Here is a 72,089-nt window from a genome sequence, read left to right as displayed (position 1 = left end):
AGACATCCCTTTTATGAAATATCCATAGTTAATCCTTTTGAGCCTTTAAAAAATAAACATTTTCTTTGTCAAACTTATCATCTTGACCCACTCCGATTTGGAGTATTACCCGATGTCTTATAAGTTTCATCACTTATTTATGTCTGAGAAAAATGTAAATAATTATTTTGTTCAGTGAAGTTGTACCAAACAAAAGCAAAAAAAAATTGTTGTTTAAAAAAATAACAATAATAGGTGAAATCCACCTTGCAACTTCCAAAAAAGAAAACAATTCTCTGCATTTTTCTCAAACATACACTTTGTTTTCCTTATTTCCCTTCTTTGTTAGCTATGTCCTTAGCCTACGTTACGTCCTAATAAAAGTCCTTCTTAATTTTAGGAAACTATAGTCTGAAGTAGAAACTAGTTATATGTGCTAAAAAGATATAGTAGTGCATAAAAAATAAATAAAGAAATAAATTGGGTTGATTATTATTTTTATTTGACTTGAGATCGTATTATTTCTAAGCTGGGGGCATATTTCTTTCATCTTGGTGAGAGCATGTGATATCATTTCTTTATTATTTTCTCTCAATTACCATTCATTGGAGTGACTATTTTTATTGGGTTTAATTTATTTGTGAGAGTGTCACTATTTCCAGTGAGATTTTGAGGTTTAACATGTCATTCTTGAAAGTAGTTGTGACAAAGTCTATTGGGCTAATTCATGTGAATGATTGATGTGGGTGTGATGTTTCTGTAGACTGGAGATAATGCTTATACTTTTATTTGATTTCTATCATTAGTCTGATTGAATAAACACGAGTGTTTAAAAAAAAAATCATTTTGGATTTGAATTTTTTTTTCGCTTTATTTGCTAGGGACTAGCAATAAGCTGGTTGGGGGGTGTGTTGAGTGCTAGAAAATGTATATTTATAAAGGAGAAAATCGTTATTTTACACTTTAAGTTTTATTAACACCCTTACTTTTATGCATTTAAGCTTCTTGTCATTTAATTATGTGTGTTGTATTATAATTAAGTATTTTATGTATTTTAGGGGCATCATAGTTATTTCACAATGAACGAGAGATCAGACGGCAAAACGGACATCACTTTTGAACTCAGGACGGTCGAAAACTTTAGGAGGAGCATAAAAGGAAAAATATTACTGTTCACATGTACTGTACTATTCACATGTACGGTATTGTCTACGTTACTGTTCACGACACTGTTCAAATAGACGGATCGATGACGTGGCATTGATCGATGATGTGGCATTGACTGATGAGTGTCACGATCCTGTTGGACTAAAATTCTTATATACTGTTGATCGATGACGTGGCAGCATATCAGTGGACCAAAAATCTCGCTTACTGTACATGCATTACACAGGATTATTTTCAACCAACCTGTGTTACTGTTCTACCGCGTGATCAAACCGCGTACTGTTAACTGATGACGTGGCGCAATCCTGAGCGTCCGAAATGTTTTTGATCCGATGGCCATAATTTACTCAATGTATCTATAAAAAGGGGTCTCTCCCCCTTTAATTTGATGGCTCTGAATCCATTTTTGGACTCCATTTTCTGTAATTCCTTCTCCATCTTGTACTTTCTACATATTTTAAAAAATTTCCATTTTACCCCTAGTTTAATTATGAGTAGCTAATTTTCTTTCAAGCTTGGGTTGAAGGTGAAGTCTCAACATGTGTCATGGGCTTTATTTGGTAAATTTATTTTCTCTTCCCCTCTAGTTTTTGTGGATGTTTTGACTTCTCGTCGACAAATAATAATAATCTTGTCTAGATACCGCCTTGGTTTCACCGGCTCTCTAGTACAAGGTTATTATTATTTGGCACGATAAGCCCTTAGCACCATATTGATTAGAGTGTGGTTCATGAGGTGTGGATTTCCCCCTCATGATTTAATTGGTATTAATAAGGAATATTTAGCCCATGGTGCATGTTGATATGGACCTGGATACCCAAGTGCTTCATTTCAATAGATTTATCTTCAATTTATTCTCGTCATTTTAATTTAAGTTTTAGAATATTCCAAATCAATTTTACCAGAAATCCAACTACCCATTTACAAAATTAATTCTACACACAGTTAAAATCCACCTCCTCGTGGGATCGACACTCATCACCATTAGTCTATTCTACAATAGATTCGTGCACTTGCGAGTTCAATAAAATTTGCACAACAGTAAGTAACACTTAAACTATGTAAGGACAAAAAATTTTTCATACTTAACTTCAGTTTTAATGATTTCCTTATGTTGTGATGGCTATTATGATGTTATTAAAATAAATCCTTAATTTATGTTGTGATGGCTATTAACAAAATTCTTTTCATACTTAACTATATTTTAAACATTTTTAAAATAAATATTTAAGTGGAGTGTTACAAATTGGCATTAGAGCCAGGTTTAAAGCGATTCTGAAGACCGTCCATATACAGAAGTCAAGGGGAAGGACAAGGCTCAGCTTTTTAGTAAAAATTTGGAATTAGTTTAGTTAGAAATTTTACATTTGATTTTTTGACACATAGGAATTAGATTAAAAACTCGTTGAGATGTCAAGCATTAGGGGTAACAAAAGTAGAAGGGCGGAAGGAACTGTAAGGGAGTAATTTGCAATTGATCGACTTACAAATATTGTGGCACGACTTTTAGAAAGGGAAGTTAGAAGAGATGAACATTCTCATGCAATGAACAACGTAGGAAGCGAATTTTGAAGATTAAATCCACCCACATTTGAAGGAAGTGTAGACCCTATCGCAGTAGATTAATGGTTGTGGACCATGGAAAAAATGATTGAAATAGCGAAAGTACCCGAAGAAGAAAAAGTCACTTGTGTCTCCTTTATGCTATGAGGGGCAGCAGAATATTAGTGGGACTCTATCAAACAAATCCATAATGAAACAACAATGCAATGGGGGTAATTTAAAGAACACTTCTATAATAAATACTTTTCAAAGACTGTTCGCTCAGCCAAAAGAAGAGAGTTTGTTTATCTACAATAAGGAATGATGTATGTGCTAGAGTACATCCAAAAATTTGATGAGCTCTCTCTATATGCCCCATATATGCTTGCAATGGAAGATTTAAAAAATGACCATTTTATGCAAGGATTGTGCAAAGATCTCGTAAAAGATTTAAAGGTGGCGGGAGTTCGTGATGCTTCCTTCAATGAACTCATCGATTGATCTTCGGTAATTGAGCAAGCATATGAAGAAAAAAAGGAAGAAAAATGAAAGAATAAAGTATGGACCAGAGAAATTTTCAAGCTAACCACAAAGGACAACGCTCAAATAATAATAAGAGAAAGCGAATGCCAGCGATTCAAGATCATAGTAAAAGAAAGCGCCTTAAGAATCATCAGAGGGAAGTCCCACAGAAACCAACATGCAACCAGTGTGGCAAAACTCATCCTGGGGAATGTCGAGCAAATACCAGAACATGTTTCAAATGTGGAAAAGAAGGACAATTTATCAGGGTCTGCCCAGAAAATGGTATGCAACAAGAAAAGACTAATGCTCGAGTATTCACACTCACCAAGACGGATGCAGAAGGAAACCCCTCAGTAATATCAGGTGAACTATCTATTTCCAAAACTCTTGCATATGTGCTAATAGACTCAGGAGCTACACATTCATTTGCCTCACCAGCATTTTTTAGCAAAATGTAAAATGCCCCTGATATAATAAATAAGCCTTTTAGTGTCATGGTACCATCAGGTGAAACATTAAACTCGGGACAATTAATTAAGGCATGTGAGGTTAGCATTTGTGATAATACACTATGTGTTGACTTAATAATCCTCGAGATGCATGACTATGACATAAGTCTTGGCATGGATTGGCTATCAATGCACTATGCCATGATAGATTGCAAGAAAAATGAGGTAACATTTCGACCACCACAAAAAGAATCATTTACATTTAAATGAGAATCCAAAAAGAACAGAATGCCTATCATTGGAAATAGATAGGCATTAAATGGAGGGTGTGAGGGGTACTTGGCAAGTGTGGTCATCAAAATAGAAGAGCAAAGACCAAAGTTGGAAGATATTTTAGTGGTGAACGAATTTCATGAGGTCTTTCCTGAAGAATTTCCAAGATTGCCACCGGATTGAGAAATTGAATTTAAAATCAATTTGTTACCAGGAACTGTTCCAATTTCAAAGGCGCCCTACAGAATGGCCCCATCAGAATTAAGGGAGTTAAAGAGTCAATTGCAGGAGTTACTAGACAAAGGCTACATACGCCCAAGTCATTCACCATGGGGAACACCAGTACTATTCGTAAAAAGAAGAAATGATCAATGCAAATGTGCATTGACTATCGAGAGCTAAATAAGGTAACTATCAAGAACAAATACCCACTTCTGTGCATCAATGACTTGTTTGATCAGTTGCAAAGTGCATCAGTATTTTCAAAGATTGATCTACGATTAGAATATCACCAGTTGAGAATTAGGGAAGAAGATATTCCTAAAACAGCATTCAGAACACGTTATGGACATTATGAGTTTGTTGTCATGCCATTTGGACTAACTAAAGCCCCAGCAGCGTTCATGGACCTCATGAACAGAGTATTTAAAGACTACCTAGACAGATTCATAGTGGTGCTCATTGACGACATTTTGATCTACTCACAAACAAAGGAAGAGCATGATAAGCATCTATGGATCACTCTTCAGACCTTGAAGGAGAAATAACTTTATGCCAAACTCAAGAAATGCGAATTTTGGCTTGAAAAAGTTACATTCCTTGGACACGTCATGTCTAAAGATGGAATTTCAGTAGACCCCTCGAAGGTGGAATTTGTAAGTCAATGGTCTAGATAGACTAATCCCAAAGAAGTGAGAAGCTTCTTGGGTTTGGCTGGATACTTCCGAAGATTTGTGGAAGGTTTCTCTAAGATCGCGATACCATTGACCCAGTTGACAAAGAAAAATGCCAAGTTTGCATGGACGCTAGAATGCGAGAAAAGCTTTGAAGAACTAAAATGACGGCTGGTCACTGCTCCAATCCTAGCCATTCCTAACAGCTCTAAGGATTTTGTCATCTATAGTGATGCCTCCAAAAATGGTATAGGATGTGTCCTCATGCAAAATGGAAAAGTCATTGCATATGCTTTCAGACAATTAAATGAGTACGAGAAAAACTATCCAATGCATGATTTAGAGTTGGCAGCGGTGGTGCACGCATTAAAATTATGGCGTTACTATTTAATAGGGGTGCATTGTAAGATTTACACTGATGACAAGAGCCTTAAATATTTCTTTACCTAAAAAGAGTTGAATATGTGACAACAGCATTGGCTAGAGCTTGTTAAGAACTACGACTGCGAAATAAACTATTATCCTGGAAAATCAAATGTGGTAGCAGATGCACTAAGTAGAAAGTCAAGCTTGTCAACTTTACGGATTCTACTTAAGCCATTACAAAATGATATATGCAAGGTAGAGATTGAGCTAGTAATAGGAAAATTAGCCAACATGACGCTTCGCTCAACCTTATTAAAAAAGATTAAGAAAGGGTAAGAAAGTGATTCTTACTTGAAGAACCTAAAGATAGAGGCCAACTAAAAGGAGACGTCGTTTAAGAAGTCAAAGAGGGGAATCATCTTGTTCAAGGATTGGATAAGTGTACCAGATAATGCAGATATAAAGAAAAATATTATACTTGAAGCTCACACAACCTCATATTCACTTCATCCTGGCACAACAAAGATGTACAAAGACTTAAGAAGCATTATTAGTGGCCTGGAATTAAGAAGGATATAGTTGAGTTCGTGGCAAAATGTCTCACTTGTCAACAAATCAAAGCAGGGCACCAGAGACCAACAAGACTTTTGGAATCCAATTAAGTTCCTCAATGGAAGTGGGAAGAAATCATAATGGATTTCATCATTGGTCTTCCAAGGACTACCAAAATGCATGATGTTATTTGGGTGATTGTCGATCAACTCACAAAATCTGCTCACTTCTTACCTATTTGAATGACGTACACTATGGACCAGCTTGCAAAAATATATGTAAAGGAGATAGTAAGACTGCATTGTGTATCCATTTCTATTATCTCTGACCGAGATGCAACATTTACTTCGACATTTTGGGAAAAGTTACATAAGGCTATGGGGACAAGATTGAAGTTTAGTACAACATTTCACCCTCAAACAGACGGCTAATCAGAAAGAACAATTCAAACACTTGAAGATACGTTGTAAGGATGTGCTATCAACTTTCAAGGATCATGGAGCAAGTATTTACCACTGGTTGAATTTGCCGACAACAACAGTTACCAAGCAACAATCGGTATGGCACCATACAAAGCTCTATATGGTAGAAAATGTAGATCGCCTATTCATTGGGATGAGATGGGTGAACGAAGGCATCTTGGACCCGACTTAATTACTACCTCATATGAAGCAATCGAGAAAATACATCAAAGAATGCATGCAGCTCAAAATCGACAGAAAAGTTACGCGGATAAGAGGCGAAGGCCTTTGGAATTCCAAGTTGGTGATAAACTATTTCTAAACGTTGCGCCAGTAAAAGGATTGATGAGATTTAGGAACAAAGGAAAATTAAGTCCGAGGTTTATTGGGCCATTCGAAATACTCAATCGTGTCGGGAATGTTTCCTACCGACTTGCCCTCTCACCATCGTTATCAAGAATACATAATGTCTTTCATGTCTCCATGTTAAAGAAATATGTCCCAGACTCCTCTCATGTGCTAGATTATAAGCCCCTACAACTATAAGGAGACCTAACCTATGAAAAACGTCCAATTCAAATTCTTGATAGAAAGATAAAGGAGTTAAGGAATAAGAATATTCCTTTAGTTAAAGTACTATGGTGAAATAGCTCAGTGGAGGAGGCAACATGGGAACATGAGGAAGAGATGAAGAACAAGTATACTGAGCTATTCAGTAAGTAAATTTCGAGGATAAAATTATTTTAAAAGGGGGAGGAATTGTGAGGTACAATTTTCTCACTTAAATATAATAGAATTTATTTTAAGCTAAAAAGCCCCCTTAAGTATTATTCTTAATATTATTATTATTATTATTATTATTATTATTATATAAAATATTTAATTCTAAGTTATGAAGACATAAGCAATGACATAAGTGATGATGTAAGAGAAGTGTGTAGAGAAAGTTAAGAATTCTAGAATTTAATAAGGTATTTATGAAGGTTAATCTCAACCATTGATCAAGAGTTATGGTGGCAAAATCCTAGCCATCCATTAGCCTTAAAACAACCTATAAATACCCCATAGCCCCATTCATTTTCAATCCAACCTAGAAATTTCATTCTCTTCTATTTTAAGTCATAATATCAAGTATATAGAAATCCTTAATTTAGAAAGATCTAGAGAAGTCAAGGCCAAGAGGTAAGTAACACTTCAACTACAATGTAAGGACAAAATTTTTTTCATACTTAACTTCAGTTTTAACGATTTCCTTATGTTGTGATGGCTATTATGATGTTATTAGTTATAATCTAAATTCTTATATGGTCGGCTATTGATAACTCTAGGAAATGAGAGTTATCAAGGCACTTTTAGACTTAAATCGATATTATTTAGAGAGTAAATGTTGTGTTTCTATTACATTTTTGTTATATTTCGCATAAACATTTATTTTAGTTTAGTCGTAATAAATTTTGTTTGATTTAGAATAATTTGTGCCTAGATTGTGTGTGTAATTGTAGGTGTTCGGAAGCTCAAGTTTCAAGAAAGGAATGTTGATGCAATCGGCTTGCAAAAGATGGAAAAGAACTTAGCCACAAAAGACTTGAAACAAATCTGGAACAGTGCAGTTGTTGTAGCCATTGCTGTAGCAATCTTGGAACAACGATAGAGAAAATTCCACGCGGGATATTTGGGGAATCGTGATCTGCAGTTTCCTAATCTTACTCATGCACGCCCTAGGCTTTCGTTTATCCTAATTTTCAATTATGAAAGGAGCACGCGTCATATGGAAGAGGGGTGGTGAATTAACATCGAAGAAATCAAGAGAAAATAAGGAAAGAGCAAAATTCAAGAGAGACAAGTCTGCACCATTGAAGAAATCTGCATAACTATTTGGATTCAATTTTCATCATTCTTTACTTGTCCCCTTACTTACTCCTTGATTGAAACGATGTATTTCATGGCTGATACTTTGCCATTTGTTTTTCTTTTACAAGTTATGAGTGATAAACGATCTAAATGGGTTCTTGACTGTTCTTATGAGTTGCTTCAACATTACTGTAGCATTTTTCTTTAATAGCTTATATTACAATCATTATTTCGGTTGACCTCCCATTTAATGGTTCAAGTTAAGAGAGGGCCGCAAAAGGGTCTGTCTTAATGGAAATTATTAGAGTAATACTTGATCTTAATTTAAGTTTTCTAGATTGAGTTTAACTTGAGTCTCAAGAAGGCCACACTTGAATTAAGATTTGTGATAACCTAGATATAAAGATTCACCTTGTAGAGTAGAGAGAGTATATGTTCGTAATGCCATATCTTATGTAATATAACAACTAGTCATTGTTAGGTTGCGTAAGCGACATTTGAGGATGCAAAATAAGTCTGCCCAGTGCTATAGGAGTTGCTGCACCAACTGGTGTTAGTTTGAACAAAACAGTCAGCCCATGAAGAGAGTTTGATCATTCAACTACTTTATTTTTATTGAATTTTATTTGTGCAAGCCGTTCAGTTTACTTCATTATTGCAGTTACTTTATTACGTTGTTAATATTATTAGTCAATCAACTTTATTTGTATTCCTTTTAGATAAAAGGAAGTTTGCACTATCGTGATTGTTGTAGCATTTCTAGTAACAACAATCCATGTGGAGACGATCTTAAATATTCATCACTTTATTACTTGTTGTGTACACTTGCACATTGACATCAATAACAATTGAGTTAAATTAACCAACAGCTATGCCGCCTAATCTATGATACTTAATTATGTTATGCTCGGCTCTGCTGCCTAATCTAACATGCTTAGTTATGGTCAGCTTTGCCGCCTAATCTATGATGCTTAGTTATGTTATGGTCAGCTCTGCCGCCTAATCTACGATGCTAAGTTATGTTATGGTCGATGCTGCCGCTTATTTACGATGCTTGGTTATGTTATGGTCGGCTTTGCCGCCTAATCTATGATACTTATAATTAATTATGCTATGGTCGGCTGTACCGCCTGTATTAAAGAATCTTGTTCTTAAATAGTGTTGTGTATTGATTCTTTTATGCATTTAGGAACTTCAAATGTTATGACATAATTTGCATTGAATGCATGCATATCATGGATTACATTATGAAGAAGACATTTCAGAAAATGAATTTATGAAAAATAGGTGGTTGTACTACCAGGTGGCAAAGTTTCTAAGGAGGGCAAGCCCTTAAAGCTAAGTAAAAAAAAAAATCTTTTGGGGACGGCAATACATAACGCCTAAAAGATCAATTAATGAGGCCCAAAAGCATATTGTTTAAAAGAGTAAAAGTGTCAACCTTGTAGTGCAACATACCTAGGGCCCTAATGAAGTTGTTTTGTATTTTTTAAGTTTCTTTTAAAAGCTTAAGATGGTCATCCATATGCATTATAATTTATAAATTCATAAAAATATTATCTTATTGGGCATTAGCTCATAAAGTCCTTACATTGTAGATAATGATGAGTAGGGCAAGCTGGCGCCAAGTCCTAACCAAGACGAAGTGCATATGGGCATAACAGACCTTGGGATTTTAAGATGGGTTCAGCTTTGTTTAAATAAAAATTAAACATCTTAGCTTTATGTAATAATCAAGTTTTGAAATAAACTATGAAATCTCTGTATGACTTTATAAAGAAAGTTTTGTTTGTTGTGTTAAGCTTTTAGAAATCGTACTAAAAGTAACTATGTTTTAAACCATTAGAAGTTCTCTTTTAATTTGAGTCACAGGTAATCCTCATAGGAGGTAACTTGTTAAGAAGCTCTTTAGGCACGATATCCTGAAATTATGAGAGTAGCGATTGGACTTATTCAGGCATCGATTCTACTTCAGCTATCTCTCTTGTAGTAAAAGATAAGTTCCCTTGACATTTGACTTTATCGGAGCAAGGATAACCTTCATGTTGTCTTTATAGAACCTGTATGTGTTATCTTTCCCATAATGTACCATATTAAGATCAAATTGCCAGGGTCTCCCAAGAAGCAAATGGCAAGCATTCATGTCAACAAGATCGCAAGTTAGTTCATCTTTATGTCTTCTGATGGAAAAAAAGAATACAACATTGTTGAGTAACCTTGATCTCTCCAACATTTTTTATCCATCCAATGCAATAACGGGAAGGATGTTTGTGAGTTTTAAGCTGTAACTTGTCAACTATAATCTTCGAAACTATATTCTTGCTACTATCACTGTCAATAATCATCACATACCCTCTCATTGATTGTGCACCTTGTTTTAAAGATATTATGTCTCTAAGTGTCTTCGTCTTTCTTTTGTGTGTATAACAAATGTTGTGTTACTAGTGATACTCCTATGTCTCAATATGTCCACTCTTCCTCCTTTTCTATGTCGTCATTGTCTTTATATAGTTCATCCTAAGGCTTTCCATTTTCCTCTGCATTAGTTTCCAAATTGACTATTTGTTGTCTTCGTTCTGGACATTGGTTTGATGTATGGCCTACATTTGAATAACGAAAACATTCGTCACCTCGAGGAAATTCATAAGGATTGCTACTATATAGTGTAAAACTTACTTTCTTTCTTTCAATTTCGTTTGGCTGAAATCCACTTTCTCATTTCACAAAAAACATAATACATTTCGTGCTAATGCCATTGAAACATTCACACATACATATGTCCATGTCCATAAACACACATAACACATAACAGTACATCCTATTAACACATCATATAAACACATGGGCGGAGCATATAAATCCATATCCGTAAATATCAAAATAAGCTTTTCAAACATGTACATATTATTTATTGTGACTCATTTAGAAATCTGGTTTACTTACCTTCTAGCATCCTCGAGTAACAAATATTTATCGATATCACCGACCTAAAATCAATAAAAAAAATACTCCTATAAGATAAAATCATATCAAATCATAAGCTCTAATGTTCTCAAATTCGTCAATATAACACCCTATAAACTTAACCTCAATTAATCTCAATTTGAATAATTAATTACAAAAATACCAAAATTTTAAATTACTAGAATGCCCCTGAAATCTCAAAATCACAAGTTGCTAAATTATCCTCAAAATCATAATTTATCGAACTACCCTTTGATTCTTATCCTCCAAATCAGAAATCACTGAAATATTCACGAAATAAAAAATTTAAGAAATTACCCTCAAATTCTAAAAAATTACCAAAATGCTCTCATTGACCAACAGTGATCTAAATTCATATGGCAGTGATGGAAAAGGTCGGGATAAAAGCTTCATGTCGCGTTGAATCCAACGGTGGCAATAGAGGCACCAGATCGAGCTCCCAAAGCCGTGAACACTTTGGCAGTCAATTGGCAGCAAATCAATTATTTTTGGTCATGTAGGTGGTCAAAAAATGAAGGTAGTGACCTGAGGAACGAAACCCAGTCGGTGGCGTCACCCAAAACCAGCAAAATCACGGTGAACGGAGGTGGCAAATACTGCAAGTTTTATGGGCTCAAATGACGACTTTTTGGTCGTTATTCAACAGTAACGATGGCGGGGAAGTGACTATTGGTTCTAAAGCTTCTAATCGGTACGTCTCGTTGCTGGTGGGGTGGCCGGGAACGAGAAATGGTGGCCGAGTTGGTTCATTGGTCAGGTTTTTCGAGTCGGTTTTGGCCGTTTTCTCTTACTCTCATGTGTGAATATGCTTCATCTTCTTTAAACAATTTCCAACTTCCTTTTTTTATATAATCAAAAAGCAGGTCAAAATTAGTCAAAGCAGCGGGGTGGGGTATTACAAAGTATGATCTTGCAAAAAGAATATGTGCATACTGATATTGCCATAGATCAGCTTAAAGGTCTTATTTTTTTCTTTGAAAGCCATAGAAAAGATGGATTAATGTCTGCTCTGATTTCAGCAAGAGAACTTGCAAGTGAAATGGAAATAGAACCTAAATTTCATGAAAAAAGTATAATTTCTAGAAAAAGAAACAAATTTAATGAAAATGTTAGTGAAGAGGGAATTTTGTCTGTTGAAGAGTCCTTTAGAATTAATTATTTTATATATATAGTAGATCAAGCTATTTCTACAATATGACGATATGTGAATAATTTCAAATATATGATAATATGGTTGGATTTTTGTTTAATTTCAAAAAATTACAATTGTTAAATGACTATGTTTTAAATATTTATTGTGTTAATCTCGAAAATGCTTTAAAACATGATACACTTTTTGATATACATGGTGCAGATTTGTTTTAAGAGTTGAGATTTTAAATGAAGTATTTCAAGGTGAAAAAATACTAATTAATTATTTGAAAACTAATTGATTCTTTCTCAAATGCATATATTGCATATAGAATATTATTAATAGTACTACTAACAATTGTAGAAAGAAGTTTTTAAAATTTAAATTTAAAAAAAAACATATTTAAAATTAACAATCTCGCAAGAGAGAACAAATGGATTAGCTATATTGATTATTGAGAAAAAAATTGTTCATGAAATTAGAACATAAAAATTTGATTAATAATTTTGCATTTCAGAAAGCTAGAAAAAATTGATCTTAAATAAATAAATTTTTAGTACAATTCACCTAAGCCTTTAAAATTGGTTGAGTCGTTCTTGCCTACAAGACTTGTGATGATAAAGACACTAAAATGTACATTGTTAGACACATGTATTTCTATTATTTTTATTTTTCATCAGACTTATCAAATTGTAATTTGATGGTTAATAATTTTTTTTCATATTGTGTCAAAAAAAATAAAAAGAGGCTCCTTGAACAAGCCTCGCACCACTAGTCTAAGTTTGTATGCCCATGTGCTTATGTACTGCACACTGATATACTATGTTATCATTGTGTCAGAAAGGAGAGGCTTTGACTCCTCGACATGCCCTATACCAACTAGTCTAAATTTTCATATGCATGTGGCTCATGTGCTGCACTTTAGTGTAATGCAGTAAAATCAAGAAGAAAAAAAGTGAAATATGTTGTGTCTCTTTCATGAGAAATTCTAAAATGCATAAGAGATAAAGATTTTGCTAAGTTACTGCTGCTGTAACTTACAATTCCTTTAATAATCATACGGGTCCTACCACCTATGACAGCTGTTTACATTATTTTGAAGGGTTGTAAGTTACAGTACCTGTAACTTAGTAGTGTTGGGAAAATATGCTCTTTAAAAGCATATGTGTTTATTTAATTGTAATAAACAATTTTTCTGATTAATAAAATAAATGAGGCATTTTATTCAAATATCTTAATTGCATTAATATTTGTATTAAAGTCCATTTAATCATATTATATGTATTTATGTGATCGCCATGTGGATTCACAGAAGACATAAATACAAGTTATCTTATGATTAAATAAATTTAGTTCACAGTTGATAAATAAAGTTGGGCACTTTATTTAGGTATAGACCGTAATAAATTCATTGAATGATTTGTCTTAATCATGTATGAATTTATTGATGTAGGACGACTACATTGAACAGAATCACATATGAGATTTAATTAACTTTGTAATAACTGTCAGATTTATTAAATCTCATAGGCGTTGATTTTACTGTAATCTTAATCTTGAGTTAATTATGATTTCATGATTGTAATTGTTATTTCATTTGAGTTACCAATGGGCATGACACATCCTTATGGTCAAGATTACCCGGTATCTTGGTGGGAGCAATTATGAGTATTGGAGTTATGGATTAACAATATAGAATTTGTACAACACATCTCTTGATGGGTTTTCGGCACTTGATCATAGAATTCTCTGGCCAGAGTGTGTCAACATATTTAGTATGTTGAAAATGATCATTAGAGAAAACCAGTAAGGATTAAGGAATAAGATGTTATTAAATTGATTGGACAGTTGAGATATCAATTTAATTAACGATGTGGTACAAAGGATTGTGCAGTAAAGAAATCAATGTGGCTTGGGACGAATTATTATTCGAGCATACAATTATGGAAGTCAATTCCAATATTTTAGTGGAGTAGATTTGGAATTAAATAATTGGGATAGTTTAATTACATGCCTAATTATTGTAGCCACTATTGTATGTTCCCAAATGATCCCCGGGTTAGCTCATTTAATTGACTGCACCACTACTGGACTAATAAGTAAGAAAACTAGCTATTTGGGTCAAAAGCCTAAATATATTATTTAGTGGGAGGCTCCATTTAATTAGCTTTTGTGTAAGGGGCCTTATGTTATTTTACAAGGTGGGTCTCCTATTGAAAAAGCAAATAACGTGGGTTTTGTTTTTTGATTATTTGGAGCCTAGGGTTTTCACTAAATGGTGATATAAAAGGCTTACTTTTCTCAAAAGAAAAGATAGAAGCCACTTTATACAGATCAGAGAATAAGATTTTTCTCTCTATTGTTAAGAGAAAATTTTCTCGTGCTAGTTGCTTTGGTAGTGATAAAGGCGCCCACACGTCAAGTGCAGATCAAACCTGAGTCATAACCTGGAAGATCATTGGTGATAGTTCGTGATCTAACAAGCGTGGTGGTGACGGATCGTGGTCTAATAGGAGTGGTGGTGACGGATCGTGATCTAACAGGAGTGGTGGTGACAGATTGAGATCTAAGAGCCTAAATCACTCCAGCGGAAAAAGTCAAATCGGATTTTCAAGGTACGATTTCTAGAATACAAATTCTTATATATTATATGAGGGCGATCTTCAAAAGGTTTTATAAAAAATTTAAAAACTTGATTTTTCCCCAACAAGTAGCACCAAAGAGATAATATAATCAATTAATACATATATGACATGTGTATTTGAATTTTGTATAACCATTAATTACTTGTCGGTTCTTCAAAATAAATGCACTTAATTATTTACTTATTGCATAAATGATATGGTACTTTAAAGGTATTCTAAAATTTCTCTTATGCCCTTCTTGTCATTTTCAACTACTAGTCAATAAAGTGGCATTTTACATGCTGATATGGTGCCTCGCAGAAACTCTTTTGTTTCGAGATTGATGATCCCATGGAAATGGTACAAGTATCTCTTCTAATGATATTTTACAGGTTGTTGATGAAAAGTTGCATGTGTTTTAGAAGACTAATGGTATTTGCATTTTATTTGCAAATTCTAGTAAAATCGGCTATACATGGATTCTCTTTGGATAAAAACTCGTTTAATTCCTATATTTTTAGGTTAGTATCTTTTTAGTCACTATATATTTAGAAATACCTCAAAACATCTCTATTGTTAAATTATTGACACCCCTACCGTTACTTTTTGTTCCTTTTAGCTTGCTTTTACATATTACTCTCTCACAATAATGTTTATTTTTTGGACATTAATAAAAAAATTAAATTATCAATTTAATCCCAAAAAATTAATGTAGAACATTCTACTGAGGAGTTAATATATTTATGTTTTTATTAATATCCAAAAAAGTTCGTAATTTAATTTTTTTTACAATATTACTTTTTTTTACATATGTGAGGTTTTAGAAAAATTAGTGTATATATATATGTGTGTGTGTGTGTGTGTGTGTGTCATTTTTAGGTTTAAATTGATAATTTAATTTTTTTTTGTTAATGTCCAAAAAAATTATTGTAAGAGGGTAATATTATAGAAGTAAGTTAAAAAGAACAAATAAAAAGGCAGATGTGTCAATAGTTTAACTGCAGAGAGTTTTGAGGTATTCTTAAAAATATAGGTTACTAACCTCAAAATATAGGGATTAAAAATGTTTTTACGTATTCTTTTCAATACACTATGACTCGTATGATTCGTTGATTATTAAACACATGCTTCTACACGTTTCTGTTCACTGAAGGACCATTATAAAGAAATATCAACATCGTTGATAATTCTAAGCACATGGATTGGCAGGTTAGAATTCCCTCATGAAAAAATATGACTACTTTTTGCTTTCTGGTTTGGGTTCATGGTTCCTTTTCTTCATTCTTAATTTTTATGACTTCCACAATAAATTTCGCTAGTTGAAATAATATTAAATTGTACAACACACACACACACACACACATATGTATGTTGCTTATTACTTCGGAGTACTTAGGATATTTTCTTTGTATGGGTTGATCTTAACATAATTCTAAAGTGTTTTTAGTTACTGCAAGAAATTGAACGAATTAAACTAAAAAAATATAGGTTACTAACCTCAAAATATAGGGATTAAAAGAGTTTTTACGTATTCTTTTCAATACACCCTGACTCGTATTCTGCATGTTTCTGTTCACTGAAGGACCATTATAAAGAAATATCAACATCGTTGATAATTCTAAGCACATGGATTGGCAGGTAAGAATTCCCTCATGAAAAAATATGACTACTTTTTGCGTTCTGGTTTGGGTTCATGGTTCCTTTTCTTCATTCTTAATTTTTATGACTTCCACAATAAATTTCGCTAGTTGAAATAATATTAAATTGTACAACACACACACACACACACACACATATGTATGTTGCTTATTACTTCGGAGTACTTAGGATATTTTCTTTGTATGGGTTGATCTTAACATAATTCTAAAGTGTTTTTAGTTACTGCAAGAAATTGATTGAATTAAACTAAAAAAATATAGGTTACTAACCTCAAAATATAGGGATTAAAAGAGTTTTTACGTATTCTTTTCAATACACCCTGACTCGTATTCTGCATGTTTCTGTTCACTGAAGGACCATTATAAAGAAATATCAACATCGTTGATAATTCTAAGCACATGAATTGGCAGGTAAGAATTCCCTCATGAAAAAATATGACTACTTTTTGCGTTCTGGTTTGGGTTCATGGTTCCTTTTCTTCATTCTTAATTTTTATGACTTCCACAATAAATTTCGCTAGTTGAAATAATATTAAATTGTACAACACACACACACACACACACATATGTATGTTGCTTATTACTTCGGAGTACTTAGGATATTTTCTTTGTATGGGTTGATCTTAACATAATTCTAAAGTGTTTTTAGTTACTGCAAGAAATTGAACGAATTAAACTAAAAAAATATAGGTTACTAACCTCAAAATATAGGGATTAAAAGAGTTTTTACGTATTCTTTTCAATACACCCTGACTCGTATTCTGCATGTTTCTGTTCACTGAAGGACCATTATAAAGAAATATCAACATCGTTGATAATTCTAAGCACATGGATTGGCAGGTAAGAATTCCCTCATGAAAAAATATGACTACTTTTTGCGTTCTGGTTTGGGTTCATGGTTCCTTTTCTTCATTCTTAATTTTTATGACTTCCACAATAAATTTCGCTAGTTGAAATAATATTAAATTGTACAACACACACACACACACACACATATGTCTGTTGCTTATTACTTCGGAGTACTTAGGATATTTTCTTTGTATGGGTTGATCTTAACATAATTCTAAAGTGTTTTTAGTTACTGCAAGAAATTGAACGAATTAAACTAAAAAAATATAGGTTACTAACCTCAAAATATAGGGATTAAAAGAGTTTTTACGTATTCTTTTCAATACACCCTAACTCGTATTCTGCATGTTTCTGTTCACTGAAGGACCATTATAAAGAAATATCAACATCGTTGATAATTCTAAGCACATGGATTGGCAGGTAAGAATTCCCTCATGAAAAAATATGACTACTTTTTGCGTTCTGGTTTGGGTTCATGGTTCCTTTTCTTCATTCTTAATTTTTATGACTTCCACAATAAATTTCGCCAGTTGAAATAATATTAAATTGTACAACACACACACACACACACACATATGTATGTTGCTTATTACTTCGGAGTACTTAGGATATTTTCTTTGTATGGGTTGATCTTAACATAATTCTAAAGTGTTTTTAGTTACTGCAAGAAATTGAACGAATTAAACTAAAAAAATATAGGTTACTAACCTCAAAATATAGGGATTAAAAGAGTTTTTACGTATTCTTTTCAATACACCCTGACTCGTATTCTGCATGTTTCTGTTCACTGAAGGACCATTATAAAGAAATATCAACATCGTTGATAATTCTAAGCACATGGATTGGCAGGTAAGAATTCCCTCATGAAAAAATATGACTACTTTTTGCGTTCTGGTTTGGGTTCATGGTTCCTTTTCTTCATTCTTAATTTTTATGACTTCCACAATAAATTTCGCTAGTTGAAATAATATTAAATTGTACTATACACACACACACACACACACATATGTATGTTGCTTATTACTTCGGAGGACTTAGGATATTTTCTTTGTATGGGTTGATCCTAACATGATTTTGAAGTGTTTTTAGTGACTGCAAGAAATTGAACGAATTAAACTAAAAAAATAAAAGAAATAAATATTATGTAGTTTTTATTTTGCGACATATTATAATGAAAGGATCATCTACTTGTGTTAGCTTTGTTTAGTTTTAAAAATCTCATGTCACTTAAAATCATGTATATTATTAGTCATTTATACTTTCTATTGTTTTTATATTCATAATAATCCTCCAAATGCACATTATTGTATTTGTCAACATGCTTCAAGAAAATAAGGTCAAGGCAACATAATTATAACAACGTGTTAGAGTGTTCTATCTGCAACATGATTATAACAACGTGCTAGAGTGTTCTATCTATTTAATGTCAAGAAAAGTAGCTGCTAAATTCTAGAAGCAGCCCATTTTGGACAAAGAAAAATCAAAGAGGGCTGCAGCATCTTTGAAGAAGTAAAATTGGGGACACATAGCTTTGACATTGAAGAAGCCAAAATGTAAGAAAAATGGTGATGTTGTAGCAAATTTTGACAAGAAAAATAAATAAAATAATAGTCAATTTTGGCTATAAAAAGAGAGCTCCCCATTTGGTTTTGGCATCTAATTTCTTTATCTCATTTTCTTCTTCCTTACAGAGAACTAAGAATTGAGAGTATAGAGTTTTAATAACTCTTGTGTTAGTAGTGATTTGAGAGTTTGAGTGTATTGGTGTTTGGGTAGTGAGTTAAAATATCACAATACTTGTAACTGCTTTTCACTAGTAAAATATTTTTCTTCTATCTTTGCCCGTGGACGTGGGCTAAAAGCCGAACCACATAATTTTTTGTGTCCTTTGTGTGTGTTTGTTCTTCATTTTTTTCCAATTTCATTTTAGCTGTGCCTCTGCTTCAACCATAGATTTTCTAACACTAGTACCAGAGCTACTAGTTGTATTTTTAGAGTCGAGGTATTGTTCATATATACGGCACTGTTCATATATACAGCTATTGTTCTCGTGAAATGGTGGGAGCCGATCCTAACTAAAGCAGTTCATTGTAAAAAGTGATGATGGCAAAATACGAAATTGAGAAGTTCAGTAAAAATAATTTCTCATTGTGGAAAATGAAGATGAAGGTTGTATTGAGGAAAACTAATTGCTTGGCAGCAATTAGAGAAAGACCCACGGATATAACTGATGACAAGTGGAATGAGATGGACGGTAATGTAATTGCTTATCTACACCTGGCACTTGCAGATGGGATGTTATCTAATATGGCAGACAAAAAGATAGCTAAGGAAATATGGGATACTCTTACAAAATTGTACGAGGTCAAGTCACAACACAACAGGATCTTTTTAAAGTAGAGACTTTATCCTCTTCGAATAGCGGAATCTACATCGGTGACCGACCATATCAACACCTTGAAGACTCTATTTTCACATATCAACTCATCATTAATCTGACAAACAACAACCAAGCAAACAGTCTAGCTTTCAATGATGTTGCAGCCTCCATATTCAATGAGAGCAGGCAGAAAAATAAGGAAGATAGGCAAGCAAGTTCGCAACAAGTGGAAGTACTATCGGTGACAAGAGGGAGACCAACAGAACGTGGTCCCAATGAGAGTCACAATCATGGTAGATCAAAATCAAGAAGTAAGAATAATGTCAAATGCTACAATTGTGGCAATAAATAGTGTGTCAAAAAAGATTATTGGAACAACCAGAAAAGAAGAGAGGGTATAGTTCCCATATCATCAAATGCTCAGGCATGTATAGTAAGTACTTTAAATGATGGCGAAATTCTCTACAACAAGGTAACAACTATTTCAAAAGGCAGAAAACAGCTATATAATGTCTGGCTTATAGAATCGGGAGCTACCTAACACATGACCTCTTAGAGAGAGTTGTTCTACTGTTAAAATAAAAATGTTTGATGGTACGGTTCGCGCAATTGAGGAGGTACGACATGTCAATGGCCTGAATAAAAATCTATTATCTTTAGAACAAATAGATAGTCATGGGTGCAAAACTCATGTGGAAAATAGGATCATGAACATAGTCAAAGGCGCACTTGTATTAATGAAGGAGGAAATGATCGGTACTAATCTATTCATGCTTAAAGGGAAAATACTACAGAAAGTTGATGCGTGTGTCGCATCAAATGGAGAAGAGTGACGATGATGTGGCATTTCAAGCCTAGCCAAATGTCAGAACAAGGTTTGAAGATTCTCTCTGAGCAAAAATTGCCAACTGATTACTCCCACCTACATACATTTGAATGTCTTGTGTACGTGATGTACAATGCCCAAGAAAAAATAAAGCTGGATATAAAATTTATGGGTGTATCTTCTTGGGGTATGCTAATGGAGAAAGGGGTATCGTCTGTAGGACCCCACTGCCCACAAGATAGTCATCAACAGGGATGATATCTTTGTAAATGATCAACTACAAAGAGAGATAAGGATGATATCACTGTAAAAGAAAAATCAAAGACTGTGCTGATATATGTTAAAAATAATCTGAAAAAAAATTCAAATTCTTCTGAAGCAGCACCGAAGCACGAGGAACAAGAACTAGTTGAGTCTGAGGCTCCAGAAGTTCGTTAGTTAACTCGTGAGAGACGATCGCCAATGTGGCACTCAGATTATGTCACAAAGATCAATGTTGCATACCGTCTTCTGATAGAGGATAGAGAGCCATTAACTTTCTATGAAACTTTAAGCAGTTCAGATTTTGCTTTGTGGATGACAGTAATGGAGGAAGAAATTAAGGCTCTACGCAAGAATAAATGGGTCTACAAGGTCAAGCATGATGGCAATGAACAAATGGAGCGGTATTGTAAAAGATTGGTGGTAAAAGAATATGCTCATAAAGAAGGAATTGACTTCAACGAGATATTTTCTCTGGTGGTTCGACTCATAACAGTCAGATTAATCTTGGCGACATGTGCTACATTTGACCTACATCTAAAATAGTTGTATGTGAAAACTGCATTTCTTTATGGAGAACTTGAAGAAGAAATTTATATGCTCTAACCCGAAGGTTTTGCTGAAAAGGGCAGAGAGAACTTGGTTTGCAGGTTGAAAAAATCTCTATACGGTCTCAAACAAGCGCCAAGTATTGGTATAAGAGATTTAATTCCTTTATCATGAGCTTGGATACAGTAGACTTAGTTCAAACCATTGTGCATATTACAAGAGGTTTGAAGATAATGATTTCATCATTTTGCTATTGTACGTAGATGACATGTTGGTAACATACCCCAATAAAGATCAAGTCTAAGAATTAAAAGCACAGTTGGCCAGGGAGTTTGAAATGAAGGACCAGCAAACAAGATTTTAGGGATGCAAATTTACCAAGACAGAAATAATATGAAGATTTTGCTTTCTCAGAAGAATTACTTAAGAAAATCTTGCGGCATTTTAACATACAAGATAGTAAGCCAATTAATAACCCACTTCCTATTACTTTCAAGTTATCCTCAAGTATATATCCAAGTAATGAAGCAGAGAGGAAGGAAATGTCTCGAGTACCATATGCATCAGCAGTGGAAAGTTTAATGTTCGCTATGATATGTACTAGAATGAACGTTGCACAAGCAATAAAAGTAGTTAGTCGACACATGGCGAATACTAGTGGAGAACATTGGAAAATTATAAAGAGGATTTTAAGATACATCATAGGAACCTCAGATGTTGCATTATGTTACGGAGGATCAGACTTTATTGTCAGGGGCTAAATGAATTCAGATTTTACAAGACTTTGATAAAAGGAAATCCACTACTGGCTATGTGTTTACACTTGCAAGAGGAGCTATAAGTTGGGTTTCAAAACTACAGACCATTGTGGTTTTATCTACAATAGAAGTACAATACATGGCAGTTACATGAGCTTGCAAGGAAACTATTTGGATACAAAGATTATTGGAGGAGCTCGGACACAAACAAGAGAAAATTTCTGTATTTTGTGACAGTCAGAGTGCCTTGTACATTGCAAGGAATCCAGCATTTCATTTCAGGACAAAGCACAAGGGGTACAATACCACTTTGTTTGAGAAGTAGTGAAAGACGAAAGTGTGGATTTGCAGAAAATTCATACTAAAGAGAACCTAGCAGATGTTTTACCAAGCCAATCAATGTTGACAAGTTTGTATGGAGTAGATTCTCTTGTGACCTAGCAGAGACGTAAGCAATATGACAATCAAAGTGGGAGAATGTCAAGAAAATTAGCTGCCAAATTTTAGAAGCAGCTCATTTTGAACAAAGAAAAATTAAAGAGGGCTGCAACATCTTTGAAGAAGTACAATTGGCGGCACACGACTTTGACATTGAAGAAGCTGAAATGTAAGAAAAATGGTAGTGCTGCAGAAAATTTTGAGAAGAAAAATAAATAAGAATTGAGAGACTAGAGTTTTAATAACTCTTGCGTTATTAGTGATTTGAGAGTTTGGGGGTATTGAGGTTTTGGGTAGTGAGTTAAAATACCACAATACTTGTAACTTATTTTCACTAGTAAAATATTTTTCTTCTGTCTTCGCCCATCAATGTAGGCTAAAAACCGAATCATGTAATTTTTTGTGTCCTCTGTGTGTGCTTGCTCTTTATTTTATTCTAATAGATTTTAGTTATTGTCCTGCTTCAACCATCGATTTTCTAACATTTCATTCATTCAATCTGTAAAAATCCTTTCCATAAAAATCTAATCTATGGATTGATGGATTGGATTAGATTGAAAAATTTTAAAAATTCACAGTCGATGAATTAGAAATAGATTTGCTTCTACAAATTCGTAAAAATCAGCAAATTCGAATATATATATAATTTAAAAATGTTATACTATTAATAAATAAATGGGTTAAAATTTAGTTAGGGTGGACATTGACAACAATTAATTATGTAAGCTTTCAATTTTCAACTTTTGTATTGATTTAATTCTAAAATTTAAGTTAGTTTTCATTCATTGATCTAAAACATCAAGATTTTTTTCTTTTGGTGGGCTAAAGTTCGAAACTTTGAATGGCATCCTTAAAAAACAAATGGTTTTTCAGAAGTCGTCGTTACGTGTCATGACGTCCCATCTATCCTACACGGAAGTTGAAACCAATTACTCCAGCGTTTTCATAGTTTTTTTTAAGAAAGAATAGGGAGTAAAGATGAAATGGTATATGGCTTCAAAATTATGCTTCTTTAGGAACGTACGTTGATTGATTTAACAGATGCTGGGTGATATATCGCGTTCCTAAACAAGTATTTAAACTATTGATTTATTTAGATCTTTTTTAAATTTAAATTTAATTCGTAATAAAATTATTTTTATATTAAAATATTTATTTAATTATTTTATGAATGGATAGAAAGAAATTTTTTTTAATTGATATTGAATTTGTAAAAGTGGAATGGAATATAAATTATGTCAAATCCATATCTAATTCATAGAGTTATGAATTAAATTTGGATTAATTTTATTAATTCATGAATTGGATGAGATTGAAAATTTATAACGATTTTACATCTATTGTCATTTATTAGAATTTTTTCACAACGCGCTTTTGTAGGACGTTGTGAATTGAAAGCCCGTTGAAGAGTTTATAACAACATTCTTTCGTTTGTTGTCAAATATTAAAATTATTTTACAACACACTTTCACCAACCGTTGTTAAATGGAAGTTTTCTGAAATTTGTACAAATTATCACAATCTACCGATACATTAAAATCCATTATCTATTTAGACGGTAGATACATACATTTGTACTATATAGCCCGGAAATCTGCTCCCACTAACTTTTGAGTTGACATCTACCTACCCAGTCGACTTTTTGTTGATAATCATTTTGTAATTTATTAATTTGTTTTCCGCAAAAGTACTTTATAACTGTAACAAATAGAATTTCGATGTTAGTCCTCAATATTAAGATATTGCCTTTTTTTTTTCCTTAAACTTAGTTTGTATATTCTTATTTCTGCATAAAACAAGATTTTAATGTAATAAATAGAACTTTTATTAGTAGAATTGAATTTATGAATTTTTTGTTATTTCTGCGTGCATTTATTGTGTAGTTTATAGAAAGACTCTTTAAAAAATTTGTATGCAGGAAAAAAAAAGATAAATAAATAAAGATTATACAACATTCATCCGAATGTATGGATGATGTATGTGTCTTCTGGTACAATATTGACCTCGTTCGCACAGTATGATGTACGCCCCCCCCCCCCCCCCCCCCAAAAAAAAGAATAAAATATCTTTGTACTATTAAGACTTAAAAATTAAACGATTTCAAAACTCAGAAAAAACGAGTAAGAAAAATAAATCACATGAGCTTCTTCTCTGCCTATATCTATATATATATATATATAACCTCGTACATCACCACAAACCATAGATTATGAGAATCTTTGCCAAGTATAACTGTAAGCTAGCTTACACTACATCTGTATATCCAATGTCTTCTTGCATTAATCCCTCAACCTTGGCTACCTCTGTAAATGGTTTCAAATGTCTTCCTCTTCCAACAAATAGAGCAGCCATCAGAATCATGGCAAAAAATAAGCCAGTCCAATGCCTTGTCAGCGCCAAATATGATAATTTGACAGTTGATAGGAGATCAGCAAACTACCAACCTTCAATTTGGGACCATGATTTTTTGCAGTCACTGAATAGCAACTATACGGTATTGATTATTATTATTATTACATATTAATTTCCTTTGTTCATTTCCAATTGGCACCATGAATAGCTAAAAACTAAATGCTGTGCGTGCACAGGATGAAACATACAAAAGACGAGCAGAAGAGCTGAAGGGAAAAGTAATGACAACAATTAAGGATGTAACCGAGCCTCTGGATCAGTTGGAGCTGATTGACAACTTGCAAAGACTTGGATTGGCTTATCATTTTGAGACTGAGATTCGGAACATATTGCACAATAACTACAACAATAATAAAGATTATAATTGGAGAAAAGAAAATCTGTATGCAACCTCCCTCGAGTTTAGACTACTTAGACAACATGGCTATCCTGTTTCTCAAGGTACATATCATTAACTCGCTTTTTTTTGTCATGCGCATGCAAGGTCTGAATATTTGAATCGATCTCTCTGTTTTTTTCCTTTTTTAAATCAATTTTTTAATTCTCTATCTCCAGAGAATTCGAACTCGACAAGGCCGCTGAGACACTTAAGTCATTCTCTAATTAGCATATGTATGCGAAAATTTTGATGAATGTAGTTCTTTTTTGTTGAGCACTGCAGACGTTTTCAATGGTTTTAAAGACGACAAGGGGGGCTTCATTTGTAATGATTTCAAGGGAATAATAAGCTTGCATGAAGCCTCGTATTACAGCTTGGAAGGAGAAAGCATCATGGAGGAGGCCTGGCAATTCACCAGTAAACATCTAAAAGAAGTGATGATCAGCAAGAGCAAGCAAGGGGATGTCTTTGTAGCAGAACAAACAAAGCGTGCACTGGAGCTTCCTCTGCTTTGGAAAGTTCCAATGTTAGAGGCAAGGTGGTTCATAGACGTTTATGAGAAAAGAGAGGACAAGAACCACCTTTTACTTGAGCTCGCTAAGTTGGAATTCAACGTTTTGCAGGCAATTTACCAGGAAGAACTTAAAGATGTTTCAAGGTATCCATGCTTGGTTGCATAACTCATATTTATGTATGTATCAAAGATTTTAGTTTATGAAATACATAACTTGTACAAATTAATCATATGCATATTAAATTATTCTCTGGTGCAGACTACACCTTTTACAGTAGTGTAAAGGTCTGAGTCTGTACTTTACAAAATACAGACGTTTGCACCAGAGATTGACTCTAAGGAATCTCGGACTAGAAGATGACTCTATAATAGATGTATTGTAAAGCTACGAGTCATAATATTCGTTTTAATTTTCCTATGAAGGTGGTGATAGGTCTTGGAGAGAAACTGAGCTTTGCGAGGGACAGCTTGGTAGCATCCTTCGTATGGAGCTTGGGGATAGTGTTTGAGCCTCAATTCGCCTACTGTAGGAGAATACTCACAATCACGTTTGCACTAATTTCAGTGATTGATGATATTTATGATGCTTATGGAACTTTGGATGAACTTGAGCTATTTGTTGATGCTGTTGAGAGGGTTTTTGGCAAATTAATGTTATACCTAATTGATTAATTCAACTGCTAGCCAGCTGATTGCTACTTCTCAAATTAATTGACCATTCATATGATTTATTTTTTTCGTTTTCTACAGGTGGGGCATCAATTATGCTTTGAACCACCTTCCGGACTATATGAAAATCCGTTTTCTTGCGCTTTACAACTTGGTTAATGAATTTACTTATTACGTACTCAAACAATGGGATTTTGATATACTTCGAAGTATAAAAAATGCGGTACGTAAAATATTAGTTGCACCTCTGCCGCCATTCCTTTTCCTTTGATTTATCCTTTTAAATTACGATGTTTTTGTTGCAAAAAAAAAGATATAAAAAATGCTTCTACTTTCTTTGTCTTGTGCATCAGTGGCTTCGCAACATACAAGCCTACTTAGTGGAGGCGAAATGGTACCATGGTGAGAACACGCCAACGCAGGGAGAATTCTTGGAAAATGGATTGTTATCAATAGGAGGCCCTATGGTTACAATGACTGCATACCTTTCTGGGACAAATCGAATCATTGAGAAGGAACTAGAATTTTTAGAAAGTAATCAAGATATAATTCACTGGTCATTCAAGATTCTTCGTCTTCAAGATGATTTGGGAACTTCATCGGTATTTTTTATTTTTTCTTTTTTTAACAAGACAGAAATTGAATTAATCCTCTATTTATGAATTGATTGTACTTTTTTTTTTTCCCAATAATTCATCAGGATGAGATACAGAGGGGGGATGTTCCGAAATCAATCCAGTGTTACATGCATGAAACTGGTGCCTCGGAGGAAGTTGCTCGTGAACACATCAAGGATATGATGAGACAGATGTGGAAGAAGCTGAATGCATACAGAGCTGATAAAAATTCTCCCTTATCGCAAACTACAGTGGAGTTCATATTGAATGTTGTGAGAGTGTCCCATTTTATGTATCTACATGGAGATGGGCATGGGGCTCAAAACCAAGAGACTACGGATGTAGTTTTTGTTGGAAAAGTTTCAAAATAAATGTGTCTTATTGTAAAGACATGTCCTATTAATTGTGCCTTATAGAAAATGTATCATTCACTAAAGACATGTCTAATTAAATGATGTCTTGTTGTAAGGACATGTCCATTTAATTGTGTCTTGTAGAAAAGGTATTTTTTTACTAAATGATATAACTTTTCATGGCAACATTTCACTTAGAGATGCATCATTTCATGGTGACATTTCATTTGAAATGGTGATGATTCAATTTGGACCATTGATTAAAAGCAAATCTAGATCCAATGGCCATGAATGAAGGGGTATCATGAAAGATAACAACCCAAATGAGGGGCACAACTATATTTATAATTAGGGGTCATGTTTAAGCCATTTAGAGATGAAATTAATGATCCTACACCACTCTTTTCTTAGCAATCTTTTCTAGTACGAATTTCAACACAAAACACCCATTTCTTTTGTGCATTCACATTCCAATATATTGTCTTCTGCAGGAACAATATATTGTTTCTTGGCAGGCTTGCAACATTCAAGAGTATTCTGGTTTGCTTTCGTCGATGCACAACGCAAGCAAACAAACAAGTGCTTCATTGTATCCTGGAGGCGTATTTGCTTAACCCATGTGCATCACTCAATTGGTGGGGGCAAATAACGTCTTAAGGAAAGTGACATTTGTAACGTGCCTTGAAGCACACAAAATTTCTGCAGTTTACATATTACTATTATTTTTCTTCCTACATACAAATTTAGTTATAAACACATTACTTTACGTAATAAAGTTCCACCATTATTGTTGTATTTCTCTACATTTACCATTCCCCACAAATTTACCACCAGCAGTTTTTACATTGCTTTTTCAGCCAATTCCCTTGGACGACAAACAGATGGTTGCTACATCATCACCAGGCACCAAAGGATGATGAATTATAGTGCATGATGCGTTACGAATCCCAAGAGTGCAGTTTCAATTGATGTTGGCCTCGACTTTCCAGTTTCTATTTCTTTCCGATGATGAGGTCTCTTTTCGATGATTCTAATAAATTCCCTCACTCGTCGAGGTTTATAAATGAAACAAAAATGTTATTTATGTTACTTTTATTGAGAGTAAAAGTCGTCAGGATATGAGAACCATTTTCTAGCAAAAGCATGAGGATGGCAGAATTTGTTATGTATGCAATTATACTTTATATTCAAGCATGGGTTCATAGCATTTTAAGGCACAACGGATGCTCAGTAGACATGACCCATTTAAATCGCATATGGCAAATCATACCCATGAAAAATAACAATATGCAGCGAACAGTGACAAACGCAACAACAACTAAGGAGAGAAATCAGAGCTGTGCCATAAAAAGAAGTCACAAAGGATAAAAATATTAATATAACCAATTAAAAACACGTTCCTAATTTTTGGGTTAGCTTAAAGACACGAACACCTAATTATTCCATTAGCCTATTTTATCTTTTAATGTCGTAGTCATTTCTAGAATAAATCTTTAACAATGTCATATGAGTTTAAAGAATATGAGTGTAGTTAGTTGGGTTCATTCTTTCTCATTATTCAAAGGAAAGGGATCTACTTGAACCAACTTGAAGAGGTATACACTCCTAACTACCAAGAAAATCAAATCATAAAAAACTCAAATTGGAAACAGGCTCAAAATAGAGTACCAAACTGTTTTCATAAATTATTTTGTACCTTGAAGTAATAAATTTAGTACAATTATGATTAAATTAAAAAATAATAATTGGGTATGATAAGATAAAAGGAGAGGTTTAAAATTTAAATTACTTTGCTAGTTTGCTCTATATGGAAATAGGATTCGGAAATTCAGTGGGCTGGCTTAGTTATCAGGCTATTTAATCATCGATTGGTCATTTGGTGTTGGCGGAGGCTCATCCTGCACGTTTAAAAACTTGTAGAACATGACTAAGTCTCTCTAGTCAAATAAAAATCTTTATCTAGTCCTCTGAAAGCTTGTATTGCACATTAGTTGAAACTTAAATTGAAATTTAAATATTAAAATCCATGACAATATTTTTATTTTATTACTTCTATTATGTTAATAAGAAAAAGACAAATATTTTCTTTTCAAGATAGCCCTGACTGGATGAGTGGTTTTAAACCGTATTGGAAATTTGCAATGCGGGATAAAGTTGATCGTGAGAGTTGCTCACGTTGCCAAATAACCAAATCAAAAAGTCGGTTAATGCTATATTACATCATATGTAATATATAAAAACTCTTGCATTGTCATCTAAAATAAAAAGATCACAACATGTGAAATAATTCAAGGGAAATTATCAACCATATACCCTTAAATGACACCAGTATCAAACGTGCTACAACACTTTTCGCTTATATCACTCGTATACCCTAAGTTGACAAAAGAGTTTTGGCGTCCACCTTTTCGTTTACTACTGTTAAGAACTTAACAGAATTTGAGCAAAATGACTATTTTACCCTTTAAACTCAAAATGAGGTAAAAAAATAAATTTTCCTTGAAAATTAATGTAAATTTTCAATACACAATTTTTTTTTATTTTGTTATTAACAATACATTTTTTTATTAAAAAAATATGAATTATTAATGATACATATTATTAACAATTATCCATAAAAAATATCCATCTTATACCATAAAAATTTATTAACACATATTATTTACAATTATACATATTATACCATAAAAAATTCAAATTGGAGCTTCGAGGAGTAGATCTTCAATAATTTAGGTTAAATTTTGAAGGAGTAGATTCGGTTGTAAAGTAGCTTTTTTTTTTTTAGCAATTATTAACAATTATCCGATAAATGGGATGACATGTCATTTTTATCAAAATATATCATATGACATGTCGTTTTTTACTAGGTAAATGGGATGACATGTCGTTTTTTTAAAAAAATACTAGATTACCCTTATGATGTCAGCGCTCGCAAACGGCAATTAACGGATCGGTGGACGGCAGAAGTGTTTTGTCAACTTAGGGTATACGAGTGATACACTTAAAAAATATTGTAGTACGTTTGATACTGGTGTCATTTAAGGGTATATGGTTGATAATTTCTCATAATTAAATTATCATAAATAACAACTCATAGATTTGCTATACATGTAACATAGTCTAACACCAAAATCCACATGTAGCACCGACTCAAACTTATTTATTCTATCACAGGTAATCCATCACAAATGCTTTATTTTTCCAATTCTCTAGAAAGCTACTTGTAAATTGTAGAAGCCTTTCTCAATCCAATATTTGGTTCCCACAACAATCGAATTTAACAGCTTTCTTGTTCCTTCAATTAATATACCTACAAAATGTCATCTTAAATTGCCTTATTCTCAGTAGTATAATGAGTAGAAAATGCATAATATATTTATATTACAAAATTATGGAAACATAAATTTATAGAGAAAAAATAACAAATATTAAATTGAAATTGACTTGTCTTTTCGGAAAAAGTTATGAATAATATAAGCAAAAACGTCACAACAGAGCATATATAATTAAATAACAAAAAGAAAGAGGAGAAATGAACCAAACGCACATTTTAAATGTCTTGCTCTTGTTTATGCTCCACACTAGTGTTTCTTCATCTTTGAAATTTTGAAAAACAATAACTAATAAAATAACATAATAATACAGCATAATTTGAATTATAACTGGACTTTTTGTTTCTTCTTTTATATATCCGCAATTGACGATTGTATTTTAGTGGAAAGTATGTATGACTATTACTTCGAGGAGAGTTGTTTAAAGCAAATGAAAGACTGAGATAATCAAATCATTTTAGTTATGGAGACAAAATAGGAGGAAATGGAAGAAAAATATTTAATAATATACCAGGGCCCGTCAAAATTTTGTGTGTGTGTGTGTGTGTGTGTGTGATAAAGTAATGTATGGTTGTGATTGGCGTGTGTGTGTGTAATTTTGTGTGTGTGTGTGTGAGATAAAGTAATGTATGGTTGTGATTGGTGTGTGTGTGTGTGTGTGTGTGAGAGAGAGAGAGAGAGAGAGAGAGTAATGTATGGTTGTGATTGGTTTGTTTCATGTATAAATACCCCCTCTCCCCTTTGATTTAAGCATCAAGAAGTTAGAAATCTTCTCTAGTATAATAATAATAGAAAAAAAGAGTGTAATAAATGTTGAGTTGAGTTGTTTTAATAAAGAACTTGCTTGATTGTTATAAGGGTAATTATCCACCGACCACTTGTTTTCTCTACCTTTTTAAAAATACGCAAATCTTTTTTTTGGCAGTGCTCCACCTAAAGTTAACATTTTTTTCACTGGTCCACTTCTGTTATAACATTGTTAAAACTTTGCTAACATCATAAGGGTAAAATTGTCATTTCACAACGACATTATTTGAAGATAGAAATAGGTAAGTGCAAAACAATATAACTTCAAGTAGAGTTCAGAAAAAAAAATTTAAGGATTGTGTATTTTTCAAAAAATGCAAAAACAAAAGTGGTAAGTGGATAATTGTCCTTTTATATTGGGGGTAAAAAAGTCATTTACACAATATTCCATTAGTTCTCTTAACAGTTTGAAGATGACAGTGGACATGTGCAAAATAATATAACTTCGAGTGGAGTTCAACAAAAAAAATTAAAAATTGTGTATTTTTGAAAAAGTGCAAAAAATAGGTGGTCGGTGGATAATTGCCTTTATTATTATAATTCTTTAACAAAGTGGTATCAGAGCTAGTAATAGATGCTCTGCACAATAGTGTAGCATATCAAATCAAAGATCTCAATGAGATAAACACAATGCCATAAAAGTCAGGGTAATTGGAGTTTGAACATGTCTGCACTTGCTGTTGAAAGCTTCCGCCTCGAAATTGAGTCGACTCATCGAGTTGAACCAAACTGAAACAAGGTGACCCGTGCTAAATTAATCTGAATTGAGATAAACAAACTTGCAACGGAGTCAAGTGAATCGAGCCGAATTGATCTGTTGACTGTTGACCATCAGCTATTGACTGCTAACTGTTGACCATTGACCAAAATTTAAAATTTTGGTCCGAGTCCCTCCCTAGGTTTTTTTTTTTTTTTTTTGAAGTTTTGGATCCCTTAGTGCAATCAAAATTTTCAAACTTTGACTCTATAAAGTGTTATGGGTAATAGTGGCATGGCGTCATTCCAAGTTTCATCATTAAAGGGAAATAACTTCGATAATTGGAGTATTAAAATGAAAGCCTTCCTTAGAGCTCATGATATTTGGAAGTCATTGAAAAAGGCTACAACAAGCCAGTAGATGAGGCTTCTTTGATCAACAACAAAAGGATAACTTAAAGGATTCAAGAAAGAGGGACAAAAATGTTTTCTTCGTCGTCTATCAAGCATTAGATGGTAAGGGATTTGAGAAAATTTCAAGTGTAACTTCAGCCAATAACGCATGGGAGAAGCTTCAAACCTCTTATAAAAAAAAGAGAAAGTGAAAAAGGTGTGTCTCCAAACTCTAAGAGGTGAGTTTCAATCGTTGCACATGAAAGAAATTGACTCTATTTCTGATTATTTTTCAACAGCTTTGGTTGTTTCAAATCAATTAAAAAGAAATGATCAAAAGCTAGAAGATGTCAGGATCATTGAGAAAATACATGCTCCTTGTTTCCAAGATTTGGGCACATTGTTATGATGATTGAAGAAACGGAAGACTTGGAGGCCCTGACAATCGAGCAACTTTAAGGTTCGCTGCAAGCCTATGAAGAGAAGCACAAGTAGAAGCAAGGGTTCGATAAGTAGCTTCTCAAGATGCAAATCAAGTAGAAGACAACAAGTCAAGGCAATTGAAGAGGACAATGGTCTCAAGGTAGAGGCAGGGGTCGAAGACAAAGTGGAGCTCTCGGTCGTGGACGAGATTGGAATTTTAGTAAAAATAATTTCAATAACAATTATGAGAGAGGTACAAGAGGTCATGCAAGAGGCCACTCAAAATCCAAGTACTACAAATCCCAAGTTCAATGCTACAATTGTCAAAAAATTGGTCATTATGCTTCAAAATATAGTTCTCCCAATAATAAAGTTGAGGAGAACAATATATATATGGAAACAAAACCAAGAAAGTGAAACACTGCTACTAGCATGTGAGGGCAACTATGGAGGCCAAGACAATACTTGGTATCTTAATACTAGTCCGAGCAATCATGTATGTGGAAAAACATGTTCGTGGAGCTAATTAATCATTGAACGATAATATATCATTTGGAGATGATTCCAAAGTACGAGTAAAAGGGAGAGGTAAAATCCTTATCCGTTTTAAAGATGGAAGGAATAAATTCATTTCAAATATTTACTACTTGCCCAACATGAAAAGCAATATCTTAAGTTTAGGTCAACTCTTGTTAAAAGACTATGATATTCACATGAAAGATTATAGTCTTTTTATAAGAGATGACAAAGAAAACTTAATCATGAAGATGAAAATTTCAATGAATAGAATGCTCTCTCTAAATATTCAAAATAATGTTGCAAAGTATGTAAGGACCTGTTACAAGGATGCATTATGGCTTTGGTATCTTCGACTTAGGCATCTCAACTTTGGAGGACTAGAGTTACTATCCAAGAAGAATATGATGAAAGTCTTACCATGCATCAATAACCCTGATCAACTTTACGAAGGATGCTTACTAGGGATGCAATTCAGAAAAAAGTTTTTGAAAAGAGTTAAACTTAAGAGCAAAAAAGTCGGTCGAGCTCATTCACACAGACATTTGTAGTCCAATCAACCCAAGCTCCCATAGAAAAAGTAATTACTTCCTTCTCTTCAAAGATGATTTTTCAAGAAAAACTTAGGTGCATTTTTTAAAGGAGAAGTCATAAGTTTTTTAAGCTTTCAAGAAGTTTCAAAGCTATAGTGGATAAAAATGTGAACTTCAGATTAAAACCATGAGATCTGATCAAAGAGGAGAATTTACTTCTAAGGAATTCTAAAAATTCTGTGAAGTAAACAGAATTCAACAACCTTCGACAATTTCAAAATCTTCCCAACAAAATGGTGTCGTAGAAAGGAAAAACAAAATCATCCTCAACATGGCAAGAAGTATGCTTAAAAGTAAGAGACTACTATAAAATTTTTGGCTGAAGCTGTTGCATGTGCAGTATATTTATCCAACCGATCTCCAACAAGAAGTATGTAAAGCAAGACACCCCAAGAAGTATGGAATAGTAAAAAGCCAAGCATCTCCCACCTAAGAATTTTTGGAAGCATAGCTCATTTACATGTACGAGATGAGAGAAGAACCAAGCTAGATGACAAAAGTGAGAAGTTCATCCTTACCAACAATGAAAACAATTCCAATGGATACAAATTGTAAAATCCAAACAACGGAAAGATCGTAATCAGCTAAGATGTAATTTTTAATGAGGAAGAAGAATGAGACTTTGGCTCTCGTGCGAATGACTTCAACTTCTTTCCTCATAAAGAAAATGAACAAATAATGAAGGAGTAAATATGAGAAGAACAACAAGTGCCCGCTACTCAACCTACCTCTTCAACATCAACTACTCATGAAGATTCACCGCCATTATTTTTAGAGGAGAGAGATGTGACACACATGAGAAGTTTACAAGATCTTTATGAGATAACTAAGAGTCTTAACAACCTCACTCTATTTTACCAAGATCTTTCTAATTATAAGCTAGTAATTTTCCAAGAAGCTGTACAAGATGAGAAGTGAAGAAAAACAATGGATGAAAAAATCAAAGTCATTGTGACGAATGACACTTGAGAACTTGCCATTCTTCCTAGAGATCACAAAGTCATCGATATCAAATTGGTATACAAGATGAAGAAAAATGCCAAAAGTGAAATTAAAAAGTATAAGGCGAGACTAGTTGCGAAAGGCTACAATCAAAAAGCTAACTTGACTATGATGAAGTATTTGCTCCTATTGCCCAACTAAAAACTATAAGACTAATCATTTCATTAGTATCCTAAAAGAAGTGAAAGATTTTTCAAATAGATGTAAAGTCTGCTTTTTTGGATGGATTCCTCAAAAAAGAAGTTTACATTAAACAACCATTATGCTATGTGGTGAAAAGACATGAAGACAAAGTTCTTAGATTGAAGAAATCTTCTTTATGGGTTAAAGCAAGCACCGAGGGCATGGAATAAAAGAATTGACAAGTATTTGCTAGAGAATGGCTTCATCAAATACCCATATGAACATGCTCTCTACATCAAAAGCAAAGATGGAGACAATTTGATTGTTTGCCTGTATGTGAGTGATCTCATCTTCACTATAAGTAATCCAAGCTTATTTAAAGAGTTTAAGAGAGTGATGACCAAAGAGTTCAAGATGATTGATAACAGACTTATGGCATATTATCTCGGTATTAAAATTAAACAAAAGGAAGAAGGCATATTTATTTCCCAAAAAAGCTACGTAAAGGAAATACTAAAGAAATTCAAGATACATGATTGCAAGCCCATAAGCACGCCAATGGAATGCGGAATCAAGCTATCCAATTATGATAAAGGCAAATATGTTGACCCAACATTTTTTAAGAGCTTGGTTGGCAGCTTATGCTATTTGACAAACATGAGATCAGACATCCTTTATATTATTGGACTTGTCAGTCAATACATGGAAAATCCATGACCACCTACTTTAAAGTTGCAAAAAGAATTCTTCGCTACATTAAAGGTGCAATTGATTTTGGTTTGTTATACTCATTCTCCAAAGATTACAAGCTTATTGGATATAGCGATAGCAATTGGAGTGGAGATGTAGATGGTCGAAAGAGCACTACAATATTTGTGTTCTTTATGGGATATTTTGTTTTCACATGAATGTCAAATAAGCAACCTATGAACCTGAGAACACAGCTGTTAACTCAAGTGTTTATGATGTAGTTTGGCTAAGGAACTTATTAAAGGAGTCGGGTTAGTCATAAGAAGAACCTACAAAAAATTTTATCGACAAGAAATCAGCAATTGCCTTAACTAAGAATCTTGTCGTCCATGATCGAAGTAAGTATATTGACACTCGCTACCATTTCTTGCAGAAGTACATTGAAAGAAAGGAAATACAAGCAAAGTATGTCAAATCACATGACCAAATTGCCGACATCCTTACCAACCCACTAAAGAAGAAGACTTCCCCAGATTGAGAACTTTACTGGGTGTTATAAAGCAAGTTTAAAAATGGTGTTGGATCATAAACTTGTTTTTTATCTAAGTCTAAAAAATACAAAGTCTAGTCCATCTCATAGAACTTTCTAAGTTAGTTGAGCTTGGGTGATAGGTGGTAGTAGGCTTATTAGGTAAGATTTGTTGTGCTTAAATATGCAGTTGAGATTAATGTAGTAGGTAAAGTATTGTGCAGTTGTGATTGGTTTGTTTTAAGTAAAATTACCCCATCTCCCCTACGTTTATCATCATGAACCTAGAAATCTTCTCTAGTATAATAATAAAAAAAGTGTAAGAAGTATTGAGTTGAGTTGTTTTAATGAAGAAGTTGCTTGATTGTTATAATTCTCCAACATAAGATTTTTTTACGTTATTGTTTGGAAAAAGGAGATAGTTGATCTTGTCTCATATGTATATTGGTGCACTATTTGAGCAAATTGGCATGTTGGATTTCCAAGGTGAACTGCATTTTTATGAATTCAATATTTTTGTACTATGTATTAGGCTATATATATTTAGGACCTTGGATAAATTGAGGGATTTGATAAGATTTTGAGACTAACAAACTAAGTTAATCTAAGATATGTTTGGTTGTCATGGGCTATTAAAGTAAACTTGGGTTTAGTCTAAAACTAATAGGATTATTAGTCCCCATTTTTATATGGGTTCAGAGAGGGTAAGATTAAATAAAATGTTTGTGTCCTCTTTATCACTATTTTCTTTTTCATTTAACCTAATATTTTAATATAAATAAAACATAGAAGTGAATTTCATGAATTTTTAACCAAGTAATTTTATATTATATAGAATACCAAAACTTTTATTTAATAATTTATCAAATTAAGTTAATATAGTCATGTATGATATTGTACCCAAAAAAATAGTACTATAAATAAGCTTTTGGGTTAAGAGAAAATTTTGTTTCCCTCACGCAAATGGCTATGCCCATAATATCATGATTTCCGCATTCTGCTGAGGTGGATATTTTGAAGAGGCAAAGCAATTGGCTAGGGATTTTGAAGCCAAATATCACAAATATGATTTAAAATTACATGCTTTGTGCCTACTATAGAGCTGGTGATAGGAGGAGTGTAATGCATGTTATGAGGAAATTGGATGAATTAGTCCTGATTACAATACTTTTCCTATTCTAATCAAGCATTTCTGCAATAAGAAGTTTTATATGTGATAACTCTATGAAATGAGAGTTACCATGATACTTTTAGACTTAAATCAAGATTACTTAGAGAGTAAATGACATGTTTTTATTGCATTTTAGTTATATTTTGCATGAACATCTATTTTTATTTATTTTTAATAAATTTTATTTTATTTAGAATAATTTGTGTGCTTAGATCATAATCATAATTGTAGGTGACCGGAAGCTCAAATTTTAAAGAAGGAATGTGGCTGCAATAGGCTTGTAAAGATAAGGAAAAAACTTGGTTAGAGAAGAATTAAAACAAGTTTAGAACAGTACAAATGCTGAAGTAGTGGTTGTAGCAATGTTGTTGTACCATTGTTGTTGTAGCAATCCTGGATCATTGACAGAGAAGATTTTGTGCAAGATACTTTGAAGATTGCAATCTAGAGTTTCCTAAATTGGAAGATACACCCTCTAGACCTCCGGTTGCCCTAATTCTAAGTTATAAGGGAGCACAAACACAAAGAAAAAGAGAGGTCGTCATTGGAGAAAAAAATAGAGAAATAAAACAAGAGAAAACAAAGATCAAGAGAGAGCATTGAGGATGTTAATAAAGAATTCTAGAAGAACATCAAGTGGATCTCACTCTTATTTCTTGTTCTCTTGTTTTTATCTCGTTATGATGAATTGTTTGATGGGTGAAACTATTTTGCTTATTGTTTTATTGCAATTTATGAACTAAATTTACTCGTGGTTGAGTGATGAATAAACTTGATGGTTAATTGACTGATATTCTGTGTTACTGCATGTTTGCTATAGCACGTTGTTTTGATAATACTTATTTCAATTCACTATTTCGACTGACCACCCATTTAGTGATACTAGTTAAGATAGAGTCTAAAAAAGATTTATCTTAGTGGAACATATCAGAACAATACTTGGTTTTAGGTTGGATTTCTTGAGTTAGGTTTAACTTGATTAAAAAAGGGTCATGCTTAATCTAAAAGTAGTGATGAACTAGATATAGGGATTCACCTTGTAGGATAATTAGAATATAAAACGTGTAATGTCATATCTGATATTAGCATAACAATTGATCACTGTTAAGTTGCATTTAGATATAAGACATTCAACATGTGACAACTGAGGATACATAAGGATTTTGTCCAGTGCTGTAGCATATACTATAGCAATCGAGCCAAACATTAGAAAAATAGTCAAAACCATTAAGTGAGTTTAATCACTCAACTACTCTATTCCCCTTGGTTACATACTTATATTTGCTGTGATAATTTACTTTATTGCATTTTTCTTATTGCATTTTTTTAATTTTAATTAGTTCATTAGTTTAATAATTTATTTTAATTCTAATTTGGAATAAAAATTGCACTGATAAAATTGTTGTAGCAATTCCTATAGCAACAATCCTTGTGGAGACGATCTTGAATACTTATCATTATATTATTTGTTGTGTACATTTGTACATTGACACCAATAGCATTAGAAATCCTATAACAATATACTTGCATGTAGGACTATGATGGATGTGCATGGTAAAAGCCACCAACCTAAAGAGGTATGACACATAAATTTATTCCTTCTTGACAAGGGATTTAGAATACTACATTTACTTTAGTGCATTGCAATTCTAGAGGCCTTTGTTAATACTGTGATTTTTAGATAATGAATGTCATCATAGAAAATGAGCTTTTACTTTAGGACTATAATGCAAAAGACTTATCACATATATGTTGTTTTGCAGGAATTCTGCTCATGCCTAATTTTTCATCTTGGTAAAATGAGAGTAACGCTCGAAGCACTCTCTATTTACAACATGTTAAGATATAGCAGAAGATCGATATACAAGGCCATTCATGAGAAAATTCTTCATATTTTAATGTCTAAGAAGCTTCTCAAAGATGCTTATATAGTAGTTAAGGTCTGTTGTATTGTCTTACCATTTTAGTTCGTTTCTTCAAATGTCCTTTGTATGCTTTTCAACCTAAATTATTCTCTTTTTAGGACAATTCAGAGTCAATTTCTCATCCTACTATTAAGAAGTTTGCATCTAGATTTGTGAGGTTGGGTAATATTGACTTGGTCAATGATGTAATGAAGGCAATCTATGCAATTGCTCCAAGATTGATCAAGTAAGCAATCAAGGATTTATAAAGCAAACACGAGCTCGTATAAAATAAAATAAGAGCTGTGAATGACTTAAAGCTGAAGTTATAATAGTAAATTATTGCACTAATTTATGACACTCCCTTTTAGTGCAAACTTGGGAAATTACCATTCGTACACCTTATATTTGCTATGTTATAAAAAATACTACAACACTTTGAGGGTGTATCAATTGTCCTCCCTAAATTGACAAAAGCTATTAGCCGACCACTAAACCATTAGCTGCCACTTGAAAGTTAAAGGAATTATAGCGAATTAACGATTTTACCACCAAATCGTTAACTGCCACTTATATACCCTTAAATTCTCTTATTATCACTTGTATACCCTTAAATTATCACTTGTATCATATCAAAAGACCATATTACCCCTCTGACATCATCATATTTAAACGACAAGTAAAGGTTTAGTGGACGACATATACATTTTGTCAACTTAGGGTGTACGATCGATACACTCTCAAAGTATTGTAGTATTTTTGATAACGTAGGAAACTAAGAGCATATGAATGATAATTTCCCGTGCAAACTTATTGTCAACAACACCAAGCGCTTCTCAAAACACTTCAAATTTAGTTGTGCCAAGTCCTTTGGTGAAGATTTCAGCCACTTCATCTTCTATTTGTATCTTTAGCAGCTTAGTGTCTTGAGTCAACACCTTTTCCCAAATAAAATGGTAATGAGTTTCAATGTGTTTTGTGCGTGGATGAAACATTGGATTTCTAGCAAGCTTTGTTGCACTTTCATTGTCATAATGAATGGGAACTGAATGGATAAGGTCAGAGACTATTTCTTGAATTATCCTCTTAAGCCAAATACACTCTTGAGTGGCCATAGTAGCTACTATAGACTTCGCTTTAAAACTGGAAACAACAACTATGTTTTGCTTTTTGCTACACCGTGAAATTGTAGCTAAACCTATAATGAAATTGTTGCGCTGTGGAAGCGTCATTTATTGTGGTCTGATACTCTTTATGTGTAAATGAGGAATCAAAACGAACCAAATATCTATATAAAATAATGGATACAAGAATTTTACGTGGTTCGGTAATAAATCCTACATCCATGGAGGTAAGAGAGACTGATTGTTTACTAATAATTAACAGAGTACAAATTTAAGTAACGAAACCTTACTTCTGAAATACCCAAATATACTCAATACTCTTACACACTATTGAGGGAAACAATTTCCCTAAGAAACACATTCTCTCTTATCTTAGCACATAGTAGCATCCATCCCGAACTTTCTAAGAGCTCACTTGGAGATACTTCTTTCTTATAACTTTCTCATAGAGAACTCTCTTTGCACTCTTCAGAGAGCTCTTCACCTGAGCTTTCTACATTTTTGGGATACTCTGAATAAAAGAAGTGACTTCTATTCATAGGAAAAAATGCTGCTCTATTGCACCAAATCTTTTAATTGTTTTCATTAATTCAAGCCATTAATAATCTTTAATTAATGTGATAGTAATACGTTGTTTCACAGCAAAGTGAATATATGGTTGATTGAATAAATTGTGTGTGCTTGTTAAAATGAGATAATATAGCATTTATTTCATTTTGAGTTAAGCGCCTATTTAATCCCTATATTTAAAAAAAATACCTTAAAATACTCTTATTTTTAAATATGTTACACTCATACCTTACCTTCTCTTTCATTTAACAATAAAGGCTTTCACAAGTTATTAATAAAAAATGATATTTATCAAATTAACGTTAAAAGTAAAATAAAATTTTATTATTATTATTTTACTTTTTGGATTAATTTGATAAATTAATTATTAGTAAGATTGTTGTAAAGATATTAAATAATATTTTTAGTTAGCTGACATTAATTTATTTATAAATAATTATTAGTAGATTTGTTGCATAGGACAAAAAAACTAATTCTTTCATATTGATATTTATTAGTTAATTTACTAATTAATTTTTTATAGACAAATTAATTAATGTTAAGAATATTGTTGGAAGGATATTATTATAAAAGAAAAGAAAAAGTAAGCACTACTACAAAACAGGACAAAGATGACATGTAATACATGACAAACATATTATTAATTGTCATCCATTAGTTTAGATGACTTTTATTTACTTTTGGAAGTCATATATTATAAAATTGTTTTTATTTATGACATAAAAATGACTCACCACTAAATAAGAAGTCATCTTTAGTTAATTAAAAGGTGACTCTTCTTTATAAAATGTGTCATTTAGTTTGTAGTATAAAAAGCCACTTTCCCTCTTTATTTTCTTTGTCTACCGCGAAATATCATTGTCTCTTTGTTTCAGCCTCCATTCTTCTGTGACTTTCTTTCTCTGTAAAATTCCCCTTTGCCCATACAAAACATCTTCCTATCTTCTATTTCCAAGTTCCAAACTCTTAATTTCACCCATTATTTATATAGACCCAAAATCGTAAACCCTAACTGTTCACACATAGTGGAAGTGAAGACAAATTGGGAAGAAATCTGGAAGCTTTGGACCACACATGTTGGCAAGAAGATTGTAAAGCTTGGGACCACATCACTATCAAGGAAATTGTTGAAGCATTCGGCTACCTTGTATATTGGATTTTAAAAGTTTCGGTCCCCACATAAAGGTACTTTCTTTCCTTTTGTTTAATCATATTTGAGAAAAAAAATGATAGATTGTTTGATTGTGGGTGGCCTACATGTGCTGTTTTTTCTTTTCTTTTCTTTGTCTAATTTACTCTATTTGAATAGCAAATGTTGAAAATATGGATGAACAGTAAAATTTTTTCTGGGGATTAATATTTTAGGGAAGTTACAAATTTGGTCGAATCATGTCATGCTCCTTTGAAATTTAATCAGTTATCAATCTCAGAACCTCACGACTTCTATTCTTTTCCTTCATAATCGTCAACTTGACCTCTCCTCTTTCTTTTAATTGGATTATCTTTCTTTTCTTTTCCCCTTCTCTTTTCTTTCATCTTATCTTTTACGAAATTGGGAAACCAAGAACGACAAGCGCCATGTGGGATTTGTTGCAAAATTATAAATATTTCAAATTCTTCAAATAACTTAAAATTAATTTATATACACACATACTTTCTTATTAAAAAAATAAAAACTAACGGAGAATTAATAGAATAAGCATTTATATAATATTATGTGATATTACAATATTAATTAATCATTTCATCCTCTTTCCTTTAGTATCATATAGAATATTGTAAAATCTACCTATAATTATAATCATATTATTAGAATCAAAATAATTTTATTACTATAAAGAGATTATAATTTAATAGAGTATATAATTATAAAAATTATTATTTTAACTTATTTATTTTTAATACAAGTAATATAGAAATAAAGACATAAAGTATACAATTTAATAATTAATTAATAAAACATCTTGAATCTAATATATGAACAAATATTAATAAGAGAAATAATGTTAGTTTCAGAAACTGATACATATTTTTAAAAAATTTAGATGTTTATACTTGTCATCATATATATGCTTAGCACTTAATACAAATGCTCTCCACCGTAGCAATCCATTTTGTTGTGCTTTTGTGTTTAGTCCCTGACACTTCATGTCCATTACGCTTTGGTCAATTTATTATGTTATGTGCTTTAGTAAATTAATGTTTTTATTGATATTATTTTGATAGAATAATAATATTAAGGTCCTATGTTTTACTTTTTCTCAAATTAGGACATAGATACTTAGAAGGAAATTATGGAAAATGTTTTAGAATGATATATTTATATTTTACATTCAGAATGGACAAATCTTGGATGTCTATGGATCGAAGATCAAAAGATTATGAGATTGGTGTTGAAAGATTTATAGATTTTGCAATGGTTCATGCAACAAATTCTAATCACATACTATGTCCATGTATGAAATGTGGAAATGTGAAACATCAGACTGTTGATGAGATTAGAGACCATTTGTATTTGAATGGTATAGACCAAAGTTACAATAATTGGATTTTACATGGAGAAAAGGTTGTTAAGAAGCTATCAACTACTAGCAACACTCAATCTACAAGAGAATTTGAAACAAGAGCCTTTGAAACCGAATCTGTGGCCAGCACTGTAGAGATGATTCAAGGAGCTTATGATCATTTTGAAAACAACCCTAAACAATTTGAGAATTTATTGGCTGATGCTGAGAAAAAGTTATACCCAGGTTGTAGTAAGTTTACAAAATTATCTGCATTGGTAAAATTGTACAGCCTAAAAGCAAGAAAAGGGTGGTCAGACCGAGGCTTTTCAGATTTGTTGAAATTGTTAAGAGAAATGTTGCCTGACAATAATGAAATGCCTTGTTCAATGTACGAGGCAAAAAAAACCTTAAATGCATTAGGGATGGAGTATGAGAAGATACATGCATGTCCAAATGACTGTATACTTTATAGAAAGGACTATAAAGATGCTGTTATATGTCCTAATTGTGGTGCAGCAAGGTGGAAGTTGAAAAAAAATTCAACTGAGATGAAGATTGGTGTTCCAGCAAAGGTTTTATGGTATTTCCCACCAATCCCAAGGTTTAAAAGAATGTTTCGAAGTGTTGAAACTTCGAAAAATCTAACATGGCATGCCACTCAAAGGGAAACTGATGGACTATTACGTCATCCTGCAGATACCCCGGCATGGAAACTAATAGATCACTTATGGCCTGATTTTGGAGTTGAACCAAGGAACTTGCGACTTGCATTATCTGCAGACGGGATTAATCCATATAATTCTCTTAGTAGTAGGTATAGTTGTTGGCCCGTCATAGTAGTGACATATAATCTTCCTCCATGGCTTTGTATGAAGAGGAAATTTATGATGTTGACATTATTAATTTCAGGTCCCAAACAGCCTGGTAATGATATTGATGTCTACTTAGCTCCATTGATTGATGATCTTAAAATATTGTGGGAGGTAGGCATTGAAGCTTATGATGCTTATCGTCAAGAGTCTTTCACATTGAAAGCTATTTTAATGTGGACGATAAATGATTTTCCTGCTTATGGAAACTTGGCTGGTTGCACTGTAAAAGGATATAAAGCATGTCCAATTTGTAGTGAAAAAACATGTGCAGTTCGGCTTGCCCATAGTAAAAAAATGTCTTATATCGGTCATAGAAGATTTTTACCACGATATCATCCATATCGGTTTCAGAAGAAGGCATTTAATAATGAAGAGGAAATTGAAATTGCTCCAGAACCGCTGAAAGGGGAGGAAATCTTGGCACGAGTTCAAAGATTAAATTTCTCGTTAGGGAAAAAAAAAGCAAATAGTCGTGCAACTGATATCAATGAAAGAGTTTACTGGAAGAAAAAATCTATTTTTTTTTAGCTTGATTATTGGAAGTCTTTATATGTTAGACACACTCTTGATGTTATGCATATTGAAAAGAATGTGTGTGAAAGTCTTGTGGGGACTTTACTTGACATTCCAGGGAAATCAAAAGATGGTTTTGCAGCTCGTATGGATCTAGATGAAATGGGTGTAAGGAAAGAATTACTGCCAAGAGTTGGCCAAAATGGAACAAAATTACCTCCTGCGTGTTATACTTTGTCAAGGGAAGAAAAGAAAAAATTTTGTAAGACATTATTTGAACTTAAGGTTCCTGATGGCTATTGTTCAAATTTTAGAAATCTAATCTCATTGCAAGATTTGAAACTCTATGGCTTGAAATCTCATGATTGTCATGCTTTGATGCAACAATTGCTTCCTTTAGCAATACGATCCTTGTTACCAAAACATGTTAGATATGTAATAATAAGATTTTGTGCTTTTTTTAGCAATATGTGCAGTAAAGTAGTGGATGTGTCAAAATTGGATCAAATGCTAGCAGATTTGGTGAATACTATATGCTTGTTAGAAAAATATTTCTTGCCAGCTTTCTTTGATATTATGATTCACTTACCAGTGCACCTTGTTAGAGAAGTCAAACTCTGTGGACCTGTTTACCTCCGATGGATGTATCCATTTGAGAGGCAAATGAAAATATTGAAGGATTATGTACGAAATCGAGATAAACCAGAGGGTTGCATTGCTGAATCATATATAGCTGAAGAGGCTATTGAGTTCTGCATAGAATACTTATCTGAAGTTGATGCAATTGGCATTCCACCGAAAAAATAAAGATCTGATGTTGGATTACCTTTACCAGGAGGATGTGTTGTTAGAATAGATCGTAAATTATGGGTGCAGGCACATAGATATGTATTGGAAAATACAAATGAAGTTCAGCCGTATATCATGTTAGTAACTATTTCCTTTATCTTATATATATTAGTTATATTTTCTGTAATAGTTATAATCATTCTTATTTCATCTTTGATATCTTAGAGAGCATATGGAGTTCTTGAAGAAGAAATATCCAGCAAAGTCAAAGAAGAAAAAATGGCTACAGGATGAACATAATAGGACTTTCATATATTAGTTGCGTCAAAAAGTAATTAACTATATAGTTCATCCATAAACAGTTTTTTTGTTATTCTAAGATATTTGTATATTATTTATATACATTTTTTATTACTATCATATAGGTTGAAATTCAACTTAACGAATCAAGGAACAATATCTCGGAAGCCTTAAGGTGGATTGCACATGGACCTCGCCCTGAAGTGATAAAGTACCAAGGCTATGAAATTAATGGTTATCGTTTTCATACCAAAGAACGTGATGACTTACGAGTTGTACAGAACAGTGGAGTCTATTTAGAGGCAAACACATTTCAGATTTCAAGTGCTAAAGATAAGAATCCTGTGGTGGCAAATATGTCATTTTATGGAGTTATACAAGAGATATGGGAGCTTGATTACAACAAGTTCAAGATTCCTGTATTTAAGTGTGATTGGGTTGAAAACAATCATGGGATAAAAAACGATGAGCTAGGAGCTACGTTGGTAAACCTTAATAGGATAGGCCATAAAGATGATTGTTTTATTTTGGCTTCTCAACCGATACAAGTATTTTATGCTGAAGATCAACTCGATCCAAGGTGGTCTATTGTGATAGTGAATCCACGTAGGGAATATATAGATGATTCAAGAGAAGATCTAGGTGACATCATGTTAGAACATCAAAATTCTAGCAATTTGATGCCATCTGTTGAGTCATTTGATAAAATGAGTGATGACAATTTAGCTTACATCCGAACTGATATCAATGAGGAAACATTGGTTGAAAACGTTGATTAGAAAAAAAAAATGTAAGTTTTTTTTTCAACATATTTGATGTACTGAATTATTATTTTAATGTATATCATTTATTTAGCTTATGTGACCTATTATTCTTCTATTAAATTCTCATCAATTTTTTTCTTTAGTTATTTTGCAGCAGGTTTATAAAACATTGCTACAGAAATGAGTTCAATTGTCAAAAAAAGAAAAAGTAGAGGTCGAACGAATTTACCTCAGCTGGTCAGAAATAGAAACAATGGACAAAAGCTTATAGTTGAGTATAACAAAAGAGGACAACCACATGGCAAGGTAGCAACACGATTGTTTAGCTTTTTGGGTGTCTTGGCACGCACCATGGTTCGAATTTCTTATGAAGATTGGAGCAAAGTGCCATCAGAGACCAAAGAAAAGATATGGGAATGCATAAAAGTATGTGTTTACAGCCCTTTTCCTGAACTAATACTCATTTATTTAATTTGTGATTTTTTTTTTAAACATGCTATGCATATTGCAGTTCTCTTTTGAGGTGGATGATGAGCTTCAAGGCAAATTCTTATCTTCAGCTGCGAATAAATGGAGAACCTTCAAGAATAGACTCACCACTAAATATATCAAGAGATATAAAGATAAGCCAGAGGCACTGAAATGCCCGCCTAAAATGTATGATTTTATCGAGCAAGAAGATTGGGAAGTTTTTGTACGTTATCGAACTTCTAGTGCATTTGAGGTATTGACTAACTTTTTGAATTAAATGTATGTTTTTCATTGTTTGCGTATTTACCTTGATTATTGAATGCAGGAAATCAGCCAAAAATATAGAGAAAGAAGGGCAAAAAATATATACAATCATTGCCTTTCAAGGAAAGGCTATGTGGGATTAAAGGAGGAATTGGTATGTACACAAACATTTATATGTATGTATAACTTTCCTTTTCATTCTATCACCTGAATTAAGAAAGTTATGTATCACTTTAATTCATTTAAATTTATATATAGCAACAAGCTGCTGGAAACAATGAAGAAATTAGTCGCTCTACCTTATGGAAAGCAGCACGTAAAAATAAGAAAGGTAGATACACGAGCGAGGTCGTTAGAGAAAAGGCTGATGAAATAGTAAGTTTTATAAATATATGATTTTGAATAATTTAACATATGAACTAAAAAGTTGCTGATTTCTTGTTATTATTCAAATGTAGGGTGAGATAACAAAGAAAAGTGAGGAAGGGGTTATAGCTACTGGTGGTAGGAATGATGTTCTAACAATAGCTTTAGGAACCCCTGAAAGTTCAGGTCGAGTAAGAACTGGAGGACGTTTTGCCACACCTTCTTTATACTTTGGAAGGAAAAAACGAAGCTTCTCATCCAACAATGAGTTACAAGAGCGTATAACTCAACTAGAGGAAAATTATGAGAAAATTTCACAAGAAAAATTTCTGTTAGAGCAAAATGTGGGGAAGATTGTACAAGAACAAATGATGCATTTTTTTGAAGAATTCCGAAAGAATGGAGTCCTACCGATCCAGTCACCAAAAGTTCCCTCAGAAAAAGGCAGCTGCTCCGAAGAACCAAGAATGAAGAAAAAGTGCTCCAAGAAAAAACAAGTACATATGCAAAATGAGTGCTTCAAGAAGAAACAAGTATACATAAAAAATAAGTGCAGTTCTTTTTTTTTTAATTCCAAATCTCAAAGTTTAAATTTTAATCACTTATAATGCTATGATTAATACTTTACTTATAGATGATGCAGGGCAAATCATGTATGTTAGCAGTGGGCAGCATAAACAATATTGTAGCCAAAGGTACAATGTTAGAAAACAATAATCCTAATTCTACTGTGCATGGAGTACCATTGGCAGTCACGGATGTTCGTGTGGCTGTTGATATAGCAATTAAAGGGGATACCTTTTTACCAAGGCCTGTCAGGGATGAGTTAGTTATTGTTAGCCATGCCATTGGATCCCATGTTGCTTGGCCTAAGCAATTTGTCATCTTGAATGATTTTGAGGTATATATCTATAATTAATTGTTTGCTTTTGATATGTCTTAAATTAATAATAATAATTTTTTTAATTCTGGAGAGTGTTGTTTATTTGTTTGATACACATAATTTATTCTGCAGCTGTCTAGAAAATTTTACAAACTGCAATCAAATATAACTCTTGTAGCTAAGTAAAGTTTCGAAGATAGCAATATGTGTATTGTACAAAAATGATAGTAATGTTCTTGCCGCAGTAGTTATTGTTTTTGTCTTGCCACTATTCAAATATCATTTTCCATTTAATATGTGGTCATCACAAAGTCAAAAACACCCCAAATCATATCCGAAATTATATTCTTGCTTGATGAATAGTGAACACTAACCCTTTGAAAAATTGTGTTGAAAGATTTAAAAAATCACATGGGGTCCAAGTATTCTGTCATTATATGTTGCACTCATGTATAAATTTAGCATTTAACTGAGCATATCATTGACGCCTATAATGTCTTATTCTTTTTTATGTTTTGGTTAATTAATTTTTGTTTTCGCTTGTAGATATCTCATACATATTTGTAGTTACATAAATAAATCTATTGAGAATATGCAGGAATACAAAGTGCCAGCAAGAATAGATGCTCTTTGCAAGTACGCTCGCCGAGTGTTGACTAAAGCATTATTTATCGAAATTTATCCAGGGATCTTCAACAATGAACAAGCTGAATTATATTTATCAGTTGATGACATTGTACAATTCTGTAGCATGGAAAAGATTGGGGTCGCAACAATAATTTGTTACATGAAGTAATTTAATTAAATTACTTATTTTCTTGGCAAAATAATTAGTTATAATTTTTATTTATGCAGTGAAGTAATTATTACTTGTTTTTTGTAGGCATCTTTACGAAGTCTTGAAGGATCGTCCCCAGGAACATATTTACAAATTTGGTAATCCTTCAATCTTTTGTGATGAAACCGGAAATAATGATGAGACTAGAGCTCGTGCAATGGTATTAAGAATGGAAATACTTGATCCACAACAGCTTCTGATGTTTCCTTACAATACTAGGTTTGTTATTTTATTAATTGTATATAGCATTTGGAGTTTATTCTCTTTTTCTTTTACAAAAATATGCAAGGCTGATATTTATCATTATATATAGCAAACATTGGATGTTGATTGTTGTGGATCCGCACAAATTTATAGTATATTTTTTTGATTCACTCGGTCATGAACCTCGCCCTGATTTGAAGAACTTTGTATCACTGTAAGTTATTGTCATTTTGTTGTCAATTATAATGCATTTATTAAAACATGCTTGACTAAATGTGTATTTAATTATGTATCTTAAGTGCTTTCAAGATTTTTGTAGCAAAAATGGGAAATGCGAATCGAAAATCCTTTGTTTGGAAAAGGGTTAAGGTATATGAAATTGTACATATGTATGTTCAATTTAAATTTATTTACATATGTAAATGACATTAATTAGTTCAAAATTTATGTGTAGTGTCCTCAACAAACTACAAATACTGAATGTGGATATTATGTCATGAGATTTATGAAGGAAATCATTGAAAACCAGGCTGATTCAATAAAAAACTTGGTAGTTATCTCCTTATCCTTTTAAAATTTATAGATTTCATAAGGTTGATGCATGTGTTAATGTTGACGATTTTGTGCATGATATATAGTTTGTTAGACGAGATAGTTTCACCCAAAAAGATATTGATAAAGTAAGAGTGGAGTGGGCAGAGTACATATGGCAGAACATTTTTCGCTAAATTTTGTAGCACAATGACTTTGTGAGGTTAGTAAATGAATAGGATTATTATTTTTATCTGCATCTTTGTTATTATCTTTGTTTCGAATAAGATATTAAAAAGTTTATAAAATTATTTCAATTATTTTCATTTTGTAATTAAGGAAGGTTCATCTAAAGGTTTCACTCTCCAACTCCCTTTGGGTTTGGCATGATTATTGGAGTAGCCAACTGGAGCCCCTGCATTTTGTTGTTCTTGTGAAGAATGTAATACGGTTCTATTTTAAGAAAAAAGAGTTATGGATATCTAGTTACTTTCATTTGGAAATTGTAAACATAAAGAATATTTTTGGTATTGTTTGTCATGTACCAAATTTATATACGACTATTGCAATTGCTTGAATATTTATTTTTATGTTGCAGCTTTTCAAAAAAAATTATCGCAATAATAATAATAATAATAATGATGATGATGATGATGATGATGATAATAATGATAATAATAATAATAATAATAATAATAATAATAATAATAATAATAATAATAATAATAATAGATGACTGATTTTTTGAAAAGAAAGTCACCTATGTGCATAACCGTTATTATTATAGATGACTGATTTTTTGAAAAGTAAGTCACCTATGTGCATATTAAACACCATGCTGCAGAAAATTAGAACAACATTAGACGACTGCTTTTTGAGAAATGAGTGATCTATGATACTTATTAGATGACTCTCTTTACGCGTCATCTTTTGTACCTCGTTTTAGATGACTGTTGCAAAGATGACTAATTTTACTTCGTCATCATAAGATTAATTTAAACGTCATCTATGTTCATTTTTGTAGTAGTGAAGGTAAGAATGTAATATATTTAACTATATGGATATTTTAAAGTATCTATTTTTTAAAAAAATGTATGTCAAAATATATGGATTAAATGAGTATTTATCCTTTCTTTCACTAGAAATAGAAACAACATTTATAATCTGGATCAAATTAAGAAAAATCTCTTACAACGATTAAATCAACAAATAAATTTTCCAAAAGTACACGAGAGAAACTCGAGCACAGAGATATTATCAAAATATATCTCCACCCTGCATCACTTGGGTTTAAACTCAATACGGATGGATCGCGCAAGAGTTTAGGAATGGCAGAAGCTGATGGCTTGATCAGAGACACTCAGGGTCGGTGATGTGGTGGTTTCTGTATGAATATTGGGATGTGCTCTATCCCTCTTGCTGCACTTTGGGCCTTATATCAAGGTTTGCTTCTCGCTTGGAGAGATGGGATAAGAAATCTGTTAGTGTTACACAACTTATCTCAAACAAAATGGTAGCTCCTAATGCTTCCGGTCCACTTTTGCAGGCCATCAAAGAAATCCTTAATCGTGATTGGAATGTTAGCCTCCACCATGTGAATAGAAAGGCGAGTCACTCTGCTGACTTCCTTGCAAACTTGGCTTCCTCTCTCCCCTTTGGCCTTCATGTGTAGGATTCTCCCCCTATTGTTTTAAATTTCTGGTTGCAACATTACATGTATGGGGTGTCTTCGATCCGTTCTATTCTGCCTTGGCCCTTGCTAAGTGCTCCTCTTGTACCAATATATATCGAACAGATTCTAGTAAAAGTTCATGGTTCAACTTGGCTCTGATAACAAATTCACCACCGCCTGAAGGAATTGTCTTATCAATTAGTACTATAACAGATTTGTTACGAATATCCGTCCACTATCACCAACTTTCTAGATCTTAAAATGTAGATTCAGATTTTGAAAGATAACACATATAAACTGGAAATAAAAAATACCATAAAAGATTACCTTTGAGTACACACCAAAAGTTGATTCGAGAAATTTAATGACTTCTTTTTGTTTTTTGGTTCAGATGCATCGTAAGAGAATCAAATCATATTAACCGTGGAGAGAAAATAGGGAAAAAAAAAAAGAAAATTAAGTAAATCACACAGCAAAAATGAATAAGAAAATTGAGTAAATCACATACATTTCTCCTCTCCCTATATTTATTATATATATATAGATATAGATATAATAGCTTAGAAAAATGTAATCAAGCGTACAATCTAATGGCTTCTTGCATTATTCCATCCACCTTCATTACTTCTGTAAATGGTTTCTAATGTCCTCCGCGCGCTTACAACAAAAAGAGCAACCATCAGAATCAGTCCAATGCCTTGTCAGTGCCAAACTTGACAGTTCAACAATTGTCAGCAAACTATAAACTTTCAATTTGGGACATGATTTTCTGAAGTCTTTGAGTAGCGACTATACGGTATTGATTGTTATTTTTAGTATTATCTTTCCAATATTTCCATTGTTTCGTACTCAATTTGGGACTATATTCTACCGTTATATATATATATATATATAAAACTAAAATTTAATATTGAAGCGTGTGCAGGGCAAGGAATATAAAAGACAGGCAGAAAAACTTAAGGGAAAAGTAGAAATAATGATTAAGTACGATGTGACAAAGCCACTAGATCAATCGGAGCTGATTGACAACTTGCAAAGATTTGGACTGGCTTATCATTTTGAGCCTGAGATTAGGAATACATATTGCACAATATATACAATAATAATAGTAAAGATGATAAATGGAAGAAAGAAAATCTGAATGCAACCGCTCTTGAGTTTAGACTCCTCAGACAACATGGCTAGTTTGTTTCTTAAGGTACATAGTGAATGTGTTTCAATTTACTTGCTTTGTCATGCACATGTGGTCAAAGTATAAATCATTTCTTTAACATCTACTTTCTCAAAATTAGAATTTAAGTGGCTAGTCAACTAAAACCACTTAAAAACCATATAGTCAAGCTAGGGCCACGAAAATCGATACATATATGTGTGTGTGAAATCATTCTTAGGTACGGGCTCTCTCATTTTTTGTAATGCAGACAACCTGCTTAGTTGTGCGGTTTAATAGAGTTAATTTTCAATACACTATAAAATTCTGTAGTTTAATAGCACTAAAAAATATCTCTATTAAACCACATGGCTCAACAGTGTGTCCGCATGAAAAAAAATGAGGGCACCGAAACTAGAGAAGGACATATATACAATATGTTGAAAATTAACTCTATTAAGTTGCACGGCTTAACAACGTGTCCACATTAAAAAAAAATGGGGGCGCCTAATCTTGAGAATGATATTGCATAGATATATATCTGCTAAAGTATTAATGAATGCAATTTGTTTTGGTTGAGTATTGCGGAGGTTTTTAAAGATTTAAAGACGAGAAAGGTGTTTTCATTTTTGATGATTTCAAGGGAATACTCAGCTTGTATGAAGTCTAAAATTTGAGCTTAGAAGGAGAAAGCATCACGGAGGAGGCCTAGCAATTCACAGGTAAACATCTTAAAGATTTGATGATAAGGAACAACAAGGATGAAGATATATTTGTAGCAGAGCAGTAAAGGCATGCCTTGGAGCTCCCTTTGTGTTGGACAGTGCAAAGATTAGAGGCAAAGTGGTTCATAGATATTTATGAGAAAAAAGAGGACAAGAACTACATATTACTCGAGCTTGCAACGTTAGATTTCAACATTTTGTTGGCAATTTACCAGGAAGAACTTAAAGAAATTTAGGGTATCCATGTCATGATTACAGAACTCAAAAAAGTATATCAAAGATTGATTTTATTAGATACATTATACACACACACACACACACACACACACACACATACATACATACATACATACATACATATATATATATATATATATATATAGAGAGAGAGAGAGAGAGAGAGAGAGAGAGAGAGAAAGAGGCTGGAGATTCCATAGAATTTGTTTTGTTGTGATCTATGCAATCTCTTTTGTGAATCTAGTTTGTATCATGATAGTTTGATCAATAAAGTGAGTAAATTTTTTCTTCTAAATTTTGCTTAGAGAGAAATATGAGTTTTGCGAGGAACAGGTTGGTAGCATCCTTCTTATAGAGCATAAGGATAGGGCTTGTGTCTCAATTCGCCTACTGCAGGAGAACACTCACAATATTGACAGCTTTAATTACAGTGATTGATGACATTTACGATGTCTATGGAGTTTTAGATGAACTTGAGCTATTCACTGATGTTGTTAAGAGGTTTGTTGGGAAATTAGTAATCCAACTGCTAGGTAGCTCCGTGGTACTTATCAAACTAATAGACCTTTTACATGATTTTTTTTCCTTTTCTACAGGTGGGACATCAATTATGCTTTGAAGCACCTTCCGAGCTATATTAAAATGTGTTTTCTTGTGTTTTACAACTTTGTTAATGAATTTGCTTATTACATTCCGAAACAATAGGATTTTGATATGCATCTGAGTATAAAAAATGCAGTACGTGAAATATTAATTTGAGTTCTCTCACCATTCCTTTCCTTTGATTTATACTTTTTAAACTATGATATTTTTGTCTAAAAAATTATAGATTGTAACTAGTTGTATAGTTTTTGTGTAGCGTGCATCAGTGGCTTGGCTTAATACAAGCCTACTTAGTGCAGGCGAAACGCAACAATACTAGGAGAATTCCTGGAAAATGGATTGGTACCAATAGCAGGCCCTATAGTCACAATGAGTGCATAGCTATACTGAGTTCCTATTGAATCTTATGAGAATGTCCCATTTTATGTATCTAAATGGAGATGGGCATGGAATATGAAACCCAGAGACTACGGATGTAGGTTTTACATTGCTTTTTCAGCTCGTTTTCTTGCAAGACAAACGTACAGTTTCACAGCCATATATGTGACTTCGAGGTTGAGGATGCTGTTGACGGACTTGTCTGAGTTTCCTGTGGTGAATGATGAAGATGACATTGGTCTTGATAAGGAGGCAGTTGATCCATTATTATCTCAGTTTTTCAAGGACTATCCTTCATAATTATTTTCAGAGGATTCTATCCCTTCAAAACTTCAAGAAGAAATAGTCATAGTGCCTACATAAACTTGGCATCACAAGTCAATCAAGTATAATCTTCTAAAAGAAAGCAAAGCAGCGTCAGCTCTCAATGAAAGGTTCAGAAAAGAAGCTAGTAAAAGTAAGTCTACATCTATGAAAGTAAGGGCTTCTCAAAGGCAAGCGAGTAAAAGACAACCTATAACTAATCCAAGGACAATTCCGAACAAGAAGTGAAAGAAAACAAGGAAGAAAAATATTATAGATTCAGAGCATGTGATGAGCAGGCCCAAAACAACCAAGAAGAGGAAGTCAAGCATGAATATAGATGATGGTGCTAATCTTTCATCACGAACTGTTTGTCGTGATGATGAGTTATTAGAAGCAGAGGATGATTTTCATGGTTTTTTTTTATTAGAAATGATATTGATGATGATGATGAATGTAGAGAACAAAAAACTCAATATCATAGGGATGACCATGATACACATGATGCGTTATTGGATAGATATGAAAGTGACAATGGAGATTATAAGCCAATGTCAGAATCCAAAAATGCATCCTTTAATTAAAATGTCTCATGTTTTGGGTGGTGAAATGTTTGTAGATAGAACAAAACTTGTTGAATTCAGAGTTTGACAATTGTTCAAAAAATTTCAATCTTTTGCATGGGCTCTGAAAGATTATTGTATACAATAAGGTTTCAGAGATAAAAGAACTAAGTTTGAGAGAAGAAATTATGTATATAAATGTTTTGTAGACAAGTGCACCTTCAAATTGTATTCAGCACTTTAGAGAATTGGACAATGTTTTCAGATCAGGACCTTACACAACATACACACATGTGAGAGTCTTGTGAAAAATCTAAAGTTGATTGTAAGTTCGATAGCAAGGAAGTATAAGAATAAAGTGACAGGTGATCCAAAGATTGCTTTAGGCAATCTTGTTGATGATCTTAAGACAATGTATAGAGTAGAAGTAGATCCCCAGAAAGTTTACAAAGCAAAAAGAAAGATATTAGAGTCAACTGCTGGTGGAGATCGTGTTGAAAGCTTCAGGCAACTTTGGAATTATGCTCACATTATCAAACAGCAAATGCAGGGGCTTTAGCACTACTTAAAGTAATAAAAGAAGACACACCTGCAGATAAGTCTAGATTCCAAAGATTGCTTTAGGCAATCTTGTTGATGATTTTAGGACTATGTATAGAGTAGAAGTAGATCCCCAGAAGTTTATAGAGCAAAGAGAGAGATGTTAGAGTCGGCTGCTGGTGGAGATCATGTTGAAAGCTTTAGGCAACTTTGGAATTATGCTCACATTATTAAACAATAGATGCCAGGGACTTTAGGATTGCTTAAAGTAATAAAAGAAGACACACATGCAGATAAGTCTAGATTCCAAAGGTTTATTGAGAGCTTTCTAGGTCTTAGAGATGGCTTCAAGGAAGGATGATGGCCATTTATTAGGATGGATGATTGTAATTTAAAATGCCCCTTCAAAGGTGTTTTACTATCAAATGTCACACTTGACGCGAATCAGGGTATTTTTTTAACTGCAATATGTGTTTGCGAGTTTGAAAATATTAAGAGTTGAACCTGGTTTTTAGGGCATTTATAGGAGTATTTGGCTGACACAAGGTAGCTTACTTTCATGACTGATAGGCAGTAAGGTGCTTTTGCAGCATTAAACTTAGAATTTAGTGGATCACATAACAAATTTTGTGCAAGACATGTCATGGCCAATCTGAAAGTAAAGTTCCCTAAGTTGAGCCAAGGAATAAGTATTAGAGGGCTGTTAGAGCAACAAATAGGGATGCATTCACAGCAGCAATGAAAGATATACAAGATATTGATACTAATGCATTTGAGCACCTGAGAAAATTGAACCCCAAGTATTGGTCAGTCCATGCTTTTAATAAGTTTATCAAATGTGATCATACAACAAATAATATAATTGAGAGTTGGAATACATGGATTGGTGAAATAAGGAAGGCACCTATAACCACTTTGGTGGAGTACATCAGAAAAAAGATGATGAGAGCAATAAATGTAGAAAAATAAACTGTTCACAATGGAAAACTAATGTTCTTGCCTTCCTCAACAACAAAATGCACCAGACACTAAAGAAAGGGAGGAAGCATAAGGTTGCACTAGCAAGTGAGATGCTCTTTAAAGTTAAATATTCTACAAAGTCATGGGTTGTCAACTTGCAAAAGCATACATGTGACTGTGGGCTGTGGCAAATTAGTGGCCTATCTTGCAGCCATTCAATACCTTGCATAGTTTATATAAGGTTACTTATGAGAAGTTTGTGGAAAAGAGGCATATCTAAAATGTTACTCAAGTATGATTCATCTTTTGCCTACAAATCTAAATGGCCACATGTAGAAGTTGAGGAAATTGTGCCTCCGAAGGTTCAAAGACCACATGGCAGGCCTAAAACATGTAGAAGAAAGACGCTTGATGAACCACCAGCTCATAAGAGACGATTCACTATATTCTACAAATTTTGTAGAGTTATTAGCCATAATAAAAGATGCTGCCCCACTAATCTAGCCAATGCACACAAGAAAACAAGGAATAAATTGGTAAGACAATGGTTAAAACATATAATAATTTCGTCAAAGTATCTCTTTTCTTTTGTGCATAAATAATAATGCAAATGTTGTTCGATTTTTGCTTTATATTTAAAGAAACATAAGAAGACATTGGCACAGTTGTAGGAGACCATGCTGGTAGGAACTTACAAAATGTTAGCCCTAATGTCAATGGCTCTATGCTTGGTGGATCACTTCATGGTGGTACTTGTGTAATTGCATCTTAGCCTAGTGGATCTACATCAGGTTCGTAATGTTGTTTTTTTAAGTTTGTAACTGATATTTATAATTAAGATAAATATAAACATTCACTGACTTCAAGTTTTAAAGCTGACTTTTGGTTGGGGTTTAGATTGATGTTTGTCAATCTAGTTAGAGGGTATTTTGAAGTATGTCAATCTAATTGGATACTGAATTAAAGTTTATACTGGTTATTTAAATATCTACTTTTTTCTCATTAATCATAAAGGCACAGCAGCTCATACCTGATATTTGACATCAACACAAATATCAGGTCAAGCAACAATGGGTTCAATAACTACGAGAACTATAAGGAATGTAGTAACAATGCAAGGAGGAAAAATAAATGATGTTAATCCACTCTTAAGACAGGAGGGGTTCTCATTAGAGAAAGTTCAACATTTGCAAGGGTTACTCCTCAATCGGAAGCTGTAAGATTGAAAGACTTGAAGGGCAAGGGCAAAGCAATGATTTATAGTGGCTAGTAAGCATCTGAGCTCACTAAATTACCTATATATTTTGCTTTTAAAGGTTTTTAATTGTACTCCAAATTGTTTACTTGCTCATTTGTTGATGTGTTGTTGCGCTATGAACTTGTGTTGCAGATGCTATCAGATTCAGCTAAAATAAAGCAGAGGCAGCATCAAACTTATGTTTTATTGGTCATTATTGTACAATAATGTTGCTGATTTTGTTTTTTTATTTTGTGTGTTTAGTTAAGTGTGAAAACAACAATTACGTTGAAGCTTAATGAAGCTCATGTAATTATTTTGACTAATTTTTTGAGGATGTTGCAAAAAATATTTGGTATGGATATCAGAGTTCTTAATTGTAGTAAAAAAAATATATAGTTAGCTACTGTTAAATATTAATTGCAACACTCTAATTAAATATATGCATTACAAACATTGTGATGAAGCTTACAAAATTAGAATGCATGAGTTCTTTTTTGGAATGCCATGTCTTCTTCAAAGCTAGTTTTCTATTTTTACTTGTTTCTAGCATGTTAAACCTTAATAATTTTTAAGAAAATTGCCAAAAATACAAAACACATGGTATCAGCATTATGAGGATAACTTGCAACAATCTTATCATTGAATCTAATTTTGTAACAAGTTTGTTAACAGCCTTCAAAACTTTGTGCTCTTTAACTACCACCTCATAATTATCTTCAAAATCAACATCTAACAATCTCATTCCTCTAGCAATTATCATATACTCTTGCTAAGTTGGTTCCCACCACTAGAAGAAATTACAAATTTTTTTCTTGTATTCGCAGTACAACCTTTGAGGATTTGGAATAGGCTATGAGATTTTCACCAATACTCGGTCACCACAGTCAGTGCAAAATTTGTTTATGAACTCGATAACTTTACTATTGTTTTGCAACTCCGCATCTTTATCTGCATGACAACTCCAGCTACCTTTAATTAGATGATGACATTAGTCTTGTTGTTTTGCCTTGCTTTGTTGATATTCTGATGGTGTTTATGACTTTGTGGCCACTAAAGTGTGTTGGAAGCTGGATTTAAATGCACGAACCTACCAAATACAATTTCCAATTTTGAATTTTTGCTATTTCTGCAACAGTCAGCTGTTTTAACTTACCAAGCTAATAGCATGCAATGTAATATGTCGGACTTTAAAGCCCAAATTCTATTAACACTAATGTCAATCTTTGTAATTTTTTCAACTTCAAAGCCTAATTGAAAATTAACATTAATGGCAATCTTCGTTATTTATTTAACTTAAAAGGCAATATTAAGAATAATTATTACATTTTTTTGGCTTATTAAGACCTTTCACTTTTTGAATATTTAATCATATAAACAACTTACTTTTTCATATTTTATTGTTTATTTTATAAGTGTCCCCATATCCTTTGGTAGACATGTCAAATTAAACTGCTTCTTTTGAATTCACACACTATTATTAAGAACTTATTCCATTACAAGTTGGGGTATTTTCTTATTTTAATTAGTCAATGTTAGTTAGCTGTTAAAAATAACAGTTTTTAGGGTAAATTGAAGTATTCATACTTTTGAGGGGTGAATTAAAATATATCAATTTAATAAGGGGTGGGATGAAGTTTACCCTTAAAGAATAATCAGAAAAGTTGCATATAATAGCAAACAAACAAGAACAATCATAGTGGAGAGAAGAACACTGGAGATTTACGTGGCTCTGATTCGTTAGGCTTACATTTACGGGGACAGACACGCTCTTTTTGATTTTGTTAATCACCAAGGATTTTATAATGGAAAGACTTTAATTATAGAGGTTTCAAGCGCTCAAAAAACTCTCCTCTACCTTAGGGCCTGCTCGATATTATTTTTAAGGGCTTGTTTTCATTTTCGTTATGAGAGTACAAGTGTAATTCTTGTTCAGTAGGCTAGATCCAAAAAAAAAATTATAAAACAATTAATTCATATTCCTTTTTATTGTTATAAAACTAAGAACGTGTTTAACACATTGTCAAACAAATCACAAATTATATCATAAAAAATTTTGCAAAACTAAACCCAAGCCTAATCTCCGTATCTGAATCGAAATTCACATCTCCCTCTTTCTCTCTGTCACAGTTCTTCAACCACAATTTGTCACAGCTCTCTCTCTCTCCATCATGATTCTTCAACCAAAATTGACTGCTACGGCATCTCGGTTGAGGATCGACTAGTGCCGCTCTATTGCTGCATATCTGTTGAGGAATAATTGGTGATGTTGCTGCTGCTAGGTTTGTGCTCTATCCTGACTGTTGGTGGTGGTGGTGTTGTTTCTGCATCTCTACTCTGTCTCGATTGGTGCTGCTACAGTTGCTCTCTCTCAGGTTGCTCCTATAAAGAGATCCGGACATATATGTTGAGGATCGACATGGCTCACCGGTATTATTCTTCTATTTGGGTAAATTTTGAGTAGTAATTATTTATTTTGTGCGTGTGATTTCATTATTCTTATATTTCCAATCTTTACTTGTCTCTGTGTTTTGAGGAACAAGAAAAGAAAAGTAGTTTAAGAGAAATAATGAGAATGGAAATGGCAATGTTGTCAATGAAGAAGAAATGTTTCATTTTTGCTTTGGTTCTGTGTCTTATTATGGATATGGGATTTGGTGGTGGTATCTTTGTTATCGCAGGTTCAACAAATCTTTTGGCAAGATTTTTTATACTTTTAGTTATGGGATTTGGCTTTTGCTTTCCAGTTTGTGTTTTGCAATTGGAATAGCTGGAAATTTTTTACCTACAATATTAGTGAAGCAATCATCAAAGAAACTAGTATTTGTTTGCTAGCTCATATGATTCGTTTGTTTTATTATACCATACTAAGAAGCAATTAACAAGTGGGCAATGATAATTTTGAAAATCTTGTTATCGAGAATAAAAGACGAGCAAATTAATTCACTTAGGTTATGGAGAATTTGGGTGAATGAAGGATGATAATTCTGAAAATAGTGCAGCGGTAGATGAATAGCTAAAGGTTGAAATAGACTTGGCTGGGGATAGAAAGAATGACTTCGGTCAAATAGGCTTGATTAATTCAAATGGCAAATAGTCTTCTTTACAATTACAAGGCTTGCATATCTTGAGTTTTTTAAGAAAGTGATAGCAATGATGATGATAATATTGATTCTCATTATGTCTTCACAATCACAGGTTTGCCTTTTACAAGTAGTTGCTTAAGCTTTACTGGTTTTACTATATAAATAACACACTAGGAAAATGTAGTTTGTTATTATCTAATAATTTGCATTTTTTAGTTTAATTTCTGCTGAATGCATTGAAATTACAACAAAATGATTGTGATTGGATATGAAATGCACTAGGAACCTATGTATATATACACCATATATTATTTTCAGCTCTGTGTTTTGGACAATTCGGTTTTTATGTTTGCTTCATGTTATGTTTGTAACTGTTGTGCTTTTGCATCTTGTTTGCTAAACAAGCACTTTTTACTTGATGGCTTATGTCTACCAACCACTCTCACTTTATAGGTAGTTATTGCATTCGACAAAGCACCTGGAATCCAAACATAAGGATGAATTTCATGAAGTCGCAATGGCATGTGAGACTGAGTCAGGGCCTTCCGTCGCAACAAGCGATACGAAGGGCATGGTCCCAAACTCTGTATTTGCAAATAACTTATTGTTGTTGTATTCACCATTGATTAAATGTGAATATTGTAAATTAAACTATTTTTGTATTTTAATTCTTTTCTATGAATGATTTGATATGAAATCTAAACTGCAGAGATGAATGAATGGTATAAAAGATAGAATTGCTACTTCTATATAGCATGATCACACATGTAATGCATGATGTTCATCATGTAATGTTTTATAATTATTTTGTTTAAATCATGTGTAGTAATATCTGAATAGTGTAAAAATAATGACAATATAAAAACTTTTTTAATTAATGCTAATACTCAAATTTTATTATCATATAATATTTTTATAATTATTTTGTTTAAATTATTTATGGGATGGTTGTGTATGTATTAGTTAAAAAATTACTTTTGATTATGAGTATGAATTAAATATTTAGTAAAAACTGTTTTTGAAAACAGTACTACCAAACACATATTTATTGTTTTTATCCTTCTCAATTGTGTCTACCAAACACATTTTACTGTTTTAGTTTTAAAATAAATGATACAAAAAATAATACTAGATGCATACTTAAATTCAAAATACGGCAAATGTAAAACATCATTTTTATTCTCATTTTTGTTTTCAAAAAATATTAATTCAAAAATAATACTGAACAGGCCCTTAGAATTTCCTCACTGTGTTCTCTCAAAGTGTTTATTAAATCCCAGCAACTCCTCTCTTCTCTCCCTCAAGGGTTTAAACCGTAGAAACCCTTGAGGACTCACAAAATTGCATATAATACACAAGCCTATGCTTTCTTACATAGATTGGAAAGAATCCTAGTAAGATAAGGTAAGTGAAGATTTGCCTTGTGGTGCAAGTAACACAAAAAATGACCTAATTACATCAAAAACTCCTAAATAAATTTTATAGTAGTTATCCAATCATCTTATGCCATGTAATTTAAATCTTCAGTCTTAAATTAGCTTCCCTGAAACACAGGATCTATCCTTATAGTTTAGCTTAGCTATCCTCCATGTCAGAAAACTTATAGCCATTGAATTTCTAACCATAATCTTACATGAATCAATCTTGATATTGGGAATCACAATAAACTATAATGAGTAAAAAGCTCTATATTAAGCCAACTTTTCCCATACTAAAAATATATACATATTTATATACAATGCTAAACCACGACATGACATAGTACCTGAGAACATTTAAAACAAATTCACCAAAACTTCATTTGTCAATTTCAAGACTTTCACATTTTCTTTCAGATCACTTAATTGGAAAGCTTCATTCAATCACCCTTACTAGGACTAGCATAAAAGTCATACTTTCACAAAACAATTCATTTTGGGCTTCACGTAGGGGTGGCAATATGGGTCAAGAATTGGTTATTTGATTCAAATTAAATGGGTCTATGTTTGAAAAAATTGATTCATTTAATAAAGGAGTGAATTCGATTTGATTCATTAAATAATTTGGATTTGAGGTCATTGATTCATTTAGGAATTGTTTGTATTTTGTAGGATGTTAATTCTATCGTTTTTTAATTTTATTTTTGCTTATTTTTTGTTTATTAGTTACTATTTTTTATAAACGAAGTATAAATGAATCTAGGTTCAATCAAATTGTTATTAATTCTACATAAATGAATTAAATGAATGGTAAACAAATCCAAAATCAATTCAATTCATTTAATTTTGTGCAATAAATGAATTTAAACAACATTCGTTTAATAAAAGAATCAAATTCGAATCATGAGATTATGATTCATTTAATAAATCAATTGAATTCAAATCCATTGAATTTTTATGCAATTCGTTTACTATTCAATTTGAATTTGATTCGTTTATTCGTTTTGCCACCCTTAGCTTCACGCAAACATCCTTCACCCACTTATTACTTAACAAAATATATATAGAATACCTATTAAGCAAGTAACAAATTAAAATACCCAAGAAAAATTTAAATGAAATTGCTTCAAATTCAATTTGTTAAAATTCACTTTCTCATTTCATAGAAAACATAGTGCATATTCATGCTTATACTAATGAATCTTCACACATACATATGCTATGTATGCAGTCATGCTTGACAAATAATAGCACATCACATAAATACAAAGGTAAATAACATAGATCTATATCCATACATATTAGAAAATGTTTTTCAATCATGTCAATCATATACATTTATTTATTGTGATTTTTTGAGAAATCTCATTTACTTACCTCTTGCCTCCACAAAGTAACAAAAGTATTTCACTGTCTTTGGTCTACAGTCAAGTAACAAAAACTATTATAAGATAAACAAGTCAAATCATGGTCATAAACTCGAATGTCATCAAATTTCTCATTATAAATACATTTCTAATTCAACCTTAAATAATCTCAATATCAATTTCAAAATAAAAAAGACCTTGTTCTCTAATTTTTAATAAACTATTCCCATATCAGAAAAATCTCTAATTTTACAGAGCACACATTGACATACTAAAAATTCGATAGTAAAAGTTTCTTCGCTTAATTCTTAAATAGATATTGAAAGCAATTATTGTTTCTAACATTCACAAATTTGTCAAACTGTTTTTAAATTTGACCTTACTTTAAAAATACAAAACAATTTATCCTTCAATCATAAAATCAAGAAACTTTGCAAAAATATACTAGACATACATACAAATAATTGTTCCAAATTTCATAGTTTTTAAAGAAATGTAGTTATGGTAAAATGATTTTGTAATTCATTTTTTTCACCAAAATCAGAAATTTTTAAGTTTTCAGACTTGAGTTTGAAAAATTATAATAAATTAAACTCTTATCTGATTATATTAAAACAAATTTTAAAACACTCTTAGGGATGTCTAGTTTAGCACATAAAAGTTCTAGAATCAAAATCAATTTGTACTAATTACAATGGTTTTTAAACAACCAATTGTCATTATATTTTTCTGTAAAATCTTATATTACTACTACTACCCTTATCTAATCATGCTTAAAAATTATCAAAGACCAAGAACAGAAACTTACCTTTAATCTTCTCTCTCTTATCTCTTTCAACATAATACTCACTTCAATTGATATAACTTTGATGATGTTGAGCAAGATTACTCAAGATATCATCCAAGATCAAGCAAATTCAAAACCCAAAGGGCTTCAATGAATCTAGCCCTCAAGCTTTTCTTCCCCTTCACTCTTCGCCTGATCATTCTCCTTGTTAAAAACAAGACAAATTTTTCTTTTTATAGTAAGCTAGGGTTTATCTAAGGGTTGGGGAAAGACTAAAATGTTCTTGACTTAAGGAAATGACTAAAATACTAAGCAATTGGGCGTACTGCAACATTATTGATTGAGCTCACCATAAGTACATGAATACCACGAATGAAACACAGTCAAGATTAACAGTCATATTGATCAATCAAATACATCCCTTGGTTTCTAAGTTCTGATATGGAAATTTCTTGAAGAGCAGGTTTTTCCAATGCTGTCTTTCGAACAAGAAATTCTTGAGATACCCGTTGCATAGGCCGAGACGTTGGTTTTGACCGCAAGCATGCAAACACGATTTTTGAAACAAGAATAATATCTTGAATAACTGTTTGATCATCAATTGGAGATGGGACGCGTTGGTCTAAAAGATCGATCAACATGATTTTTGGATTAACTGATGAAAGAAGATCCCCTGGATGCCTTCCCATTAACACTTCAAGTGCCACTACTCCAAAGCTATACACATCACATTTCTCTGTCAAAACCATGGTATAGGCAAGTTCTACAAGAAAATGAAAGCTCATTTATAATTCGTCCATACAGAGTAAATAACAATAAGAAAAATTGATTATACAGAGTAATTAAAGATGATAAAGAATGATGAGAAGAATAGCTAAAAGTCACCTGGAGCAATATATCCATGTGTCCCGGCCACTACAGTTCTATTGGATGAATCTGAATGTAGAAGCCTAGCCACACCAAAATCAGCAACGAATGCCTCTAGTTTTGAGTTAAGTAGAATGTTGTTGCTTGATATGTCACGGTGAACAATTGATGGTATGCAGTCACAATGCAGGTAAGATAGAGCATGAGCCATACTCTTCACAATGTTCACTCTCTTCGTCCAATCCAACCGAATAGCTTCATCATCATTCCGTAGAATGCAGAACAAGCTTCCCCTCCTCATGTACTTGTAAATTAAGAACATGCATTTCTTGTGCAAACAAAAACCATACAGCTTCACAATATTACGGTGCCTTATTTGGGATAGTAGATGAGCTTCAGTTTGGAAACTCTCAAGGAAAGCTAACTCAGTTTCTGAATGGTGAAGTTTCTTCAAAGCAACTTTTTTTCCACTTGGCAATTGTGCTCTGTAAACGCTGCCATAACCTCCGGTTCCTATGCAATACTTGATGTCGAAATCCTCAGTGGCTACAATCATCTCTTGAAATGTAATTCTACCATCATAATTCCATACTGAGAACTCATCCCCGCACCTAGTTTTTTTTGTCTCGGTTGGTTTAGCTTTTCTAACCTTAGGTCTACGGAGACACAAGAATGTAAAAATACATACGAGGATAAGGAGTAAGACAATAGGAAGAATAATTACAACTAACCGACTAGGCACCTTTTGAGGTTTGCCTTTGTTGCCTTTAAACTCTTGTGGCGGTGGCGCATTTTCTGAAGACAGCTTATTTTGTGACACGATTAAGTCAGGCACTTTTCTAATGGGTCCGGAGATTGTTCCGGTGAGGTTATTCATGGAGAGGTCCACTTTATATAAGCGTGGGATTTCTCCAAGTTGGGAAGGTATCTTGCCACTAATGAAGTTATGGCTTAAATCAAGATAACCTAGTTCCTGGAGGTTGACAATCGTAGAGGGAATACTTCCGCTAAAACGGTTGTTTCTCAATATTAACTTGTGCAGCTTTGAACAATTCATGAGTTCTTGAGGAATTGAACGGTTGAGTTGGTTATAAGCAAGATTCAAATAGGTGAGGTTGGTTAAATGACCAAGTGTTGAAGGAATAGGTCCAATTAGATTGTTGGAAGACAGAAGTAGAGAATCAAGATTCCCCAGATCGCCAAGTTGATGAGGCAGCAAATCACTGAGTTGGTTTGCAGAAAGGTTAAGAGATTTCAAGTTGGTTAAATTACCTATGGTCCACGGAATTGGACCAGCAAGATTATTGTATGATAGGTCAACAACATGAAGAACCTTCAAATTCCCGATTTCTAGTGGGATGGAACCGTTGAGGTTATTGGGAGATAGATCCAGGTAGATGAGATGATTCAATCTCCCGATCTCTGAAGGGATAGCACCTATATATTATATATAAGCATGTCAATAATTTATCCCGAAGTGATAGGGAAATAATATATATGCAGTGAAATTTTGTAGGTTACCTATTAGATAATTGGAGGACAAGTTAAGCATTTGGAGTTTTGAAAGAGCACCAATTTCTGATGGTATGCTCTCATAAAAAAAATAACTGGACCGAATTTCCAAACTTTTGAGGTTCGGAAAGCAAGTGAAGTTGAATTTGCGAAGCTCTTCTTCGATGAAATAATTGTCCATCTCTGATGAGTTTATTTCGATTATGCTTCCTATTGAATTGTAAGTGATGCCAGTCCACTTGCAATGATCTGAAGGGTAGTTGGCCATCGATTGACTGCTGTTCCACCAGCCTGAATTAAGCAAAGCTTCCCTTTCCAACTGTGTGGATGCGAATGCAGTAGATGGTGTTACATCATTGCACACGAAAATTATAATGACCACCAATCTGGAAATGGAGGATATCGGTGCCATTTTTTATGAATTTTCAGTGATTGAGTTATTACATTCAGCAACGGCTTATAAAGTCCATCAACTGCTCTTTAACATGAGAAATTTCCAATCCGCGTTATCATGTTGTCAAACACAACATGAGTCAGTCAAGGTCTTCTCTGTCCTTTAGGTGGATATTGGCTAAATTTGTATTTACGTGGCATATGAATCTATTGTGGAATAATGGGAACATTACTCGCCGCAAAAGTTGACAAATGAAGCCAACCAAGTGAGACTCAATGTGGATCAAAATCCCCACTTCTTTTGGGCTTGTTTTGGATTTCGCTTCCTCTTGAAAATAAACTCCTCCCAAAGGGGAGATGGGGCAATTCAGTTGGGATTCAATGTAGATCCAGCTTTCTATTCACTCGTGCGGTCCAGGATCCCTTATCTAGTAACCCAAGCTAACCTTTATCAGAATCAAATTGAATTTTGATGTGTGCAGAGCCTTTGAAAACAAACTCTGGTTTTTTAGGAAATTTTGAACTCAGAAGCAGTGGATTTGCCACCAATCCAATTGAACTTAAAACCCATAAGGGCACTAGCAATTGATTGATTCAACGTCATCCCGACCCTGGGAGTTACATTCCAGAAGCCATTGGAGACAAAACCTCAACACCTTCCAGCTTCAGCAATCAAACCTTGCACCAGCAAAACAAAGACAGAATTATGCTGAAAATTGTGTGATATTCTGAATGAGAGCATCAAGAATTCGAGCAAATGTGATGAAAGAGGACACAAGTTAAGGCACAATAACTACAAGAAGTACAGTACTTTTGTTACTAAACAAGTAGAATACTCTTCCCAGAGCTCTGTTTTTGTTTGTGCTTGAACCAATGGAAACATATGGAGATGAAATTTTATGAACCAGACAAATCAGCCAAAACAGGAACTTTGTAGGGGCAAGTAAATGAAATTACCAAACTTTTCTACAAAACTATGAATAATTTTTGATAATATAATAGTAGAAGACTCATAACATACATGATCTTGGAAGTTGTTTTAGGATCAAGAAAGATTTTCCTGGAGTTCCACAGCAATGTAAATCAGGATCAACATTGATGATAAAAATTTGACGAAGAGTCTGCATCATTTAAGAGAGTGCAAAAACTAAAAATTCATATAATAATTAAAATTTCAGACCCCGTATAACATAAAACTGAAAATTAATATTGCAAATTTACATTGTATGCCTAAAGAGAACTATCACCATCAAATCTTCTGCAGCTACGAGCTCCAGTCCAGAATTAGGAAAATACTTAAAAAGATGAGCAATCAGAAAACATTTGAGTATGAAGGATTAAACAATCTAACTACAATTACATATATGCAATATAATACTAGCTTTAGGTCACCACCAAAGCATACCATGCCAAGAAATTAATGCATAAATTTTTTATAGTACAGCACCACATATAATGCATCAGCCTCATTTCCCAGTTAGATTTAGGGTACCACATGAAAAAGAAATAAGCTAAAAAACAGTACTGTTCAATCATTGACCTTTTCAATTTCATTGCATTATTGGCAAGGCCATGATTGGTAGGATTTAAATTAATTTAGCTTCAACACTCAACAACTATATATACAAAATACTTTAGTACCGTATTTTTTAAGTTATAATTGCCCAACTATAATACTAAACCAAGCTCGATTTATAGGGTAGCTAACACTTATTCATTGAAAAATCAAATTGAGAGTCATGTTAGTATGAGAGAAGAACGTTGAAGACTTGGCTTTTAGGCATTTATCACCTTGTGCGTCTGCCCACTAACTATAATACCTTCCGCCGGTGTTGCTTGGAAATGAAGGGCTAAACAAATACGAAACTTGAGCTCTGTATTCTGTTTGTGCTCAAACCTACATATTAAATCAAAACGATGGAAATGAAAATCTATGAATTAGATAAATCAGCCAAAACATGTCCCTTGTAAAAGAAAACAAATGAGAATTACATGAATCACAGCTACACAACATGAAGGTTTTAGCAATCATGTCATTGAACTTCTGTTCTTTCCATAGTCTAGCTCTGCTGCCTGCATCAATTAAACCCAATTATTTTATCTGAACGAGGTTCAAAGAAAACTAAAAGCATCCACAATTAAAGCCATCTTAATTAGGTTTCTTAGCGCATTGGTCCAATCCTTCAATATTGAAGAACATGCCATGTCTCACTAATCTAGTACCAATCTTCTCAAACGGTTACTCCAAGCAAAAGAGACTCTCGATCCAAATTGCTTATGTAGTTCTGACAGTTTCTCAAACACTGGACAACACATTACAGTCATATTAAATAAAACAAAATGTGCATATTACCAATACTTTGAACATATCAAAAATTGAAAGAGCGTCAAGGAAATTATTTATCAAAAATAGTTGATCTTGATCATTACCAAAAATTAAAATTGATACTAATCTTCTTTCCTTAATCATTTAGTAGTTTTTAACATTATAGGTATAGTAAAAGTACTCTCATGGAGTGCCACACAACCAAATAATAGTACATGCAATAAAAAATATTAATAATGGAGTAAAACAGAGTGAAACAGAGCAAGAGAAGAAATTACCTTTGAAAACATTAATTTGCATTTATGTTATCTTAGACAGTTAGACCAGCCTTCTCCTCTTATCCACCACTTATTGTAACGTTCTTTCAGAATAGGACAATCCCAAATCCTAATTCCCGTAGAAATATTTAAATACAACAATGAAAATATTGCATATTCCAGTATATCATTGACAAAATAAAGAATGTTAATTCACTATACGTACTACATAGAATTTTAATTCACGAGTAACAACTAAGTAAAATGTGCAGTCGTTTGAGAATTTAGTTATGCACCTTCTACTATAGGCCAATGATGTGGGGAATGTGCAATGTCGTAGCCTAGTCTACTCCTTCCCCCTCTCTGTGACGTTCTTCTAGAACAATGACAAAGTCAAAAGTTTTTAATGTGTGCAGTGTAGTCGTTTGAAGAAGATGCACTTTAATTTGGGGCACTCATGAATTTCCAAAGAAGAAAGAAGTGGTATGTCTGTTATCTCGTCGTCCTCTAGAAGGGGCAGTTCTTCAAGGACAGGACACTTCCAAAACTCCAATTTCTTCAATGTTGACGTCCGAAGGAGGTAGTCCGGCAGTGTCTTTAATTTGGGGAAACCTCTAATTTCCAAGGAGGAAAGACATGGCGTAATGAAGTTGTTTTCCTTTCTTGTAATCCCGTATTCCCACTCTTCCATTTCATCCATATACCAAATACCCCGCTCTTCCAACTCATCGAATTACCAAATCGTGCATGATTTCAATTTCGGAAAGGCAACAGCTGATATGGAGAAGAAGATTGACCATCATGATCAGTACTTTCTTCTATTCCCAAAAATTCGTTACCCACTCTTCATTCTTACACTACTCAAATCGCATATAAAGAGCTTTTCCAAAGATGCCAACTTCCCGAAGGAGGCAAATGCTCACAGTTTTTGCACTAGCCGAGTACTAAATCCTCTATATTGGATAGTGAAATAAACTAGTTGGGAAAAATGTTGCCATTGTACAACTTAATCAATAATTCCTTCAAACTCGAAGGCGGTGGTAAGCCTTCAAGAAGTTGTTCGTCATCCTC

General features: G+C 33.0%; 4 protein-coding genes and 1 pseudogene across 18 annotated transcripts; 4 read left to right on the top strand and 1 right to left on the bottom strand.

Annotated features, from left to right (window-relative positions):
• Window positions 1-24,701: 24,701 nt before the first annotated feature.
• LOC102621260 ((R)-limonene synthase 1, chloroplastic-like) lies at window positions 24,702-27,667 on the top strand. The gene is made up of 6 exons (XM_052440418.1): window positions 24,702-25,012; window positions 25,107-25,371; window positions 25,592-25,967; window positions 26,574-26,715; window positions 26,846-27,094; window positions 27,193-27,667. Exons 1-6 carry the CDS (start codon window positions 24,728-24,730, stop codon window positions 27,478-27,480), a joined length of 1,605 nt encoding a protein of 534 aa, XP_052296378.1. The 5' UTR covers window positions 24,702-24,727; the 3' UTR covers window positions 27,481-27,667.
• An 11,869-nt stretch (window positions 27,668-39,536) lies between these two features.
• LOC102620979 (uncharacterized) lies at window positions 39,537-47,095 on the top strand. The gene is made up of 5 exons (XM_052441070.1): window positions 39,537-39,677; window positions 39,761-39,888; window positions 43,673-45,160; window positions 45,272-46,001; window positions 46,442-47,095. Exons 1-5 carry the CDS (start codon window positions 39,537-39,539, stop codon window positions 47,093-47,095), a joined length of 3,141 nt encoding a protein of 1,046 aa, XP_052297030.1.
• On the top strand, window positions 42,164-51,227 carry LOC127898630 (uncharacterized). Of its 15 annotated transcripts, none has more exons than XM_052442622.1 (17): window positions 42,165-42,520; window positions 46,063-46,153; window positions 46,242-46,347; window positions 46,442-47,106; window positions 47,235-47,506; window positions 47,592-47,804; window positions 47,877-47,969; window positions 48,074-48,190; window positions 48,274-48,714; window positions 48,816-49,082; window positions 49,663-49,856; window positions 49,948-50,121; window positions 50,216-50,320; window positions 50,406-50,475; window positions 50,561-50,656; window positions 50,745-50,860; window positions 50,977-51,194. In XM_052442622.1, exons 5-16 carry the CDS (start codon window positions 47,261-47,263, stop codon window positions 50,832-50,834), a joined length of 2,106 nt encoding a protein of 701 aa, XP_052298582.1. In that variant the 5' UTR covers window positions 42,165-42,520; window positions 46,063-46,153; window positions 46,242-46,347; window positions 46,442-47,106; window positions 47,235-47,260; the 3' UTR covers window positions 50,835-50,860; window positions 50,977-51,194. The 15 variants fall into 15 exon arrangements, 14 of the variants coding, with proteins under 14 accessions (XP_052298586.1, XP_052298584.1, XP_052298582.1 ...); XM_052442618.1 differs by having other exon boundaries at window positions 47,224-47,506; XM_052442620.1 differs by lacking the exon at window positions 46,063-46,153 and having other exon boundaries at window positions 47,224-47,506.
• A 1,672-nt stretch (window positions 51,228-52,899) lies between these two features.
• Window positions 52,900-55,405, top strand: LOC127902235 ((R)-limonene synthase 1, chloroplastic-like; annotated as a pseudogene).
• A 10,647-nt stretch (window positions 55,406-66,052) lies between these two features.
• Window positions 66,053-67,587, bottom strand: LOC127902234 (MDIS1-interacting receptor like kinase 2-like). Its single transcript, XM_052441069.1, has 2 exons — window positions 66,549-67,587; window positions 66,053-66,426 (listed from the first exon to the last, which is right to left on the bottom strand). Exons 1-2 carry the CDS (start codon window positions 67,585-67,587, stop codon window positions 66,053-66,055), a joined length of 1,413 nt encoding a protein of 470 aa, XP_052297029.1.
• Between the last annotated feature and the right edge of the window lie 4,502 nt (window positions 67,588-72,089).

Source organism: Citrus sinensis, chromosome 5 (assembly GCF_022201045.2).
Source record: "Citrus sinensis cultivar Valencia sweet orange chromosome 5, DVS_A1.0, whole genome shotgun sequence".
NCBI classification, from domain to species: Eukaryota; Viridiplantae; Streptophyta; class Magnoliopsida; order Sapindales; family Rutaceae; genus Citrus; species Citrus sinensis.
The sequence above is the reverse complement of the archived record's forward strand: the minus strand, read 5'-3'. Positions and strand labels throughout refer to the sequence as shown.

Bases quoted from the DNA above. Each gene is read 5' to 3' on its own strand.
- LOC102621260 (XM_052440418.1), top strand. From the start codon at position 24,728: ATGAGAATCTTTGCCAAGTATAACTGTAAGCTAGCTTACACTACATCT. The intron at 25,013-25,106 runs GTATTGATTATT...GTGCGTGCACAG, and splicing joins CACTGAATAGCAACTATACG to GATGAAACATACAAAAGACG. The intron at 25,372-25,591 runs GTACATATCATT...TGAGCACTGCAG, and splicing joins TGGCTATCCTGTTTCTCAAG to ACGTTTTCAATGGTTTTAAA.
- LOC102620979 (XM_052441070.1), top strand. From the start codon at position 39,537: ATGAGAGTAACGCTCGAAGCACTCTCTATTTACAACATGTTAAGATAT. The intron at 45,161-45,271 runs GTTAGGGAAAAA...TTTATATGTTAG, and splicing joins GTTCAAAGATTAAATTTCTC to ACACACTCTTGATGTTATGC. The intron at 46,002-46,441 runs GTTGATGCAATT...ACTATCATATAG, and splicing joins GCATAGAATACTTATCTGAA to GTTGAAATTCAACTTAACGA.
- LOC127898630 (XM_052442623.1), top strand. From the start codon at position 47,261: ATGAGTTCAATTGTCAAAAAAAGAAAAAGTAGAGGTCGAACGAATTTA. The intron at 47,805-47,876 runs GTATTGACTAAC...TATTGAATGCAG, and splicing joins GAACTTCTAGTGCATTTGAG to GAAATCAGCCAAAAATATAG. The intron at 50,321-50,405 runs GTAAGTTATTGT...ATGTATCTTAAG, and splicing joins TTGAAGAACTTTGTATCACT to TGCTTTCAAGATTTTTGTAG.
- LOC127902234 (XM_052441069.1), bottom strand. From the start codon at position 67,587: ATGAATTGTTCAAAGCTGCACAAGTTAATATTGAGAAACAACCGTTTT. The intron at 66,427-66,548 runs GTGACTTTTAGC...ATTTTCTTGTAG, and splicing joins ACATGGATATATTGCTCCAG to AACTTGCCTATACCATGGTT.